General features: G+C 35.8%; 2 protein-coding genes across 2 annotated transcripts in view; one reads left to right on the top strand and one right to left on the bottom strand.

Annotated features, from left to right (window-relative positions):
• The first annotated feature begins 28264 nt into the window (after positions 1-28264).
• Positions 28265-43798, top strand: LOC104901410 (protein POLLEN DEFECTIVE IN GUIDANCE 1). The gene is made up of 11 exons (XM_010688983.3): positions 28265-29173; positions 31439-31590; positions 32058-32161; positions 34732-34820; positions 34982-35055; positions 38109-38259; positions 38343-38510; positions 39929-40026; positions 40127-40249; positions 42675-42743; positions 42951-43798. Exons 1-11 carry the CDS (start codon positions 28636-28638, stop codon positions 43149-43151), a joined length of 1767 nt encoding a protein of 588 aa, XP_010687285.1. The 5' UTR covers positions 28265-28635; the 3' UTR covers positions 43152-43798.
• Positions 43799-56460: 12662 nt separating this feature from the next.
• The window catches only part of LOC104901502 (uncharacterized), a 1403-nt gene continuing 1161 nt past the window's right edge, over positions 56461-56702 (bottom strand). The window contains exon 2 of the mRNA XM_057391537.1: positions 56461-56702. This exon is cut by the window's right edge and continues 399 nt beyond it. Within this exon, the coding sequence (XP_057247520.1) occupies positions 56461-56702 (242 nt within the window).

The following is a 56702-nucleotide window of genomic DNA, read 5'->3' as shown; positions in this document are numbered from 1 at the left end:
AAAACTTAGATCAAAAGATTCTTTGGATTAACCATTAAAAATTTCATATTGATCAAGTTTGTGATGCATGTGCACAGGAAAGCAAGTTAGATCCTCTTTCAAATCTAAAACTATAGTAAGCACCACTAAACCATTAGAATTAATTCATATGGACTTTGTGGACCTATGAGAATTCAAAGATAGTGGAAAGAGGTATGTATTTTATTGTCGATGATTACTCTAGGTATACATGGGTTATTTTCTCTCTAGTAAAGATGAGACTTATGATGAGTTCCTTGTCTTTGCTAAAAGAGTTCAACATTTGAGTGATCATAAAATAATGCATATTAGATCTGATCATGGTAAAGAATTTGAAATTATAAATTTGATGACTTAAGCAGAGATAATGGCCTGATCATAATTTTTGCCCCTAGACACCACAACAAAATGGGTTGTGAAAGGAAAAATAGAACTTTGGAGGAAATGTCTAGAACCATGTTAATTGCTAGTGAACTTCCAAGGAACTTTTGGGCTGAAGCTGTTAATACTGCTTGTCACATAATTAATCTGCCATGATGAGACCTATCATTAACAAAACTCCTTATGAGCTTTACTTTGGAAAGAAACCTAATATCACTTATTTTAGAACATTTGGTTGCAAATGTTTTGTTCATAAAATGGAAAGATAATCTTGGAAAATTTGATGCAAGGAGTGATGAAGCAATATTCTTAGGATACTCATCACATAGTAAAGCTTATAGAGTTTACAATAAAGAATATGTGTGTTGAAGAAAGTATTCACATAATTTTGATGAATCTGACAAATACAATCCAAGCATACAGGTGATGACTATGAGATTGGGTTGGTACGACCAATGAGAAAAATGCAGATTCAAATGAAGAAGAAGAATAAGAGGAAAGGAACAAAGAAAATGAAAACATTCATACAATGATGTTCCTGTTCCTCAAGGTGAAGGAGCTGTTCCTGTTCCTCAAGTTGAAGGAACTGAGTCTACCATTGCTAACAAAGGAACAACTGATCATAGCTCCTCGTCTACTCAAGGAACTCACGAGGAACAACCTGTTCCTATAAGGGAGTTTCAACCAAAACCTTGGAGACAACAAAAGTCACATCCAGTGGAACTCATAATAAGTGATATATCCAAAGGTACGCAAACTAGATCTCAGTTAAGGAATTTTTGTGCATTTTATGCGTTCCTATCAATGATGGAACAGGCCCGGTCCTGATCTTTTGGGGGCCCTAGGCAAAATAGTAGATTGGGGCCCTTCAAAAAAATCCAATTTACAATAGAACAAATGTTTTTTTTAGGCAACATTGCAATTTGCACATAAAATAAATCAAACACACAACACAACACAACACTCATGGCATAATTTACAGAGAATAGAGATGGAATGACAACACCTTGAACAAATGTAAGATAAACCCGGCAGCGGCAGCAGTTGCAACCGGCAACTCAGCATTCAACAACACTACAAGACAACAATTCCGACAGCAGCAGCCAACTGAATAATACGCTAATCGCGATGGACTTTGGCAGGCGTCTGGCCGGCAACCACGGTCAACTACCGTCTGACGAGGCCGGCGAGGTGGCGAACCCAACAAAGTACTCGAGAGGAAAAAAAAAATCGCCGAATATCCGAATCACAGTCAAATAAAAATTCCAAAAACCCTTACTTATGTTCTTAATTTCATAAATATCTTAATAACTTCACTTGATTCAGACTAAATCGTATGAGTATTGCATTATACAAATCAAATTATCTCCTATTTAAATTGTAGAAAAAAAATTCTTGTTGCCATAAGGAAGGTTAATAGCTATTTTTTGGGGAAATATGGAAATTTTCAGGAGTTTAATGGAGGTTGGAGAAATTTTTGGGAATTAAAAGAAGAATTTAATTTGCTTGGAAAAGAGTGGGAGTAGAAGAAGTGAATTAAGAACAGTTGAAGAAGACGATGAGTTGCATTTACTGTTTCAGTTTTTGAGAGAGCGTTAAGTGTTGATTGTTCAAATTTTCTTTTTCCTAGTTTTAAATTTTTTGGTGATTGGGTCCCTTAGAGGCTTGGGCCCTTGGCCAGCGCCCCTCCAAACACCCCTCAGGACCGGGCCTGTGATGGAACCAGGAAATCATGAAGAAGCCCTAACTCACTCTGATTGGATCACTGCCATGCAAGCTGAATTAAATAAGCTCGAAAGAAACAAGGTATGGCATCTAGTTCCTTCTTCTAAACAACAAAAAGTAATTGGCTTAAAATGGGTGGTTAGGGATAAACTAGATGAGTATGGAACCATTGTTAGGAAAAAAGCTAGACTTATAGTAAAAGGTTATAATCAACAAGAAGGAATCGACTATGAAGAAACCTTTGCTCTTGTTGCTAGATTAGAAGCCATTAGAATTCTGATTGCATTTGCTGCTTATATGGGATTTAAATTATATCAAGTGGATGTTAAATGTGCATTTCTAAATGACTATCTAAATGAAGATATATATGTTGAACAACCCCCTAGATTTGAAAGCAATAATCTCCCAAACCATGTCTACAAACTTGACAAGGCTCTTTATGGGTTAAAGCAAGCGCCTAGATCATGGTATGAGAGAATATCAAAGTTCCTTTTAGAAAACAACTTTAAAAGAGGAAAGGTGGATAAAACCTTATTTATAAAATCGAAAGGAACTGACATTTTACATATTCGAATATATGTTGATGACATCATATTTGGAGCAACAAATGAAACATTATGCAAAGAATTCTCAAATCTCATGAGTAATAAATTTGAAATGAGCATGATGGGTGATTTAAATTTCTTTCTTGGGTTACAAATTAAGCAGACTGAAAAGGGAATAATTGTTCACCAACAAAAATACATAAAGGAACTGTTAAAGAAATATGCCTCGAAAACTCAAAGATAAATTACACTCCTATGGGAACTTCAATTAGATTAGATGAAGACTCCATAGGAACAAGTGTTGATCAAACAAAATATAGAGGAATGTTTGGTTCACTTTTGTATCGAACTGCTAGTTGTCCAGACATAGCTTTCAGTGTTGGTTTGTGTGCTAGATTTCAAGCTAATCCCAAGGAATCTCATCTAACTGCCGTGAAGAGAATTCTTAGATATCATTAAAGGAACAGATGATCTTGGACTTTACTATCCAAGAAGTGACACATTTGAGTTAAAAGGATATGCTGATGCTGATTATGCTGGAGACCTTGTAAATAGGAAAAGCACCTCAGGTATGGTTCAATTTATTAGTCATAGTTTAGTTTCTTGGAGCACCAAGAAACAAAACACAGTTGCTTTATCCACTGCTGAAGCAGGATATGTAGCTGCTGCTGCATGTTGCTCTTAAATACTTTGGATAAAGCAACAACTTTGTGACTATGGAATAAACTTTAATTTTGTTCCTATTTATTATGATAATACTAGTGCCATTAGTATTTCAAAAGATCCAGTGCATCATTCAAGAGTTAAGCATATACATATCAGACATCACTTTCTAAAAGAAAATGTGGAAAAAGGTTTGATTAAACTTGAGTTTTGTCAAACTGAAAATCAAATTGCGGATATACTAACTAAGCCTCTACAAAGAGATAGATATGAAAAATTAAGGCTTGAGTTAAGCTTAATTAAACTTAAGTAAATTGTTCCTGTTCCAATCGCTCATGTTTGAATTGATTTGACTTACTCTATGTGATATTAAGTGATTGTGATTGATTGCCTAAGATCATTGATAACTACACTACAATTTATCACCTTAAACTGTGTTTCACAAGTGTTCACTTTCGGGGGTGGAGGAAGTATCAATTATTAATAATATGAAATGAAAAAAAATGATTTTTTGAAAAAATTGTTGTTGATACGTGAGTTAGTCAATTTTCAATTAGTTGTTATCCTATAAATTCACACATTTTGTTAAATCTATTGTACGTTAGGGTCCTTTTTTTAATTTCGTCCCGGGCCCAATAATATTCAGGAACGGTCCTGACTACTCCCCTATCTGTTCTCAGCTAATTGTTTCCTTGTCTGTGAAATTCTAAGGGAGTTTTTTATTTTTGGATGCCAATAGGTTTCTCCATATTCTTTTCTATACTGCTGAAATAGCGTGGAGCCATGCCATAGAGAAAAGACAACTACCAGGTCCAAATGGACGTCAACGTATCTATCTGATTGCCAGATTGAGGAAGGCTGTAAAATGGGCTACTCTTTTCGCTCAGCTTTGTGCAATTAAGGGAGATTCCAGAACGTCTTTGGAAGTCGAGGTCTGGTCTCATACATATTACTTATTGATTTATTTGACTCGTCTTATATGTAGACCCTTGAGTGCTATATTTTCTCCTTTCCATTGACTACTTTAAAAAGTGTTATTGTGGTGTTGTGAATGATTATGGTAATAAGATTGAAGTAAATCATTTTTTCGTATTATTTGTGAGAGGTGTTGTTTTCATGGTCACGAACTTACATTCTAATTTTATTTAGTAGAAAGAAACAGTATTTTTTGGGCTAAGTTTATATCAGCTCATCATGCATGATGCACGCATACGTGATTACCTTCCCATTCTGCTGCAACACACATCCAAAACCATTCTTTGAAGCATCATTATACACCACAAATCCCTCGTTTCTATCAGCCAGAGGCAAAAGGTGCAGACGTTAAACGTTACTTTGATGTGGAAAGCCTCCTCACACTTCCCACTACACTCAAACTTTGACTCTTTCTTCATCAAATTGGTCATTGGTCTCGCTATCTTCGAGAAATCTCTCACAAATCTCCTATAATAGCCAGCTAGACCTAGGAAATTTCTGATATCTGACAGATTCTTTGGAGTAGGTCACTCACTAACAGCTTGAATCTTAGGAGGATCTATACTGACTCCTTTAGACACATAGTGACCCAAAAATGCTACTTTCTCCAAACGAAACTCATAATTAGAGAACTTGGCATACAATTGATTCTTCCTAAGCGTCTCCAATATAATCCTCAAGTGTTCATCACGCTCCACTTCATTCCTCGAGTGGATCAGAATATCATCAATGAAAACCACAACGAACTACTCCAAGAACTCATGGAATATCCTATACATCAAATCCATAAATATGGAAGGAGCATTGGTCAACCCAAACGACATTGCAGTAAACTCATAATGATCATAACACGTCCTAAATGCAGTCTTAGGTACATCCTTATCAACTACCCTTAACTAGTGATAACTCGAACGTAAATCGATCTTCAAGAACACGCTCGCTCCATTTAACTAAGTCGTATATCCTAGGCAAAGGATACTTGTTCTTGATGGTTACATTGTTCAGTTTCCTATACTCAATACACAAGCTCATACTTTCATCCTTCTTTTTCAAAAACAGCACAGGAACTCCCCAAGGTGACGCAATATGCCTTATGTAACCATTATCCATCAACTATTGCAAGTGCATCTTTAACTCACTCATCTCAGGAGGTGTCATTCTATAAGATGCCATTCTATAAGGTGCCTTAGATATAGGTGCAGTACCAGGAACTAAGTCTATGGTGAACTCGATAGCCCTAGCAGGCGGCATACTCGAAATTTCACTCCAAAATACATCTATAAACTCATTCACAATTAGAACATCCTCTATATAGATATTCACCCCAACCTCTTTACTCACATCTTGCACAATACTGAAAAATTTCTCACACTCTTTCTTCATTAACTTCCTACTTGCATCGCAGAAATAACTCCAAAGTTCTTAGGCATCCCAAAACGTCTATATGAGGTCATTTTCCCCAGAGGGCTTCTCAACATTACTTTTTGAGCTTCACAATTTATCTTAGCCTTGTAAAATCCTAACCAACTCATCCCAAGAATAACATCTAGGTCTCCCAAATTAAATTATATTAAATGAGATATTATCAAAGTATAGATTTTAAGGTTTCGAAGGTTGGAAAATCATAGTAGTATATCATAGTTTATGAGATTGATTATTCTTATGATTTTAAATATGTTTAACCATCTTTAAAAAGGGTTTCAATATATAATATGTTGCTGAAAATTTGAAAAGAGTATTGTAGATGGAGATTTATTATTTTAAAACATGAGTTTTGAGAGTTTTGACAACTAGCATCATAGTACTATAGTAGGAGGCTTTAATACTTAAGTTTTAATGATGGAAAAGGTTTTTTAAACACTTTTAAGAAGGATTTAAAGTATTTTATAATTATTGCTGTAAATTCATAAAGGATTGATTGTGGATTGGTTGTTTTAGGCGAAGAATTCTATTTAGGTAACTATTAAGGTTGTGAAAGTGATCACTCAATTTGTCTACACAAGGTACGTACATACATATGTTATTCCTAGCTCTTGACTCATAAATTAATACTACTATCCCTAACAGTAGGTTCTAGAATAGGAGACTTGTGCAACAACGCCTGTATTGAAAAACCCAAACCTGAGCTCCGCCTCGAGACCTGCAAAAAGGGACCCACCCTGGAGGTTTGGGTGGTATTTCCCTCTCCGAAGCTTAAGTCAGGTATCAAGAGTATGAAGGAACTTTTAGAGAGAGAGAGAGAGTATTTATGGCAACAGTACTATGCTCCAAAAAACGTACCTTTCCCCTGATTTCAAGGACTATTTATAGTGTCTGAAATGACTGTTGTACTTTGATGTCACACTAATTTGGGAGCATCTGATTGGCTAAGCAATAATGCAGTGACACGTGGCGATTACTGATTGGAGAGTACACCTCACCCTTTTACACAGAAATGCTCTTTACTTTTACTGGGTCTAAGTACAATTTGGGCCATAAGAAGGGTTTTAGTACACCTTTTCCTCAGAAAAGTGTACTTTAGTCCATACAAGCTTATGTCCCACATACTTTACCATAATAGGAAAGCGCCACTTGTAGGGCTGTGATGTGGCCACGTATCACATTTATAGCCGTTGATTTTCAGGCTACAACATTTACCCCTTAAAAGAGGAGTTTACCATATAGGCGCCAAGACGGTTGGTATCCTCTTTTAACCGACGAGAACTACCCTTCTTTTTTCAATATGAAAAGGGCGCCATTTAGCCGGTCTCATCAGGTCAACCCTCAAGGGTGTTTGGCATGCAATGGTTACTTTTACCGGGAGAGGAGGTCACTTTCACCCCTCTATAAATATGTCCCTTTGTCGTTTCTGAATTTTCTAGAGAGAGAGACTCTACCCCATTTTTACTGAATCTTAGAGAGAGAAAAAGTCTTCGTCCAAAATCTTGCTAAGTGCTTTCAATTCGTCCAAGGTTTTGTCCAGCTCGTCCTCATCGTTCGTCCAAGCACTTTCAACAGGTATCCTTTTTCTCTGTTTACTTCTTATCTTGTATTTTCACATTTTTTAAGAAAAATGAATTCGTCTTCTTCATCGAATATTCCCGGCCGCTCAAGGGTTGGTCTTGACCCTAGAACAGAGAGCCTTTCTTCTTCGGCACATTCTAGAGTTGGGCCTATCTCGGCCGGCCATGCATTTTATTATTTTGGACATGGACGGCAAAGTCAGACGACCTAGTCTTTACCTGTGCAGGGTTATATGGCGTGCGTCAAGCAAACAGCTCGCATTAGACGAGGGGTGAACCTTCCGGCCTCCAGCTCGGAAATGGAGGCATCAACCAGAAGAATTCCTGCTGACGGGGAGCGCGAAGTTCAAAGCGCCCGGCCAGCAAGCCAAAATACTTCTCCTGGAATCGTCTCAGAGGAGAGTGTTATCAAAGAGTCTTTAGAACCCAGCCCGTCCTGACAAGATATGGCAACGGACGAGGCCAACGAGCTGGAGGTCTCTTCTAGTCCGTCTAGCGACTCAGAGGAGCCGTCCACAACTTCTTCCGAGATAAGACGCCGTTTTGGCCCTTTATCTGACCCTAGATTCATCCTGGCCGACAATAGTTGGCTAGGACGTGTAGGCCCTGACCTTAAACACTTCTCCTCGGCTATGCCTATGCCGAGGTACCGTTTTGTTCTTCCTGGCCGGGAAGACACTATACTTAGTACTCCTTTCGGCCATTTTACTGTTTATCGGCCGGCTTTGCATGCCGGGTTGCGATTTCCCTTGTATCCTTTTATTAGCCGCCTTCTTCAATACTACAGCATTGGCCATAACCAACTTGCCCCAAATTCTTGGCAAAACATCTTAACTTTCTTAGCCGTCTGTGAGCTAAAAGGCGTTGATCCTTCCTTGGTCGCCTTCTCCCAAATTCATTACGTCTCTAAGGTTCCAAGGACGGTGGACGGAGCCTGGTTCAGCGTATGCAATCGTCAGGGCTACTTGACATCTTGGGACAAAACGTCCAAGATGCATGCTTGGAAGGCAGAAATTTAGTTCGTCCAGGCGCCTAATGAAGTTGTGGGCAGATGGTACCGGTACTTTAGCCGGGCCACCACCAACACTGGCCGAACAGCGTCCTACTTGGGGCTGGAGAGTACTTCGGTCGAAGAAATGATGGAATACTTCAGAGTATCAGAGTATTCAATCAATAACTCCTCCTTTAAGGGTTCGTCCAACTAGATCCCCTTCAAGGAGATGTTTTACCATGATAACTTCATGGTCGCCGTCGGCTTGCGCCGAGGATAGAGGTATAACTTGTTATTTTTTCCAAGTAAATGCTTTCGTCCAATGACTACATCAATCTAATCATGCTTTTTCTTCTCATACACATTCGGCTAGAGCTGCACTTAAGAAATCTTGGACGGGAAACATCAGCATGTCCAAGTTCACTGACTCTCTCTGGAAAGAGTACATCAAATCCGACTCTGAAAAGAGGACGGATACTTTGGTAAATACTTGGCAATATATATATATATATACATATATATATATATATATATATATATATATATATATATAGAGGCAAGATCATGTGAGAAAGGAATTTAGGTGAGAAATGAGAATGAATTACTACCTTTAGATTAGATCCTATCAACGATCGAGATCTAAAAATTAATATTAACTTTAAACTACCTTTTTAATTCCTTCCATGCAAAAACCTAATTTCTCTCTTCTCCTTCTTCCTGATTACGTCGTCTATTTCCTCCCATCTCCTACTGCACGTCTCTCCTGAGATCTCCTTTTGTCAAAGAAGTTAATGGAATCCATTACCGTATCGCAGGAAGGTTAGTTTGTTTTCAGAAATTTGTATGCTTGCTTCTTCGTTTGTTTGGTTGTAACTCTTTTATTTTTTGCGAAAATTATTTGCTTCTTCATAATTTTTTGCTTGTTCATGTTTTTAGTGAAATTTCTCAGCTTATTGTTGTTCAAGCCAACTGCCATGTAAATAGTATAACATGTAGATTACCTGATATTATATGGTATGATGATATTATTTAATTTGATGCGAGAATGATTCCCGCAAAGTCGAACAAATGGGATTCTGAGTAAATGGAAGGTATTGTAGAGTATCTCGTAATATGAGAAATAGTCATGCATACATATTATAAGAAATAACAAAAAACCTAATTGAGAAACTAGTTACTGTCAACATCGTGAGTAATTGTAATAGTTTTCATGCATGACTGTGTTCTCTATGCTGTCATCATTGTAAATATTTCACCTCTTTCCATTTTGTTTGATAATCTTGGTTAATGCATGATATTGTCAGAGTTATAAAAGGTACTCATTAGAGTTATAACACTATTTGTTTAAGTTGCAAAACGTACTAATTAAAGTTGGTGCAATATTTTTTATAAAGATATAGCAATTATCAATTAGAGTTATGGCAATACTTATTTAGAGTTGTAGGATATAGTAGTGAAGAGTTACACCAATACTTGTTTAAAGTTATAAGAAATACTAATTAGAGTTATGACAACACATATTTAAAGGTTTAGCGAGTAGTTATATCAATACTTGTTAAGAGTTATAAAGAGTATTAATTAGAATTATGGCAACACTTCTTTAGAGTTGTACGAACGAGTAGTTAAAGTTATAAGAAATACTAATTAGAGTTATGCTAAAACATAAAGTACTACCAACACTTGTTTCAAGTTATACGTAGTATTACATAAAGTTATACCAAATCTTCTTTAAAATTATATCAACACTTGTTTAGCGTACTGGAAAAAGTAATTAGAGATCCAGGAAATAGTATTAAGAGTTGTACGATCACTTCTTTAGTGTTATAAGAAATAGTGCTTACATGATTATTTGTTAGCTTTAGAGTTCATCTCATTCACTATTACTGTTTTATCGAAAACTTGGACACTTTAGGAAACAAAAAAGGGTAACATTACTTGTTAGCTTTATATTCTTTCAGTGGCTAATACTTACATGATTTCCTGAATAGAATATCTATTTATTGAAGTAACTTGGACACTGATCAGGGTGGTACCTGTTGCAAGAAGAAGCCGCTGTTCTCCGGTTAGAAATCATGGCAATGATGTTGGCAAGACTGTTTGGCTGAAGTCAGGTAAGGGCACAATTGTGGAAATATTGTACTTTCAGTTCTATCCGGTAGCTCTGTGTTTGTTGTATAGTTTTATAAATTTTTGGAATTTTCCATCTACAATAAGAAGTAACTTAGAAGTGTTGAACAACCTTTTGAGGATTATTGTAATGTACGTTGCTTCAACTACAAATGGGTTGCCCACTGGCCACTTGTAATTATATCTACTTGTTCAAAAATATTTTATATGTATATTTTGCTATAAATGTAGGTTGCTATAACTCTAAACAAATATAGGCATAATTCCTAGTACAGGTTGAAAAAACTCTAATCAAGTCTATGTATGGGTAGTTTAATTACTCGAATTGCAAGAATCTACGCATGATATGAGGATTAATTTAAATATTAAGAAGAGTTATAATGACATTGGTTTAGAAATATATTTAATTAGATTTATAGAAAATGCTAATAGGAGTTGTACGTCCTAATTAGAGATAAGAGTATTTAATTAGAATTATATGAATTACTAGTTAGGGTCACACTAGTACTAACTAACTCGCTTGTTTTGGAGTTAAACTCTTTTTTAGAGTTATACAAAGTAGTCATAAGAGTTACTAATTAGAGGTATATAACATTGCTTGTTCAGAGTTATGCCAACTCTTTTTTAAAGTTATAACGAAGTAGTCATAAGAGTTATTATTTAGAGGTATATAACATTACTTGTTCAAAATTATGCCAATATTTTTTTAGAGTATAGTTATATGAACGAGTCATAAGAGTTACTAATTAGAGGTATATAACATTGCTTGTTCAGAGTTATGCCAACTCTTTTTTAGTGTTATATTAAATAGTCAAAGGAGTTATACCAACTCTTTTTTAAAGTTATATTAAATAGTCATCAGAGTTATGCCACTACTTATCCAGAGTTGTAGACTTGTAGGTGGTAGTATTTAAGAGTTATAGGAGTATTTGATTATATTAGAGTTATATGAATTACTGATTAGAGTTACACTAGTGCTAACCCGCTAATTGGATTTATCATTTCAGAAAATATATGTTAAGAGTTATAATATTGCTTTTTCAGAGTTATGCCAACTCTTATCCAGAGTTATAGGTGGTAATATCTAAAAGTTACGGGAACTATGAATTAGAGTTATAGGAGTATTTGATTAGAGTTATATGGATTACTAATTAGAGTTACACTAGGGCTAACCCACTAATTGGATTTATCATTTTAGAAAATATGTGTTTAGAGTTATAACAGTACTTGTTTGGAGGTATGCCAACTCTTTTTATTAGAGTTATATGAAATAATCATCAGAGTTATATGAACACTTATCTAGAGTCACATGGTACTGTGGTAGTATTTAAGAGTTATGGGAGTTATAGATTAGAGTTATAGGAGTATTTGATTAGAGTTATATGAATTACTAATCAGAGTTATACTAGTGCTAACCTACTAATTGATTTATCATTTTAGAAAATACGTGTTTAGAGTTATAACCGTGCTTGTTCGGAGTTATTCCAACTCTTTTTTAGAGTTATGCGAAATAATAGTAAGAGTTATACTAATACTTTTCGAAAGTTATAGGTGGTAGTATTTAAGATTTATGGAAATTATGGGAAGTATTTAGAGTTATGAGAACTTATAATTATCTACTAGTTTGATTATTAGAATATAATCATTGCATATGCTATGATAAAAAAATTTGCAATTTCTTTCATGATTTCCTTAATTTTCTTTCTCGATAACAGAATTGTATCATCACATCATAAAATAAGTAAGATCAATCAACTTTCTTTAGTCTAATTTTATGCGTTAATTTAGGAGATACAAGATTGATTCATGGTGTAAAAAAGAATAAAAAACAAGATCAATTCAAAAGATGTAGTTGACGCTTAAGATTGCAGTACCCTGTTCTGCATCAAAATTGCAGTACCCACACAATATCAAAATTCGTTCCACAACAAAATAGCAACAATTTCTAATTTAATCAAAATATAATTACAACAATTTCGAATTTAATCAAAATATAATTACAACAATTCCGAATGAAATATGAAATGTAAAACTGAATCAAAATTCTAAAAAAATGAAAATTAAACAAAATAGTAACCTTCTTCTCCCATATTGTATGCGTCTATTGAACTAATCTTGAGCGCCGAATTTACTAATAATGAGGGACGAAGTTCACTGAATTGATATTGAAAACTAGCTTTCATATGCACGCGATGCGTGCATTAATTTCAAAATTTGTTATTCTATTAGATACTCCATTCGTACTTTATTTATGATTAAACTTAAATGTGAAAAATTCAACAGTTAGATGAATTTAGATCTATTAATTTGCTAATGTAAAAAAAATAAAAAGGTTGTGAGTGATTGTTAACATTAATTTTTTGTGAATGAATATTGAACAGAAGAACAAAAATAATGAGTTGGTTTAACTGGATTAAAGAGTATCAAAGGTAGTGAATGTTCAGACTTTTCATGTGCACGTTATGTATGCCATCTTTTTTTATAAGGTATAAATATTTTGTCCATTTAATTTTTGATTGAAGTATTTGATGCATATACCATTTTAAACTTGTTTTAAATGGCAAGTTGCAATGTGATTTTTAAATGATTTGCTTTTGTAATTTTTTTATTCCATTAATTAGATCATTAAAGGTATTTTAGTCACTTTAAAAGAGGACACCACACCTCCTCCCTTGACTTATATAATAGAGATAAGAATTTAACGCAGAGAACCGAAAGGAGAGAGAGGAGAGAGAAATTAGGTTATGTTGAGGAGGAGCGTTTAAAATTTTTGGTTCAAGTTGTTTTAAATTTTTTAATCTTGACCATTAAATGAAACATGATCCAAGAGTTAGAATTTCTTCTCACTTCTCATAGAAAACTCCCTTCTCACCTGAACTCAATTCTATATATATATATATATATATATATAGCTTAGACGAACCCTTTCTTTAAGAAGGAAAACGTCCAGGGGTCACTTGGCCGACTTCCTACAACCCACGAGACTCGTCCAGAAATCAACATGTTGAGTTCTTGGACGAGTGCTATTGTCCAGACGGATCTTTCCCCAAAGGGGAACTCGGCCAAGGTTCTGCATTTTTTTAGGAGGGAAGTCGTCCAGAAGATATTGACCGGCTTCCTTCCGCAGAGGATATCTCTTCCTTTCTTTTTAGCCTTTGATGGACGGGCTCCCTTTTTTACAGAGCTCCGTCCATACTAAAGTTGTACCATTCTTGGACGGTTTATCTCTTTTTTCTTTTTCTGCCGCGGGTGTTTTTACTTAATTTCTTTTTCAGAAAAATGCCCCGACGTCCAAGGCGTTGGCTGAGAAAGCAGCTTCAAAGAAGAGGTCGGCCGCGACCGGGGATGCCCCTCCCCCCAAGAAATTCAAAGGCTTTACAGCCACGAAGAAAAAAACCCTCTCGGCCTTCTTTGCCAAAGGTCGAGATTCCTCTGCTGGCCGAGGAAGTCCCTCCTACTACCGAGGAGAGGGTCTTTGGTTACTTATGCCGACCCAGTTGACTCAACTCTCCCGTTTACTTCCGAGCAACCGGACGCGGTTGTTCTTTTGGACGGGACTGGTGAGACAGAGAAACCATCTACCCAGCCGGATGCGGCTTTGGACAGGTCGGCTTTCTCTAGGCCAGTAGCCAAGCTGGTATCTCAAATGCCGAAAGCTTATAGGTCGGCTTCCCGATCTTCTGGTGAGTCTTATTACTCTAACATAGTTAGAACTTTACGCGTTGGCGGGCGTCTGATGAGTCCGTCCAACAAGCTTGTCGTGGTTATACTCGTTAGGAATACTAACAAGTCTCATCTATCAGATAAGGGCAAATGGGCGGTTGAAGCCGCTCCTGACGGTTCTCCCACCCTTTCGGACGACGAGTCCTCAGCGGCCTTCGCGAGGATGACTTCGGCCGAGCATGAGAAGCTCAAGCAGGAGCTCTTCAAATGCTTCCAGAGGCCTACATCAAAGGCTTGAGAAGAGCTTCTTCTGGGCATGTAGGCTACATGTTCCAACTGGCTGCTGAGGTACATTCTTCTTCTTTTGCCGTCTTATTTCTATACTTGTATATATTGCTTATTTTTGCGGCTGTCATAACATATATTCATCCTTCCTTTTTCAGCTCTTTGCTCGCAGCATAATTACTGAGAATTGGGCAAGACTGCTAAGAAAGGAAAACAAGCAAATTGTCCGGGACGCTACTAAAGCGGCGGACCAGGCTCAGTTCTCCATGGCGACGGAGCTTCTGGATGAGAGGCTTGCCTTGGAACTGGCCCTCAAAGACGAAAGAAACCCAGCCCTTCTGGCGGCTGCGGAGCTTCCAAGAGAGAACCGCTATCTTCGGGCCAAAAACCACGCGCTGACAGAAGAGGCTAAGTCAGCTTTTGAATCGGCCAAGGAAGCCCTAAATGAGGTGATTGACACTTCAAGGTTCTGGGTTGTGAAGGCCTTTGAAATGCTGGCTGAAGAGGACAATATCCCAAGATACGTTCGTCGGCTAGACTTTCAAGAAAGTCTTCACAAAGCCAGCTGTTAATTATGACTTGAAATCTTGTGAATGGCATAAGGCTAACTTTGAATGCACATATCTTTCAATATATAAATTATTTTGATGTAATTCAAATTGGACGTGATAGCTTGTTCAAAGTGATTTCCAACGATAGGTCATATGCCCAATTTCGATGAGAAACGAGAAAGTTACGCCCGTTTTACGAATGACTGCCGAGAGCATACCGCGACTCGCGGTAGCCACCGTGACTCGCGGTTTTGAAGATAAGTTCCGAATAAGTTTTTCTTTTTAGGGTTTTGTGCGGAGTATATTTTAGGGTTTTTGTGCGGGGTTCCTTATGCTATAAAAGGACCTCTTAGTGTTCATTATTTACACACAACTTATGAAACACTTTTAGCCTCTAGATTTAGGACTCCTTGTATTATTCTCTCTGATTTTCTCCATTAGAGTGAAGAAGCTCTAATCCCTTACCTGTGGACGTAGGTCAAATTTGACTGAACCACGTAAATCCTTGTGTTCTTTGTTTGTTCATCTTTATTAGTTTTCTCACCTTTATTATTTCATTGATTTTCTGTTCCGCATTAATCAAACTACAACACCGATTTCCTAACACCAGCTTAGCTGGGAGGAACTTCCGATCTTTCAAGACTCTTCGGACGATGAGGAAGAAGAGGAAGATGCTGACCCTGAAGCCCAAACCGACGATATAACAACGATCCTCCAGAGGCTTAGTTTTTCCTTTCCTTAGTCTTGGCCGCAGGCCTTTTGTACTTGGTGTTGTATATATATATTTTTTTTTTCATACTAGATTGTAATTTCTTAGACTAGGTTGTACTTCTTCTTTTGATCTTTTATAAAAGAGTATCTTTTTTTGCTTATTGCCTCAGAATTCTATCCATATGACGTTTATAACCAACTTGCTTCTGCCGAAGATGCTATCATCCTTAACTTAATCCAATTATAAGAATAATGATGCTAAGTAAACAAACTGTTAGGCCTTTATAATCAACTTGTTCTGGCCGAAGATACCATTATTCTCAACTTAGTCCAATTCTAAGAACAATGATACAAGTAAAAAAAAATTTCAGCCTGAAACTCAGAAGCTATTCGTCAGAAATTTACTTCCAAATCTATACCAATATTTTTCAGTTAAGGACGTTTTGTTGTTTGCATTAGTATATTTAGCCTGTATCCCCCCCCCCCTTCTTGGACGAAGAAGTTTCAATAACTTTTCTTTGATCTAAGAAGGAGAGTGGACATGATATACTTATGCAAGATATGACTTATTCCTTTACTAAGGTTGTGGCAACCCGTCCATCCTTGTTAAAGTTTGAAATAACTTATTCCTTTACTAAGGTTGTTATCTCAGTGAAGGGCCTTTGGACGGAAAGTAAGACCCTTTTACTAAAGCGTCCTAATTTCAGCCGCCTTCGTTTAGGAGATGTTAACTCTTTAAGCTAACCCATTGTATGCCTTCGTCATGTGCTATCCTTTATAGGATTTTGACATGTTGGTCGGTCTCCTAATAGAAGATGTTTTTGTTTGCTGTTCTGTTTTGAATGCCGGCTTGGCCGATGGTATGTACCTTTGAACAAATAATAAGGCATACATAACAAACAAAGAGATAGTCATAGAAGGGAAGTAGATTTGTATTATATGAATTTTGCTTGGCTGGGAGCCAAGATACATGTATACATTTCTACTTTTTCATTAATGTGCTTATGGCACTTAGTTAGCAAGAGATTACACTTCTTCAGTTACATCAAAAGTAATATCTTTTCAAAGTGTCTGAGTTCCACGTCCGGGGGATAGAGCGACCGTCCATGTCTTCCAGACGAAAGGTGCCACCCTGAACTTCTTGGACTATCTTGTAAGGCCATTCCCAGTTTGGTGTGAGCTTACCCATTTTTTTGGCCAGGCCGACTGCTTCCATTTTCCTCAGGACGAGGTCTCCCTTCTTAAGTGGCCGCCTAGCCACCCGCTTGTTAAACTCTCGAGCCATTCTCAATTTATATAGTTGCATTCTTAGCAGAGCATTGCCCCTTACTTCAAGAACTTGATCCAAGGTTGTCAAGAGCAGCCCAGTTGGTATCTTTTGAATAAAGCATGACTCGCAGAGTTGGTTCTTCAATTTCAATGGGGAGGATGGCTTCTGAACCATAGACGAGCATAAATGGAGTTTCTCCAGTTGAGTTCTTGGCTGTTATTCTGATTGACCAAAGAACCAATTGTAACTCTTCTACCCACAACCCCTTAGCATTGTCTAGCTTCTTTTTTATGGCACTTGATAAAATTTTGTTGAAGGCTTCAACCTGCCCATTCGCCTGGGGATGAGCAACAGCAGCAAAGTGGGCTTCAATGCCCTGATCGGCCAGCCATTCTCGGAGCTTGGGCGTTTCAAACTGTGATCCATTATCAAAGACCATAGACTGAGGCATCCCAAACCTTGTAATGAGGTTCTTCCAGACGAACCCCTTTACATCATTGGTGGTGATTCCTCTCATCGCTTCAGCCTCCTCCCATTTTCTGAAGTAGTCTACTACTACTATCACAAATTTTTCTGGCCGGCCGCTACAGGAAATGGCCCAAGGATATCCATTCCCCATTTGGCGAAGAGAAGGGCGGAAAAGAACTGGAGTCAATTAGTTGACGGCTTTTGATATATGTTGCCATGCCTTTGGCAACTATCACATTTCTTTGCATAAAGCAGAGCGTCCTCCTTTAAGGTAGGCCAGTAATACCCTATCCTTAAAGCCTTTTCTCCTAATGCTCTTCCTCCAATATGGGAAGCACAAGTCCCTTCATGCAGCTCTTTCAGGACGTCCAAGCCGTCTTCTCTAGAAATGCATTTGAGGAGTGGCCGGTTAAATGCCTTTTTGTATAGAGTCTCATCCCAGAGCTCAAACCATTTGTCCCTTGCCTTTACATACTTTGCTTCCAAGGGGTCAGTGGGCAAGCGTCTTGTTTTCTTGTATTCAACGATGGGGTTCATCCAAACATTTCCCCGGCTGAGAAACAAAACTTCCTTTTGATCAATACTCTTTGCCGGCTTTACCTCCCAAAATACAGTTCTCGGCACATCTCCTTCGGCCGAACTTGCTAATTTTGAGAGAGCATCGGCTTGATGATTCTCCGACCTTGGAACTTGGTCGAGCACAAATCGCTTTAATGTTTTTATTTCTTCCTGAATAAACTTCATATATTTACTCACAAACGCCTCCTTGCATTCAAAGTCCCCATTAACTTGACTAACCACCAGCAGAGAATACGTCTTTGCTTCAATTTCCAGGGCTCCGGCCGCTTTGCACATTTTGATGCCGGCTAGAAGGGCCTCATATTCTGCTTCATTGTTTGAAGCCTGTAACTGAAATCTGATTGCATATTCAAATTTGTCCCCCTCTGGTGATTGAAAGATGATCCCAGCTCCACAACCATTAGCAGTGGACAATCCATCCACCATAAGGGTCCAATGCGCTTTCCCTCTGGATCTTGGACGAATTCTATTGTAGGTCGAGTAAGCTCCATAATGAAATCAGCTAGAGCTTGCCCCTTGATCGCCTTTCTAAGCTCAAATGCTAAGTCAAACATGTTGAGCTCCACAACCCACTTTAGCATTCGTCCAGAGGCATCCATCTTATGCAGGACTTGCCTCAGAGGCTGGTCAGTATAGACAACGATACTATGGGCTAGAAAATATGGTCTTAGCTTTCGGCTGGCTATAAGCAGTGTCAGGCCGAATTTCTGTGCCATTGAATACCTGCACTCAGCATCTTTTAGCACATGGCTAACAAAGTAGACCGGTATTTGCACTGAGTTCCTTTCAGCTAGGAGAACAGCGCTAACCGCATGCGGTGATACGGCCAGGTATACAAATAGTTTTCCCCTTCAGTCGGGCTGATTAATCGGGGCAATTGCTGGAGGTGCTCTTTTACCTGCTGAAGAGCCTTTTCTGCCTCCTCCGTCCACTCGAATTTCGCATTCTTTTTTATTGTTGCAAAGAAATGATGACACTTCTCTCCAGATTTAGAAAGAAAACGTCCTACGGCAGCCAGATACCCTGTCAAACGTTAAACTTCCTTCATCTTGGATGGAGAAGTCATGTCCAAAATCGCCTGAATCTTGTCAGGATTCGCCTCGATTCCTCGCTGGTCGACCAGGAACCCTAAAAACTTCCCGGCCACCACTCAAAATACACACTTCTGCGGGTTGAGCTTTAACTTGTATTTCCTGAGAGTTAAGAATGTCTCTCGTAGATCCTCCATATGATCCATCTCTTTGAGGCTTTTGACGATCATGTCGTCAATGTAAGACTCCATATTCCTTCCCAACTGCGGCTGGAAGACTGTGTTTATAAGCCTCTGAAAGGTAGCTAGGGCATTTCGGAGGCCGAAAGGCATTCTCAGCCAGCCATAGAGACCTTTTTCAATGATAAATGAGGTCTTGTCTTGGTCCTCTAGCCACATAGAAATCTGGTGAAAACCTGAATAAGCGTCCATAAAGCTAAGTAGCGCATGCCCCGCCGTCAAATCAACTAGCCGATCTATTTTAGGCAGAGGGAAACTGTCCTTTGGACAAGCCTTGTTTAGATCGGTGTAATCCACACACATCCTCCAAGTTCCGTTTGGCTTAGGGACCATGACTACATTGGCAATCCAATCTGGATAATAGGTCTCCCGGATGAATTTCGATTTTAATAGCTTCTGGACTTCCTGATCGACGGCTTGATTCCTGGCCGGACCCAAGTGCCTCTTCTTCTGCCGAATTGGCTTTTGCCCTAGATCTATATTCAGTTTAAAGAATAATTCTAACCGGTCAATTACATTAAACTTGCCCTTAATCACGCATATAATTGAGCATATAATTGATTTGAGATTGAACTAAATTAGGAAATCAGTAAGATTCACAATCAAATTGATACGTAATCGATATAATTAAGGAAACAATTATTAATACATTAATGTGATTGACGTTAATTATGATTACAATTACGTAATTGATATCTCAAATTGGTATACTTTTGGCCGAAATTTTTAGTTGTCATATTGGTTATTTTCGACAATTTTACTAAGCAACTAAACATGGCAAGTAATTTAAATTCTCAATCAATCTTAATTATTGCCTTCGTTAATGGTAATTGTCAATCAGTCACTTAATTTAAATTGATTGTATCCGAAATTAATAAAAAATTATTAACATTGTAATAAAATTAAGATATCAATCAATCAATATTTATGCTAATTATCAATCAACCATAATTTTAGGTAATTTATGACTTCAATTAGGCAATTAGTATCCTCAAATCTTTATGAATTTAAATTTATACTAAATCATTGCCATTTTTGATTTAATTAATTGATATATTACAACCGTAGCTTAAGGGTAAGGGATTCAAAATGTCAATCATATATATTTTTGGAATTAGGAAAAAAAAATCAATTAAATATACAATATTACAAGTATAAATATAGACCATGTCATAGCTCTCCATTACTCCAAAACGTTCCCTACTCCAAAATCATGCATTGAGTTATACGTATGCTTTGGATATTATAGAGTAGGGAGATCTTCTCTTCTTCATCATGGCGTCGCCAGAGATCGCAAGCCCATTTGGGCCTCAGCGCCGACATCGATCCGACAAGCTAGGGCTTACTAACAATGATTGCACTAGCATTATTCTAGGTTTATTAGTTTTTTCCTTATATAATTAGCCTTTGATTTTAAACAATAATAGCTTTGATTTGTCAAACTGTATTAGTAGAGTTTCCAAGCAATCTAAAGGATCCAATTCTCATAAATGATAGTAATTACATGAGAGAATATAATAACACTTTATATGATTTTGTTAAAAGCTCTTAGTTATAAACGAGAGGAGAGAAAAATTCAGTGATAAGCCGAATTTTGTTCAGCTGGAGAAGATGAGAGAAGAGGAGAGAGATGGAGAAGATGAAACATCACCATACTCTATTTTACCAGCAATTCTGAATCGAAGAAGTAAAGAACATAATCTCAATGTCAAAGTCGAAGAATGCTATCTTCTCATCTCAATCACAAGGTTCCTGAAAACCAACCATATCCTAGAACAATCTCTTCACTAGGAAAAATCTATGTTTATCTTCTTTGCAACATCAACATCAACATCTTCAGGAGATGCCACATCAACCACGATTCCTCTTTGACTACATCAACTCTCCAAGCATATTCTGCAGAAAATTAAAATTTGCATTCATTCTAATTTCAATCTCAATTCTAAAGTCCTAATTGACAATTGTACTACTAACACATCACATAAATCCTCAATAACTGTTAAAAATTAGAATCTTGATCTTTTCAATATATTTCTCTCTCACTAATTGCAATAAATTAGAATATTTTCAATAGATTGACATTTTCACTCCAACCTCATGTTATTGTTACAAATAATTTGAATCTTGATTCTTCTCATTCACTATAATAAATTTTAAGAATTATATGACTCATTTTAGTATTTATAATTGTATGATATCTAATTGCTAAAATCTACATGCAAACATAAAATCATGCAAAACGTCATCATAATTAGTTGACAATCAATTTTTTTTTTCAAATAAACTTACCAAATAATTCCGATACCAACTTGATCTTGTTGCCCCTGGCAACAAACATGTCTGAACCATTTCACGAAGTATGTGTCCGGATAACCCAAAGTGTCGATAGTTAGCTCTCGGTCTTTTATATTGACCCATTTAGAAAAATTTCTTCGAACTCCATTTCAGTCCAACTCTATTTTGCATGTGGTCTTTAAATCTTCTTCACTTTGTAGATCGAATGATTTGCACCGTGGTTGCATCGAGGGATTATAGTAACCATGCTTCAAATGCAAAGAACATGAAGATTAAAGGCGTAAATTCTTCATTTAATCCACATGCATGAGTTTTATAATTGTTGTTGTTGCAAAAATCGATGGTAGGAACAGTATAAGTTATTAAAGCCATATGATCTATTAGAATCATCATATTGATTAGACCACCAAAGAACAAATGAACCAACAAATATACGGGATTATAAGCACCTATTATTGTATAAGTATAGAACAACTGTGTTGATAATATAAATATTAAAAAGTGCAATTTCATAATAGCCAATAAATCTAATGTGATTATTAAGCACAAATGAGATTGATGTACATCCTAAATAATCTTGAACTCAATAATATCTTATAATTCATAAGTATTAGTGAATACATTCTTCATGTCTCCAAATTTTTCAACATATATAAGCATAAGATAGAACAACTCCAAACTTTGTATATGAAAATAATCTTAAAAAGTTGCATACCATTGTTATGAAAGAATGATATAAATTTTGTTATGCATTTACTTCTTAAGGACAACACCCTTTTTTGGTGTAAACATTGTACACATACATTCCATTAAAATTAAGGTGAAAATTATTGAGACACCAACAATCTTGAATATTCCTTGAACAATCTCGACATTCATAATAGCTTAGAAACTTAAAGGATATTAACAAGACGAAAGAAAACATAAAAGAGTGTTTTTTTAGACTAAATTTTCTAAATTTATTGTTTCCTATTTTGCGATTCAATAAAATTAAGGTGGAAATCTGAGGTACTTTTTTGTTGAATAAAAATTGAAGATCTGAATTGTATAGGGAGGGGGGAACGGTGGAAAATTGATAACTTATTTTCACTTTCATTATAATTGATCACATTTATAAATATAATAGATTATTGTGTTAACATTTCCTTTATCTACTCATCATTTTGAAAATCGTAATTTTTGGTGGAAATGGATTTAATAATGACTATTGAAATTTATTAAATTTGTATGCAATCATTAAATAAAGTATGTATTTAATTTATTTTTTGAATTATAATATCTCTATTTCTAAAACAAAATCCTTGAAGCCACATGGTATGAAGTTAGAGAATTTTTCAATGAAGCTAAAAAATTGAGTCATCTAACAAAATGATAGATATCACTTGGTGAAGAAACACAAAATATTATGAAGATAATTTCAGTCAAAAAAAAAAAAATATCAAAGGAAAGTTCACTTGATAACATCATAACATTATGGTTCAGATTTAAGGAATTCTTTAGATCTCAATGAGAAGAAAAATAGGTAACTATTTGATAACTTAAATGAAATTCGTAGATGATTAGGAGATTTCATTTATGCAATTATGATATATTAAAGAAGGAAGAAAGTTAGAAAACTCTTTATATCTCAATATATATATGTTAAGTTTATAACATAATTAAAATTAGTTTCATCATAAGTGGAGCATAATCACCTAGAACTAATGCATAACCAAGATCGAATCACATGAAATTTTCAAATGTAAAGAAATGGGTTGGTTATTTTATTGAAACGCTTATCGAATCGTATTAATCATACTATAAGTTTAAATATTGACAAATCCAAACTTGGCGTGTTAAATTTCTTTAACACCTATATATTTAGATCATGATTTTTATAGTGGAACTAAATAAATGTCTATAATACCCCTTTGTTTTAGAGATAGGCGATAGGTGAATGTCAAGCATAAATTGAAGTCAATATTTTTGTTCAATTTGAAGTTAATTGTATGGTATCTATACCCCGTATGACACTCAATCTGTCAAATAGAATAAAATTTTCCTTGAATTGTATTTTGCAATGACTATAAATAAAAGTCAAAGATATCCCTATCACATATGGGTTTGTATCTCCCAAGTTCGGTTTTCAGCCATAGCCAATTTCATCTGGTCATTTCTAAAGTCACGGGTAGAAAGTGTATAATAATACTGATTTGTGAGAAAGAACATGATATGTCTAATATTACAGCTAATGACATATATAAATAAGTCTTGTACAACCTAAGAGTGTCATGTATTTGCAAAACAACTTCATAATTAACATAAAGGAGCATTTTTTGTCTATTTGTGTAAAGTGCATCATTGATGCTTTGTTTTTGGTTAATATGTATAGGATTATTCTGTATTTCAATACATCGTTCAAAGTTTATTAATTTAATATGGTATAGAGGTTAAACTCAATTGAGTTTCGAGTAGCACATAAGCGTATATTAAATCGAGTAGACGTAGAGAATCTTTTATATGCTTTTACTGTAGTTGGTATATAAACATGCTTATTATTAAACAAAAAAGTTCCCGTGCATTTTTGCACGGGTCCAAAAACTAGTACATTTATAATTGAAAATAGATTGCAAGGAAACCAATAACTTAATTTAATATAGCACAACAAAATTAGGAAATATTTTCTACCCAAAGTTTTGAATTAGGTATTACTCGTTGGAATTCTGCAATCTATGTATGAACTGGACAACGCTTATCACTATCAACTACTAGTCTTCTATGCACGTGATGCGTGCGTCGATTGTTTGAGTCTATTCTTAATTAATTTCATCAAAATATAATTATAGATGTGTGATTTATAATTATTGTTATACAAACTACTGTAATCTATAAAGTTTTCAGAAATTGAGATAAACATTTAGATGTAAAGTTTTGTAGTCGGATTAAATTTGTAATTTTTTTATTGCGTAACTATTTTTTCATTATATTAAGTTACTTTGTTAATGCTTATTTAGTTTATTATTGGAATTTTTGACCCATATTTAGATTATGAAAGGATTAATTATACAAAATCTGAATATTCAATTAAGTATATATATATAGCTAAGGATAAAAAAGATATTTTATTGGGGGACACCGTAGCTCCCCTTTGGCTTATATAATAGAGATTTTAGAAATTTTAGGTTTGCCAATATGAGTTAAATTTGAGAGGGGGAGGAGGGGAGGGGGCAGGAATAAGTTGCAATTCAATAAATTGCACACTGAAACACTGAGGCAAACACTCTTTTAACACTAACATAGTTATGTTAAAGGATACTCCCTTCGTTTCCTAAAGATCTTCCCTCTTTCCGTTTAAATGCGTTTCCAAAAGATCTTTCGTCTTTTACTTTATTTCTTATTTGAAATTTTTTCCCCTTTTTACCCTCTCACGTCCCTATCATATGGTCCGCCATTACATTATTAATTCAATTTTACTCCCTTTCTCTCTCCTACTTTAACCCCTTTTTATTTGTTTATTTATCTTAACCCCTTTCTCTCTCCTACTTTACCCACCCCACACCTCACACCCCACACTCCACACAAATGGATCCTCCCTGGTATCTGTAGAAACAGTAACAAGAAAGATCTTTAGGAAACGGAGGGAGTAATACACAAACAAAGTTGTAAAGCAACCTAAAAGTAACCACAAATTAACTTTTTGTATTTTTCTTCTAAAAGAATTTCAATAAATTTAGATTTCACCTTTTATTCACAACTTCGCCATTGCTAAAAACAAGATGTGCTTATAAATAATATTAACTAGGATTTTCTCGGATATGTTCGTAGTGTTTTACTGTCTCTGAATTAATTTGCTTGATACATTATTTTTGTACAGTTTTCAAGATGTTTATTTAACTATGAATATCTTTTATTACGTATAAGTAAAAATTATACAATTTAAAATTAAATAATCTACACATCGTAACAAATTTAGTAGAACTACACATGAGTCACGATTCTATAACATATAAGATCTGTTCCATTGGATAGTGCTCGAAATATGCCCCGAAATAAGATCTGTTTACAATATAGTTCTACAACTTATGAATTAGAGAGTGTCACATAGGATTGTCGTGTCATTAATATTTTTATTTTAAATATTTTAAAAAATAGAGTCCTACATATATTTAAATACATAAAAAGAGTTTTGGATAACGAGAAATTAGTGTTTCTTTTTGAATAAACAACCTAAATTATTATATAATATTATATAAATTGAATATAATTTTTGCTACCTAATTCAAAACATTATAATTTTTCACTATTTGATAGTGCTTGAAATATACTGCAAAATAAGACCCATTTACAATATAGTTTTACAACTCACAAAAATATATTTAACTAGATGAATGGTAAGGCATTATTTAGTCTTTCTTTTAGATAAACATAATAATAGTTATAACTATAGTGTATTGTATGTGACTATAGCATTTTATCATAGGTTCAACTTACAAGATTAAACATATTATCTTTCAAAACCACAGTCTTAATTACGAGTCCGGATCCTATAGAGTTTTAATAAAATTCTACAAGGTAAAGTTGTATATGAACCATACATTTTAAAATCAAGAGTGTGTATTGGTGAAAGGGGGGAAATAAGGGGGTCGATTTTGATGAGAAAAAATAGAGTGGGTTTTGGAAAGATAATATATGAGTTATTGATTTTTTATTCAATGGTTGATACTACCTCCGTTTCCTAAAGATCTTCCTTGTTACTATTACTACATATACCAATGAGAATCAATTTGTGTGGGGTGTGGGGTGGGTAAAGTAGGAGAGAGAAAGGGGTTAAGATAAATAAACATATAAAAAGGGGTTAAAGGAGGAGAAAGAAAGGAAGTAAAATTGAATTAATAATGTAATGATGGACCATATGATAGGGACATGAGAAGGTAAAAAGGGAAAAAAATTCCAAATAAGGAATAAAGTAAAAGAGGGAAGATCTTTTGGAAACGCACTTAAACGGAAAGCGGGAAAATCTTTGGGAAACGGAGGGAGTATTGCTCAAACTCTACATTGTAGAGTTCTTTTAGAACTCTAGAGGATCCAAACACCATCCTTACTTAACTGAACCAAAACAATTTAATATTCCAACAAAAATTATTATGGAAATTCTGTTGTTACAACAAAAATTAAAACCTATAGCGATATGATGAAAAAAAATTAGAGTATGATTTTACAAAAACAACCTTAGAATATTATAGAAAACTCCACCTAAGCATAACATGCCATTCTTTTTAATTTTTATTTTAAAAAATAGTGTTTAACATAGATATAAATATATATAAGGTGTTTTTAATAAGTGAAGATTACACTCTGATTTGAATAAACAACCTAAATTATTCAACTATGTAAATTGAATATAGTTTTTCTACATAATTTGAAATATTATATTTTTTTTTACCATCGAGAGTGTTTAAAATATGATTCGAAATAAGTTCCATATATAATATAATTTTACAAATTATGAAAATATATTTATTTAGATGAACACTAACGTATTATTTATAATTTATTTTAAATACATAGTAAATTAATAATAAAAGTAGTGTATTATATGAAACAATAATAGCAGTTATGCCTTTCAAAATCATATTTTTAAAAAATGAGTTATATAAAGATTAAAAATACAAACATATAGTTTTGAACCTATAGCATACCATGATGACATTACATGAAGAATCAAATGAAAGTTTGTCAACAATATTGCAGAGGTATTATGCAATTGATTAATTATTTTATTCCTAGAATATTTGTTGTATAAATAATTATTTATGTTTTTCTTTTTCATATATCTATATGTCAAATCTTATTGTTTTCTCAATGAATTTAATTCTACTAAAACTGATTGGAAAATCAAGGTTCGAGTTTCTAGATTACTTGAGGTCGCAGATCATAAAAAATGGGAAGTTTCTTAAGTCTTGATATGATCATGATTGATGAAAATATTTTTTCTCTTAAATATTATTTTCGATTGTTAATAGAGGTTAGTTTTATATTTAATTTAATTTATTCCTGATACCACCATTATGATATTCTGTTTTGCTTTCTCATCTTCTATTCTATATGTGTCTGTGTTTATGTATTCATAATTAAAAGTTGAAGTTGTGGCTGACGCTCATATTTTTTCTCTATTCCTTCTGTCCTGCATCTATTAAATTTTTACCCTCTACTTTCTTAAAGTATCATTCGGGTGTTTTTCATGTTAAACATATGTTAGCTATTGTACATACAAATTATTGGGATACTATTTTAAAATAAAATTAGATATAATATTCAATTGAATATTAAAATATAAATTTATATATCACAATAACAAATCTAGAAATTAAAGTATAACCACAAATACTTTTTGTCTTTTTCTATTGCAACAATGAATTCCGGCATGGTCTGTAAGAAAATAAAAAGGGTAATTTAGCATAGGGGGTTAAACTAGAGTAAGGGATAAGTACATCCTTACTAAAGTAAACACAACTTTATGAGACAATTTGAGTAATTAATGATGGTAGTGAAATGATTCGAATAGATGAAACTATTCAAAGTGGTAATTGTTGCAATAGAAAAAGAATGGAAAAATTATATAACAATTGTGTTGAAAAATCTCATTCCATAGCAACAAATATGTTAACGCGCATGGATTTCAAAACTAGTTTTTCTTAATAAAAAGTGAAAAAAAAATATAGCTTAAAAAAGGAAGTACATATAGAGGGAGGAGAGTAACTTTTCAACTCTTAAGAGTTTGATAATTGACAGTTAAAAAAAAGTTTTACTCCGTGGAAGCTCTCAACTAGCCCCATTGGCTCATCAGAGCAATCTCGGAAATCAACCCATCCTACCTCGACAATCACCCCGCCAAGACGCCAATACTCTCGCGACGACACACCCTAAGTCCCTAACGGCGCCACCCACGCTACGCGACGCGAATCTGCAGTGCACGGTGCGCCACTTTATAACAATACTTCACTAATCACTACACAATACACAATACACATCATCATCAACGATTTCTATCTCTAATCTTTTCCAACATTCAAAATTCTTGTTTTTGCAAAATTCCATGCTTCAAAAAGCCACAATCTTGATCGCTCAACTTCAACAATGGCGTTGAAATCGAACCGAAAACAGTTCTCCTTTGAGATCCTATCTTCAACCTCTCCAGTCGACTCCGACGCCATTCTCGATCGCTCGAACTCCGATCCTCTCCCGCATAACAACAAGTCGAATCGTCGCAGACGCAAATCGAAGCGGAAGAAATCAAACCCTAACTCACCATCACCGCGCGAAATCAATACGATCTTCGAAAATGGAGCTCATTTTGATATTATCGGCGAATTGGAGGAGGAGCCGCCGTCTTCGTCGTCGACGATTTCGCACAGTTACGCGAGGACGTTCGCGGTTTGTGAGTTGAGAGAAGAGAGTTTGAGCACGGTTTGCTCGGTTTCGCAAGGCGAATTAAGGCAGAGAAACCTTAGTAGTGGAGGTGGCGGCGGCGGCGGCGGTGGTGGTGGTGAGGAATCGGTTCCTGTGGTGGAGAAACACGAGGTGGAGGTAAACTCGAGACCCGATTTTATTAATGGTAAATTGGATAATGCTCAGTCTATGGATTGGAGGCGCTTTATGGCAGAAGATCATGTTGGTAAGAAATCATATATTTAATCTTCCTCCCTTTTTTTTTCAATGTTGGATTTTGGTTGATTTTGCACATTGTTAGTACTATTTAATCTACATGGTTTTGAGGAGTGAGTAGTTAGACTTGCAATTGTTGAACATGTTTTGTCTGAAGTGGGACATTATATGATGACCATTATGTTTTTCTCTTTTCCAACTTTTTGATTTTGTTGGAGTTAATAACCTAATGAGATGATTGCTAGTAGAGCTGAAATGCCATTCGCCAATCCACCCTTCGAAATTACTAGCTGAGTTGAAATCCGATTCCTTGACTCCCATTCCAAATTTTTAGCTTTTGATAATGTAAGTGTATGGAAAAGAATTTGGTTGAAGTAAATAAGTAATCGTCGCAAATGAGGAAGGAAACCCAAAACTTAGCTTGACGTCAAGGCTCAAGCTATTGCTCAACCTAGCTAGCATGTGCTTCTTCAAAGTCGTCTTTGTGGTATTCCTTTCCTTCCCTTCGATGGTGCACCTAATTTGGTTGGGTCTCTTTCTTTTATTGTACATGTTATCTCTTCACTTAAGCTTTTGCCTCATGTGATGGTTTTATAATGTGCTAATAGCTCATTTGTTTTCTCACTATCTTTTGCTCATGACCCAGTGTATCTGGCTGCTGATATAATCCTTTCCAATGAAAAGCATTTTCCCTAAGTTATGATGTTCAGTGTGCTGACGTTTATAGTAGGTTATACATTTTCCTCCACATTAAGCCATTGATCAATGAGCTCAATCTCTTTCAAGTTGCAACACTATTGTTCAGATATTTGTGATTGCTAGATAATGCTGCCTTTCATACTGACATCTTGTGAACAACTAAAAAAAGGGGTGCTTTAATTAATCCTCGGGGTTTGGATGGAGATATCCTTTTATTTATGCTATTATTGATGATCAAAACCTCGAACTCTTAGAGCTGCCAGAGTTTATAAATTTTTTTTAGATTGGATGACAGAATATAAGGGTTAGGGTTGTGGTGAACAAAAGGCATTTAAATTTGTGGTCCAAGCTAATTAGAAGAAAAAGGAAACTTACACAATTATTTACTTATTTTGGGATCTTGGCATACAGGCAAGAATGTCTGTACTATAACACAGAGTCACAAACTGTTTTAGATATCTACATTACCAAAGTGCTCTACAGTATACCACAGACTCAAGTATTGAGTAAAAATAATCAAACTGACAACCTACAATATATAAAACACTTATTCTAGGATTAAGGTAATCCATGTGGATCATAAGAAAATAAATGAAATGCCAAGCAATGCGACATCAGAGATTGTGTTGAAAGAAAGAGGTCTGAAATTCACATCATTTTATCTTTCAGCTTTCTGTGTAGATCTCTCTTTGTGTGTGGTATTTCGGTTGAGATGCTTCTTCATGACATCCAGTCTTTTGCAATACGACATATTGTAACAGGTAGTTTTTGTCTGCTGCTGAATATTGCATGTGTTGCGATTGCATAGTGACTTATGGAATATGAGGAAAAAAAAGAAATTTTCAACATGCATATGGTGCTGTAGACTTGTTGATCTTTCTCTTGTGTGGATCTGTTACTATGCTTATTAGTGCTTAGCTATGTTTCTCAGCCTCTTCTAATTTCCTCACATACCCGTGGCGCACTATCTGAGTGGATACTTGTAGCCGAGGCTGAGGAACATAGTAGCTTCGCAGTCTTTAAGTATTATGCAAAATTGATTTTGCTAATAGTTTCTGCAGGCATCGGGATTGGTCCTTTAGATAATGAAAATTAACCTTTCTTTCAACTACGGACATCAAAGATAATATTGAACAATGATGAACTAATTGTAAAATACTTTATAACATGCTAATGACTCTTGTTTTGTAAAATTTATAATGTCAGGAAATCTCTATGACTAGTCAATTTGCAATATTTCAAAAGTTAGTGCGATTACAGTTAGTTGAATATTGTAGTCGTGACTTCTTTTATGTTGTCTGTTACTTGAGCTTCTTCAATGTCAGGAAATCTCTATGACTAGTCAATTTGCAATATTTCAAAAGTTAGTGCAATTACAGTTAGTTGAATATTGTAGTCGTGACTTCTTTTATGTTGTCTGTTACTTAAGCTTCTTCTGAGATATCTTTTAAGATGGATGGAGTATTTATCTTGATATAGTACGTTCAGATAATCTATGATGATTTATCAGGAATTATAGTTTTTTTTTAAGTCTTATCATTGCCTTTTGATATTATCTTCTTCACTAATTTGCTAGATGCTTTTCCTGTGGAGAATTCACCATTAAAATTCTTCATGGAAGAAATGTACAATGGAAACTCTCTTAGAAGCACAACAACTATAGGAAATGAGAAAGAAAGAGAGAGAGTTTACGATACTATCTTCCGCTTGCCATGGAGGTGTGAACTGGTATTTGTTATGCTTCTCCTTCTATGTGTTTCTGTAAGAGAAAGTCAAATTCTTCTTTGTCATCCATAGTGTGATCTGTACTATTTTTGTTAAATTAATATTGCTTTAAGTTAATTAGTGATTACTAAATTCATGCTGTAACTAGACAGATTATGCTTATTATGATTGCTAACGCTTTTTGCACAAATTGATTGTAAGGTATCTTGTTATGTGTGTCAAGGGTGTTTCTTATTAGTTTGATCAAGTTCATTATTGCTATCTAGATTCTACTACCAGGCGTCCCATCTTTTCTTTTATTTTTGTACTTGCTCATCTAATAGTCTTTTTCATGCCTTGTTGTGTTTCAAATTTGCCTTCTCTATTATGACTTGAATTTTAATGGAGAGGTATATTTTTTACCTGTGGGCTTATGGATGTGGGAGATACATTGTTGGCTTTTTAACTGAGAATTTTCACTGATTTTGCAGCTTATTGACGTGGGCTTTTTCGTTTGTTTAAATTCCTTTTTATCGTTGCTGACGATCATACCTCTGAGAGCTCTGGTGACTTTATGGAGATTTCTTACTAAAAGGTTCATTGCTTGCAATTACTTCAGTTTTCAAGTTTTTTTTGGCTTCTGGCTTCTGCAGCAGATCAGTTAGTTGTAACGTAAGACAGCTAAGTAATTTATGAGATGCTTAAGTGTGTGCTTTTATCAATGCCACGCTTGATGCGAATGCTTATATGACTATTATTCGACTGTACTTATTATTAAAGAGCATTCACCATATAGTGTATTCACCACATGGCGCTCCTCTACTATGCCAAGGCCCTAACCTCATGTCATCCTCATATAAGAAAACGAGCAATTTGTCTTCAACAAGACTTGAGCACTCACGACCGTGTCTGGGAAAGATAGAGTTCCTACCAATGAGCCAACGTGTCACTAATGCTCATTCACTCATAGAGAAACATAGATGAATTTTTTATGAGCTTTGAGATTACATAATAAAATAAAGTAAAATATGGACCTCAACATCAAGATTAGACTTCAATGTGCAAAACACACGTAAATTGACAAATTATAACTCAAAATTCACAACTATCTATGGCATAGTTTATTTTGCATAATATGTTATTCCCTCCGTCCCAATTTAGTTTCCACAAATGGCATTTTGGGACATCCCACTTTAGTTGTTACATACCCTTTATGGTTTACGTTTTCTCTCCACTTCTCCAAAGTTAGGGTGTACTTATTCATCGGCTTGTTTGCTTTCTTCTTTATCCTCTTCTCCTTATAGAGAACACTTGTCTACGTTGTATTGTTTCTGAGTCTAATTTTCCTTTTTCTGAAAAGTATTACTTATTTGTTTCTTTCTAGTATAATACTTTAGTGGGATCAGATCTCCACCGGACTTGCCTATTATAGTAAGTTCGTCTCAGTGGTTGTTTGATTTGATTCATGAACTCTTCGGTCTAAGTTTTGGTGATATATATGATGTACAATACCATAAAAGAATTTGTCTGGCTATCCAAGGCATAGTTCGAAAATATGGTTTCGGACACGGTTGTGGTAACGGTTACGATGATGTGGGAACGGGGATGATGTAGTTATCCTACCGCTAAATATCGGCTTAAATCATGAAATATCCCTAAAACCAACCTAAAATGCGGTTTTTTATACCTTTATGATGCGCGGGTAATATCGGTTCGGTAGATTTGGAAACCTTTATACCATGGGCGATAAGATACGATACGGCCTTGTTTTGACACCTTGAATTCCAAGTCCCAATTTTGCAGTTTACAAAATAGAAATACTGAATCTTACACAGAGTTTAACTTAAAGGTGACTGGCATAGGAGAGGTTTGTGTATAACCTAAGGGAGAACTACAAGGAAACATTGATATCATGTATCATATTTATATGTCATCAAAGCTACTACTGTTTTTGGATGAACTTCTTGAGACAGGTGTGCACTGTTGAAGGCAATGGAGAACAAGGATCACTTAAATACATTATACAAGAGAAAATGAAAGGTGTTGTTTGGTTGACATTAAAATACAAGGGAAGTGGAACTTCCTATGAAGTAATATAAGGTGAGGTTGGTTGGTTAACACAAATGTATAAGTTGCAGTTCCTAGGAAGTTCTACTTCCCACAAAATGGAGGAAGTTGCATAGCTAGGGGGACCGAGGTAAGTTTTACTTTTCCCATAAGCAACCAAACAACTTTTGCCAATTCCTACGAATTGGAACTTCAAGGGAAAACCAATTTTCTAGGAAATACTACTTCCTACGTTCAATAAAACAACACGAAAGATTTTGGACGTTGTAGGGCTAGTAAAAGCAATTTGAGATACTACCATCTGTTGGTAAACAAAGAGCAAGAGTCATGGTGAGAAGACAACAGAAATGGTGGTTCGCACTCACTATCGAGTGCTAGTATACTCCTTATACTTTTCTTTTCCATCCTTTATCTATACGGGATACCTCTTAAGGCTTAGAATCGCATATTCAAGTGACCTTCAAGCTTCAAAAGACTTCGTCAACAAAGTAATCTTGCAAACTACTTAAAAAGCATCTCGACTTTTTTGTTGCAGATTCCTAGGATTTAATTAGAACAAGAGAAAAATCTTGCAAAACTTTATAGCTCCTACAAACTGGCAATTTGGTGTTTTAAAGAGAGTCCTTTAATTATATGTATTTCTTAAGAACTCTGAATGAAGTTGATAATATCTACATTTAGAACAATTTTTAAGCCACTTGCAGAAGGTGTCCTCAGGTTCTTAAGATAAATTGAGGATTTTGGCCAAGTTAAATTACATATCTCGTTAAGGAAACTCAGATAATTTCATGTAAGAGATGTCTTTATTGATGGAGGTACATTTCCCAAGAAGGGACCTTGAAGGTAAGAAGCATGGGTTGATTCTTAGTTACCACATGAAGTTTTATCCTAGAATTGTTTGGCGTATTTAATTTTGGACTTCTTATTTATGTTTGGAAGCACTGTCTTTTGTGCATTATTTTGATTATCTGCCTCTAGAAATGAGTTACTCTACTAAGTTATATCATTTCTTACCTCTCCATTTTTTTGTTTTTTTCCTTTGGGGAGTTTTTTGTAGCTCCTTAAATTTACAAGATAACTGAACCATGTTTGTGGCAGGCAGACCAAAATGCCTTCTGCAGCTGACCTGTCAGATTTTGGTTGTCTTCTTGTACTAGTTGGAGGAATTACTCTATTGGGGCGGACAGGTAAGCCTACAAGTTTACCTCATGCCCAAATTTTTTCTAGTATCTTGGTTCTTGCAGCATTGCATTTTGTATATTGGACTTTGTAAAGGAATTTGGTGGTCATAACTTCATTCTACTTCATTCTACTTCGAACTTATTTCCCTTCTTTACTAAACTTTCAGATATCAGCCTTATATACCATATGATCCGCGGTCAAGGAATTATCAAGCTTTATGTTGTCTATAATGTTTTAGAGGTAAGCTATAGACAGAGATATCTACAATGAAGATCTGAAGACAGTTCATTGGTCAAGGTTCTTTTGTCTTTTCTTTTAGTTTTCCCTTTTTTGTGGTGCGCAGGACTGGAGCAAACGAAAATATGTTCCTGATAGATTTATTTTGATATATAGTCCCTCCATTTCTTAAAGTTCTACTTTGTTACTATAGACACACACTTTAAGGCAAATTGGAGACAGTATAAAAAGTGGGTCCACTTGGTTTCTTAACTTTATTTACTGAGGAGAGAGAGAGTGGGTTTATTATATTTTATGGGAGATAGAGAGCATGGAAGAGAGAGAGTGTGGGCCAAGGATGATTGAATTGTTGTACGTCCTCTGTTTCAATTTAGTTGTGACACTTTCAAAATCACGGACTCCTAGGCAATTTTTGGAGAGGAGAGAGATAGAGAAAGAAGATAAAAGGGTCCCATGTGCTAGGAGAGAGAGAGAGATGGAGAAGTTATTACCCAAAATGAAAGTGTCACAATTAAATTGAAACTTCCTAAAATAGAAAGTATCACAACTAAATTGAAACGGAGGAAGTATATCTTTTGCCAAATGAGGAATAAAGCATAGTGAGTAGAACATTGAAAAACGGATGGAAAAGGAAAGTGAGTAAAACTTTAAGAAACGGAGGGAGTAAGTAACTAAATCTATGCCATTTTATTTGAACGTTGCTTGTAGACAACCTCTAGGCCCTTGTGCATGATTCAAAAAACAATTTTAGGAGAATTCTCTGCAACTACAGCATCACCGAGTTGAATGATAAAGATTTCTCCCGTGTTCTTGCATGCAACAACTCACATAGGAGACCTACAAATGCTCCAAGTATTTGAATGACATACTCACCCTATTCCGAGAGGCTGCTGACGCTTATGTTCTTGTGCTGTCCTCGACTCTTCCTATAAAGCATGCATGTACAAAGGGTGAAACGTTTGATGCAGGCTAATTGTTTCTAGGCCATCCTACCCCTGATACTAAATCCGTTCATCTATAGGATGGAACTTGTGTTGATAATTTACGGCTTGTTTGGTGGCCGGTAATAGACGGTGGTAGTGGTAATTAATTTTGGTGTGATTGTGTTAGAAAATCTCATGTTCATACCATGGATATTGACATGGTAATTAGAAACATGTGGTGCTAATCCGGTTACCACTAAATGCCACCTTCCAAATGTTAATGGATGGTACTCAAATTTTAGGAAGAAAATAGATATTCTGGAATAAAGTAGCAATACCGTGGATATTGTCATGATAATTGCTTTCAAATTTACGCTAAAATGCATAATTTTACCACTATTTATCACCATTGACCAAACAGGCCATTAGGGTTGTTTATTGGGGCTCTTATACTTCAATTCTGATACAAGTGTTTAGGTGAGACATTTTGGGTATGAAATCTCACACCCCCAATCTCATACCAGGTGTCTAGTCCTTCCCGCAAGGCTCTAGACCTTATAACACCATCCCTCTCCCTTGGAATGAGATCCCTTATCTCCCCCCATCTTTGTCCACCATTTTTCAATCCCAACTCTCTCACTTTGCATGTATAACAAATTAGCACTACCAGAATCTCATACTCAAGCTTATAGCACTAGAACTGGGTACCTTGTTGAAGGATTTTTCTACATAATAGATCATTTACCTTCACTCCCTCCTCCTTATCAATTGTGGGCTTGTGACAGGCATGTCAATGGGTCTTCCTTTGTCTTTTTCGATGTTCTTTTCTCCGATTGGTGCAAGCAGGTCGTGATATGAGGTATCATAGTCCATCCTGACCTCATGTGTGATCGCTTAATGGATGGAAAGCCTACCTGCCTTTGCTTCTTTGTGTCCTCTACGTTATTAGGACTGGAGTACTCATGTCTTTCATGGGTACATGTCCAAGTGTTTGACTCGGCTATTTTGTGAAAAACCTATCTCATAATATGGGCCCAAAATGAAGTTTCTATGTGTCCTACTCTTGTCCGAGTGTTGAGAATCCGACACGGGTACCTGACGTGAAATGAAGAGTCCGAGTAACATGGTGTGTCTAATTATCACTCTCTTTCCCGAGGTATTTTCCTGAATGAATTGAGGGTGCAATCAATCTTTTGAGGTTCATTTAATCTGTTGTTTTTAAATGGAAAAAAATAAGTAAAGCTTTGGGATTTGATTGACAGAACCACACGACAGAATAAGTAAATTCCAGCAAAAAGCACCAATTGGTGACTGAGCTTCTGTCATACTTTTTATAAAAGTCAATCATACCACTTTACCCAAATAATGATTTTTGAATCCATGCCTACGAGTTTCTGATTCAGGATATTATTCCATTCCAATGTTTTTAAAACCAAAACCCCCACTTATTGTGTAATTAAGGATGGTTGGAAGGTTATGAAGAAAGTGTAGTTTGTTTCAATGTGTTTATATTTCAAGTATCTTGAGCATTCTGGAACATGTTAGTTTGCCTTTCACGAAGTAGCTTATTACTTGTTGAAGGTTTTTGTAGCCTATAGTTTTGGTTGATATGTTACTCTGCATGAACATTGATTACTGATAATGGTAGCATCATATGAACATTAAGATTTCTACCCATGCTTCCCTCAGTGCAACTCTTATTTTTTCTTCATGTGTTTTGTTCTTCTCTTCTCTATTGTTCCCCAAGTCTGATTTTGTTCTTTTCATTTCCATTCAATGTAATTCATGAGAACTTGACAATCATGTAGCGTTAAAACAAATATTGGAGCGGGAAAATGACAACATACAAAAGTTCTGAAACATGGAAACAGATAAGATAATAAAGAACATGTAAATTGTTTTTCTCAAATTTATCTGCATACTATTGAACCCTAACAATTACTTTACTCCGTATTTCCTCTATGTTGCAATTCTCTGACTTCTGTTCGATTCATATGCTAACCTTAAGCGACTTGTTCTTTAATTAATATATAAAAACAAATTTGAGTATGTTAAATATTGTTGGATTTATCTGTTGGTTAAAATCATTGATCTTTGTAGCTGATTAGCTGATCTATTTGACACCCATGGCAGATCTTTGATAAATTATGGCAAAGTTTTGGAGCTGATGTGTTTCAAACACTATTTAATTCTGCTGAGGGGCTTGCATGTTCTTCTCCAGAGTTGTCAAGATATTGGCTTGAAAGATACATCATTGATTTATTGCTGGCTGCAGCTGCTTCAAATATCCTTCATATTGAGTTTACATTTTTGCTCATGGATTATAATTGTACCTCGGTCTTGTTGGCTTCCTTGACTTTGATTTACTTGTTCATTCTTTTATATTATTAGCGCAGGCCATTACCTTGTCCACCTGTATAGTGGCTCATAATAATGCTTTACTTGCTCTGCTGGTCTCAAATAATTTTGCAGAGATAAAAAGCAATGTGTTCAAGAGATTTAGTAAAGATAATGTTCATAACATTGTATATTCTGGTAAGCTTTGCGGACACACCCATGGTATTTTCAGTGAAATTGTGTTTCTAGAAAAGCATAAACAAATAACTTTCCTAAAATATGATCCAAAAGAGGTTGTAATGTAGTAGTAAAAGTAATATTGTCTAATAACAAGAAATTTACCGATGTGAATTTGAAGTCTTAAATCAAATACTTGAGAGAAGTGGGAAAAAAGAGTTATAGGAATCGAATTGTGCTCGCAAGATGATTTTTCGGTTCCTTTTTAAATTTTGTATATAGTAAATTATGATATGAATTATTTATCAATATAACCCTCGACTTCAAGAGAATACATATATATAAATGTATAATTACAATGAATATGATACAAGAGGGCGTCTTGGGTGTAACATGTTACACCATAACTTATCATGTAACAAAGTATTACACATGCGTAATGACACATACTCCAACAAAAATGACATGAACTAACACAAATAATAGCATTAATCTAATTTCAATTTGCCATTTATTTCATGTCATTTGAGTTTGTTTACAAAAAAAGATTGGCTTATGGGCTCTTATACCATAAATTATGGTGTAAGAGTTACACCCAAGAATTTATGATGTAATCTTGTTTTTAAAATTTAGGTTAATGTGTAAGAATATAACCTATGGAATTAAATGTTGTAGTAGTGTTAATTGTGGAGGTTATAAAAATTTAAAGAGCTTATTTTAAATATAAGAGTACTAAAAGGTAAGACATGCTATTATTAGCATTAGATTAATGAGTATAAATATATACATTTATATTTAATTGTTTTTAAAAATAGAAATATTATTTTATCTTCAAATAATTTTCTCCCACAAAGACCAACATAACATTGTAGAGTAGTTGGTTAGTGCATTTGTATCTCAAATGAGAGGTTATGGGTTAAGTCTTAAAACATATATATATATATATATATATATATATATATATATATATATATATATATATATATATATATATATATATATAGGCAAGATCACATGAGAATGCTCCTTACATGAGAAGTGAGAATGAAACTCAACCACACGATTGGTTTAGAGTTACAGCACCTATTCATTAGAGTTATATCCGTCTAAAAAATTTTGAATTCAAAAAAAAAATGTTTTTTTTTTATTTATTTTTTCAAATATTTTGTTTTTGGAGTTACATCACTTTTTCATAAGAGTTATAGCGTGTAAAATTCATTCTCATTTCTCATATAAGTATGCATTCTCATATGAACTCACTTAATAATATATATATATATATATATATATATATATATATATATATTAAATATATATATATATATATATATATATATATATATATTATCATTGGATGTCCTTTTGATTATGGTCAATGTGATATCTGGTGGTTTTTGTAGATTCTAACTGCATCTACTTTGCTCTTTTTACACTTTCAGATTCAATTGAGAGATTCCATATTACAGCATATGTCATATTTGTTTTGGCACAAAATATTCAGGAAGCTGAGGGCCCTTGGTTTGGAAATTTTCTTTCCGTAAGTATGCAGAATTTCTTTCTATCAGATTCATATACATATATAAGTTTTATTTTTGTCGTGGCCTTTTTCAACTCGCTGAATGTGCTACCCTTGACAGAATGCTCTCTTGGTTTATTTCTCTGAAATGGCAATTGATGTCATCAAGCATTCATTCATTGCGAAATTCAATGACATAAAGCCCATTGTGTACTCCGAGTTTCTTGAAGATCTTTGCAGACAGGTAACATTACATAGTTTAATGAAGTTCTTAAACCTTGATCATGTAGAACAGTAGCAATGCAGCAGTAATGGTGCATTGCATGTATACATCAAGCAGATTGTGCATCAATCTCCCTTGCGGCCTTGCCTAACCTGGCGCTGTTGGCTTCTATGCCACTTTTATTTTATGTGGTTTTGTTGGGGTTTGAATATGAAGCCCTTCAATTTGACTGCCCATCAAGTTTTAATTTACAAATTGTGGATTATAACCATGAACATCATGTAGAAAGATGTGCCTGGATCAGGATGCATTGGGTCATCTCCTTCATGGCTCTGGACTAATTGATTTGGCTGAAGGAAAATCTGGGCCCCTTGAGGAGCTTGAGGTGAAAACATGCCTATGGCTTGCCATTTATTGGTTATTAGGGCATTAGGGGAAGCTTGGAAATGTTTGGCTTTCAAATTAAGTTCCGAATTAGTGGATTGGCAAAGGGATTGGCAATGCCATACACAAAAAAGGAAGAGACTCACATGTCGGGAGAGGCAAATAGAGCTTTTGCACATTTTCTTGAATCCATGAACATTATCTATATAGGCACCTAGATCCACGGATCTAGTTCCATACATCTCGATTGGAAAATAATCAATAAAAAGGTAGAATCTAATATATTGTGTTAGCATTTAACCCTTCTTATTGACAAAGAAATTATGCTTCTGTTGTACCTTTCATATGATATGGTATAAAAAGCACATGGCTTTATAACTTATAATTGTCATATATCTATCTTAGAAGCTTACGCATTAGCCCTTCTTATTGACAAATAAATTATGCTTCTATTGTACCTTTCATATGATATGGTATAAAAAACACATGGCTTTATAACTTATATTTGTCATACATCTATCTTAGAAACTTATGCATTAGGAGTTCCCCTATCTAGATAAGGGTCTCCTAATGTTTTCTTTTTCTTTTCCCTTTTTCTTTCAGAAAATGAAAATGTATCTAGGAAACTTCCGTAGCTAAATGTGTAATTTTTAATTATGAATATGTTCTCGTATTACCTAGGAGCACCATCTCTTGCCTGAGGCATGTATACCAGAATGCCTATTGTCTATGCGTGCCTCATGCCTTTTAAACCCTAACCATTAGAAAAAGTAACAGCTGACTTTGATAGCTCCCTTAGCTGTATTTTACCCTTTTGCTCTTTTGAGTGTTTTGCTTAGTGATTATTAGCCATTTTATTGTCTGGCTTTTGACTTTTAGTCTGTTACTGCGGTCAAATAATCAAAAAAGTGTCCTTGATAAAGGCCTTTCCCGTTAGCTGAATATATTGAAACACATAAGGATATATGAGCAACTTCTCTTTAGCTAATGTTTTTGTCATAATTAAATGATTGTTTGCCCAAAAGATAGGTTCTCTGTGTGGTGCGTAGAGAGCCCCCAAGGCAGTGATGCACAAAGATTTGAACCCCCTTTGGTTACCAACCCCCAGGATTTCACCTATTTAGCTTTTGTTGACTTCCACTAAAAGCTAGCTATTTTGTATGCCAACAAATAATAACTAATTCTAGCAACATCTTTATAAACAATTAACTAACATTCTTGGCTCAAAACTACAATATAAACTGACCAGCTTTTCAAACTTTTAATTACCAGCCAAGGCCAATTGGATAGTAGGGAATGGAGAGAAAGGGAAGGGGAAGGGAGGGGAACAAGTTCTGCTGTTTGGATATGGGATTGGGGGAAGGGGACGGAAGGATCCATTTTCCCTCCCTTTATAATAAACATCATCCCTCCCCAAATTGGAGAGATTTGGAGGGAAAATGGAGCTCCATCTCCCCCCTCCCTTTCTTTGCCTTCCCCTTTCTTTCCCTTCTATATAGCTATCTGCACAAAGTGTAAAGGTAAACTTTTTGTGTGCTAAGTGCTAACAACCAACAATTAATTCTACTAATCTTCATAAACACTTAGTAAAATTATAAGGCCAGACAAGGCCATAATCTTGAAACTCATTTGACATATTGATTCAACCAAAACTTTGATGATGGTGATTCATTGAACATTGCATCAGCAACGCCGAGAGATGGCCCCATGTGCTTTCATCAGCTATGCAAAAACGGTCAAATTGCAGCTGCTGCTCCTGATTACGCATGACTTCAACTTCCTAATTGAACTAAGGCTGTAGAAGGCTATTGTTGCTGTACTTAAACTTTCTATCCACTAAATGAACTTCATTCATGTTTGTCATATGGAGTTCTTTGGGCTCTGTTCTTGCATAAGTCAAGTTCAACATATGGTCAACTAGGGAAATACAAGTTTGGATTGTTTGGTGCATGTGCATGCTTTCATCTATACTGTTTAAGCTATGAACCTATTTTTTTTTTTCTTTCTTTTTTTTTCAAATCTTTTTTGGTGCTGATACTTGCTCTTGCTTTTCTTACTTTAGACTCTGAATGTTCAGACTGATGGTGCAAAAAAGACTCTAACTTTCGTCCCCTTGGCTCCAGCTTGTGTGGTAAGTCCAAATTCTTATCTGTCATACCTTGTCCCCGACTTGTGTGAAATACTTTCTGTATAGTTGTACCTTGTACGCATTGTGTTATTACTTCAAGCTAGAGGCTGACTGCTATACTGTGTACAAGGGCTTCCATAATCCATATGCTGTCTATCTATCTATCTGTTGCATGGGTTTCTGGCTGAACTTCTCACTTGCAAACGCCAGGTCATAAGGGTTCTCACCCCTGTATATGCTGCTCGTCTTCCCTGCAGTCCTCTGCCTTGGAGATTTTTCTGGATAATTTGTTTGACAATGTTAACCTATGTCATGCTCGTGAGCCTGAAGGTGATGATAGGGATGGGGCTCCAAAAGCATGCAGCTTGGTACATTAAAAGGTGTCAAAAGAGGAAACTTCACTCTGACTAACTGTACATTGTTAAAAGAACTGATTGGTTGTTGATGGAAAGTTAGTAGTCAGCACAGCAAGTGTCCAATGTTTCAGATAAGATCGACACAGAATGTGGGGCATATTATTGCAGAATGAGTTATATTCTGTTTTAAATTACTTGTGAACCTTGATGAAGGATGGCCCAAGACAACGTCCGCTCCTTTATAACTGCAGAGTTCGAGAACTGCTCTTGCCTCAAACAGCAATGTGTATATATAGTGGAACGAGACACAAGTTGGTCATTCATAACAATGCATTTATGGTGTGAAGGACATGGATTTAGGGGTGTGCAAATTCGAATCGGGACCAAAAATCGGATTAGAACCCGAGCGGATTGGAAATTCCAGTCCGGTCCTCGGGTCATGAAAATCACAGATTCCGGCTCGATCCCGTTCGGTTCGGTCCAAACCTGGAAATTCCATTTCAGACTGACAATCCAGTTTTTTTGAAAAAAATTAATGTTTTGACCAATATATATGTAAGAAACTTATTTATGTATACTTTTTTTGTTAAAAACATTTAATTTCAATATGTTTCATACAATATTGAATTTTACAATGTGTTTATATTATGTAATATGTATATGTATACAATTCAATCTAAATAAAAAAAGTTAGAAAAATTAGTTTTTTGTTGAGAAACAGTGGAATGGTAAATTCCATTGTTCACATGTGAAGTCCACATTTCCTACATGCATTTAATGCATGTTAGGTAAATTTTCTTCCGCCGCGCATTGTCGTTGAATTTTATAATTGTGCACAGTAGAAAAATTTTGCTTATAAATACCATCGAGGTAAGAAATCAGTTTGATATCAATACGAATACAATACACATTCTGATATATAGCTTCTCCCTCTACATATTTCTCACAACACGTTATCAACACGAGTGTTTTAAAGAAAAAATTTAAAAGGTATATTTAAAATCTTTACACCCATTTTGTTTTAAGTTTAAATTTTTTTCTCCAAGCCCATCTCTTTACTATCCGAACAAGGATCAACAAAGTAACGGGATTAACATTGTTTTACACAATATCTTTGTCTCGGGTGTTTATTTTTGGATAGAGTGAAACGATGTGTCATTCACTACCAATCCAGTAAGGAGAACTGTAATACAGCCCCGACCCAGTAACCTTAACAATGGTACAAATACCCATACTAGAGAAAACCCACAAACCCCTGTTCCCAACACTAATAATAACCCTCCTATACAACCAATTGAAAATCAACCTCCGCCAAGTAATAAACGAGACAGAGATGAACAGGAAGAATCTAGTAGTAAACGTCAACATACTACTAATGTAGAAAACAAATAATTTGATAATAACGCCACCTTCATAGAGGGCAAGGACATTTTATTTATGTTATTTTATTTGTTCTAGAACCGCCTATATGGATAGGTTAATTTTTTTTTTAATTGCCACCTATATGGACGGCCTGGTGAAGTGATAAAAATATTATCTCTTATATGTGCAATAATGTTGTATGTTTGCAGCGAACAAGTATTCAGAACACTATTATTATCATCTCTAATCTTCTATTTTTTTGTATTTGTAGTTATATATATTATATTACCAATTTACCAGCATGCTTTAATATATATTTGTCAATCTTAAAATTTTATTGTGTTGTATATTTTTAGTTGTAGATGAACTGCATGTTAGGGATAACCTTCTATAAAAGCGGATTACCCATCCCCATTTTCACCACACATCCCTTATCTTCTTCCAATGTTTTTTCCTCTAAACCCACATTTTTTTTTCTTCTTCCTCAACCTCCCCGGCCACCATGTTTAACGCCGACAATAACCGTCCTCCACCCTCATCTTTTTCTTTTGAAGAGGATTTTAGGAAAATAAGACTCTACTTATTTCTTATAGCTATTTTCCTTTTCCTCCTTATGGCATTAATGATATATCTCCTAATACATAAGTAGGAGACAAAAAAAAAATTCCCCCAAGAAGAATGACGAAAATGCACATGAATGTCAGTTTTTTTATGTCTTTAAGTGCATTTTAGGAAGGTTTTTTTTTTTACTGTATTTTTTATTTCTTGTACTTTTTTTTTATCTATAATTTAATAATGATATAAATCAGGGGAAGATAATATATATATGATTTATCATCATTACTAATTTCAAATATTTACCTGTTTGTAGTCAAAAGAATGGGAGATCTAGTGAAAAGACAATTTAACATACTAGATCTATCTGGGCAAAAGTTTTTAGAATGGACGGTGGACGCCCAAATGAATTTAAAGGCCCAAGGACTGGAACATACAATTAAAGATGTGACAACCCAACAAGGGGATGCAACAACACCGCATCAGTTAAAATTGCGACTGTACAAGAAAAGGCAAAAGCCTTAGTCCTCAAGACATCATTTACATGAAAGTTTAAAAAGTGAATATCTACTTGTGGATGATCCAAAAGAACTATGGGATAGCCTAAATGAAAGATATGGGCATCACAAAAATGTCTCCTCAAAGGCACATTATGACTGGACCAATCTGAGGTTCCAGGATTTTAAAAGGTCAGTGATTACAATTCAACATTGTTTAGAATTGATCATTGTTAAGATATTGTGATCATCCCATCACAGAAGAGCAAATGATAAACAAAACGCTCTCCACTTTCCACGCCTCTAATATCATATTGGCAGAACAATACAGGTTCAGAGCTTTCAAAAAGTACTCTCAGCTAATCTTGTGCTACTTGTGGCTGAACAAAATAATGATCTTTTGCTGAAAAATCATAATCTTAGACCTACGGGGTCTTCAGCCACTCATGAGATAAATGCAATAGAAAGCTCTAATCCACCAGAAGCAAATGCTATACATAGTGGTGGACGCGGTAATTACAACGGTCGTGGGAGAGGACGTGGTAATTACCGTGGCCGAGGGCGTGGACGTGGAAGAGGCCGATTTTCCCCAAGAAATAATAATTTTAAACATTCTGATAAAAATTGGGGACAATCATCTGGAAATCAGAGGCAGACGTCCTATAAAGGAAATGATACTTGCCATAGATGTGGCATGACTGGGCACTGGGGCCGCACATGTCGTACTGCCAAACATTTGGTAGATCTATATCAAGCTTCAATAAAAAACAAAGGAAAGAATCAAACTTTGTTAATGAAGCTACTACATCCATGTCCAGCATTGATGTTTCAGATTTTTTTATGGATGATGCTGAAGAGAAAATAAGTTTGTTTAGATCACAATCGATTAATGTGCTTAGTTTATTTAACTGCTTCAATATCCACTTTCATGTTTGTTCCTTATTATTAATAAAAATACGTATTTTTCTTATACTAATCATCGTATTTATTATTTATGAAGATATGAATTCATCAGAAGTTGGAACAAAGAACAATGTCTCCTGGACAGTGGGACAACACACACCATATTGAAAAATAAAGAGTATTTTTCAAAACTTACAATATTCCAAGCAAATGTTAGTACAATTTCTGGGACAGCCAAGCTAATTGAAGGCTCTGGAAAAGCTTGCATTATATTTCCAAATGGGACAAAATTGATAATTAATGACGCATTATATTCGAGTAAATCTCGAAGGAACCTCATAAGTTTCAAAGATGTACGTCAGAATGGTTACCATTTGGAAACAATGAGTGAACAAAGAGGAATTCATATCTAACGGCAGAGAAAACGGCAAGAAATACATCTATGAAAAATTGCCAGCAATTTCCTCGGGACTATATCGCATAGATATACGTCCGATTGAAATTAATATGATATCTAACCAGAAGTTAGATAATAGAAATCATTTACTCTATGGCATGACCGATTAGGCCATCCCGGCACAGGAATGATGCATAGAATCATTGAAAACTCAAATGGACACTCTATAAAGAATGTCAAAATTCCTCGGTCAAATGAATTAACATGCTCTGCATGCTCACTTGGCAAATTGATAATCAGACCATCTATAAATAAGATTGCCACTGAATCTCCAATGTTTTTAGAAAGAATTCAAGGAGATATTTGTGGGCCTATTCACCTGCTGGACCATTTCGTTATTTCATGGTATTAATTGATGCCTCTACTCGATGGTCACATGTGAGCCTTCTGTCAAGCAGAAATGTTGCATTTGCAAAACTTTTGGCTCAAATAATTCGATTAAGAACTCAATTCCCAGATCATACAATAAAGAAAATAAGATTAGACAATGCTGGGGAATTTACATCCCAAACATTTAATGACTATTGCATGTCTATTGGGATTATTGTTGAGCACCCTGTACCTCATGTACATACACAAAATGGTCTTGCTGAATCATTAATCAAAAGACTACAATTAATTGCAAGACCATTAATAATGAGGTCAAAATTGCCATCTACTACTTGGGGTCATGCTATATTACATGCGGCAACATTGATAAGATTAAGGCCGACAGCCTATCACAAATTCTCACCATTACAATTAGTATCTGGTCGAGAACCGAATATCTCACATTTGAGAATTTTAGGTGCGCTGTACATGTACCTATTGCTCGCCCCCAACGTACTAAAATGGGTCCACAAAGAAGGATGGGAATATATGTTGGATTTGAATCTCCATCAATTATCAAATATTTAGAGCCAACAACTGGTGATCTATTTACGGCTCGATTTGCCGACTGTCATTTTAATGAGTCGGTATTCCCATCCTTAGGGGGAGAGAAAGTGGACCCACAAAATATAAAATCGGAAATTACATGGAACGCATCGCAAATGTCGTTTCTGGACCCGAGAACAAATTCATGTGAACAAGAAGTCAAGAAAATTGTTCATCTGCAAAGTATTGCAAACCAATTGCCAGATGCATTCACAGATTCTAAGAAAGTGACAAAGTCACATGTACCTGCTGCGAATGCTCCGGAACGGATTGAAATTCCTAATGACAATAAGGCAATTGAAAATGAGTCAATAGCACGTCGAAAACGTGGCAGACCACCCGGTTCTAAAGATTTAAAACCGAGAAAAATGAAAAGGCAAGGGGAGACAACGAACGAAATTAATATAAATCTCCAACAGAGCATGATGAAAACAAAAATGAAGAAAAACGTGTTCCAGAAGAAAAGGAACATGAAAGCATAGACAACAATGAAACTTCAATTAATTATGTTTCTACAAAGAGACAATGGAATCGAAAAGATGTTGTCTTGAATGAAATTTTTGCTTACTCGATAGCGGTTGAAATGACATACGATGAAAATGATGTAGAGCCAAATACAGTTGATGAATGTCGCCGTAGAAAAGATTGGCCAAAATGGAAAGAGGCAATTCAAGCAGAATTGAGATCACTTGAAAAACGTGAAGTATTCGGTCAAATAACCCAAATACCAAAAGGTGTAAAACCAGTTGGGTACAAATGGGTATTCGTGAGAAAACGAAATGAGAAAAATGAGGTTACTAGATATAAGGCAAGATTAGTAGCCCAAGGCTTCCGCAAATGCCAGGGATTGATTATGATGAGACATATTCTCCAGTAGTCGATGCAACTACACTAAGATTTCTGGTAAGTTTATCAGTTTCGAAAGGATTGCAAATGAGATTGATGGATGTAGTGACCGCATATTTGTATGGCTCACTTGACACAGATATTTATATGAAAGTTCCTGAAGGACTAAAACTACCAGAAAATTGCATGCCCAAAGAGATGTTCTCAATAAAATTAGAAAATCACTCTATGGGTTAAAACAATCTGGAAGAATGTGGTATAATCGTCTTAGTGAATACCTATTGAAAGAAGGATTCAAAAATAATCAAATCAGTCCCTGTGTTTTCATTAAGCGATCTAAATCAGGATTCGCGATCATTGCTGTATATGTCGATGATTTGAACATTATCGGAACTCCTAGAGAACTTGAAGAACTGCAAAATACTTGATGAAAGAATTTGAGATGAAAGATCTCGGGAAGACAAAATTTTGCCTTGGCCTGCAAATGGAACATCTAAGAAATGGGATTTTTGTCCATCAATCAAACTATACAGAAAAAATCCTGAAACGTTTTTTCATGGACAAAGCCCACCCAATAAGTTCTCCAATGGTAGTGCGTTCCCTGAATGAGAAAGATGATCCATTCAGACCACGAGAAGAAACGAGAGATTCTTGGTCCTGAAGTACCATATCTAAGTGCAATTGGTGCTTAATGTACTTGGCTAACAATACTCGACCTGACATAGCTTTTTCAGTAAACTTGTTAGCTAGATACAGCAATGCACCAACAAGAGACATTGGAATGGAGTCAGACACTTATTACGTTATCTTCGAGGAACACAAGATCTCGGATTATTCTATCAGTCAAGACCAATGCGTCACTCATTGGATATGCAGATGCTGGCTACCTATCAGACCACAAAAGGCTAAGTCTCAATCCGGATATTATTCACTTATGGAGGTACTGCAATATCTTGGAAATCACAAGCAGACTTTGACGGCCACATCATCAAATCATGCAGAATTAATTGCTCTTTATGAAGCTGGAAGGGAATGTGTATGGCTAAGGTCAATGATCAAGAATATCCAAGAAGAATGTGGGATGGAAACAATAACAACAAATCCAACTATCATCTACGAAGACAATACTGCATGCATCACCCAAGTAAGCGAAGGGTACATCAAAGGAGACAGAACTTAAACATTTATCATCAAACTCTTCTTCACCCATGACCTCCAAAAGGAAGGGACGTAAATATCCAACAAATCCAATCATGGAGATCTTGCAGATTTATTCACCAAATCCCTTCCGCGAAGTGTTCATCTTCTGATGTATGCAAATTCAGGGGAGTATTATATGCGCTGCACTCTTTTTCCCTCCAATCAGGTTTTTATCCCACCGGGTTTTTCCTGACAAGGTTTTTAATGAGGCAGTTGATTTTAAGCATATAAGGATACATAATAGTTGTACTCTTTTGAGTCTTTTCCTAGTTATGGATTTTTCCCACAGGTTTTTTCCTAACAAAGGTTCTTAATGAGACAATGTCTATTATGAATTATCAGTGGACATTCAAGGGGGAGTGTTGAGAAATAGTGGAATGGTAAGTTTCACTGTTCACATGTGAAGTCCACATTTCCTGCATGCATTTAATGCATGTCAGATAAATTTTCTTCCTCCGCGCGCTGTCGTTGAATTTTACAATTGTGCACAGTAGAAAAATTTTGCCTATAAATACCATCGATGTAAGAAATCAATTTGATATCAATACGAATACAATACACTCTCTGACACATAGCTTCTCTCTCTACATATTTCTCACAACATTTTTGATGTTGTTGACACGAATTAGTCTAGACTGATCCAAAATTGGACTGGACTTGAAAATTTTTATCCGTCTGATTTTGGATTGATGCACACTCCTACTGGATTTTCATGAGGCCAATTGGGTGAGTTCGGTGATAGGTAAAGGATAGTAACTCGTGCTACCACAGGTGACAACCACAAAGTATTCGAGGTCCAACAGGTAATTTAAATGGTAAGTTGTCACACCCTATATATTGTCTTGTGTGTATGGGTTTGAGAGAAAAGAAAGGCATCGAGCACGCTTTGGTTAAGAGAGAGATCAATGCTTTTGATATTGTCGATGTAATGATATGATCTCATTGCTTTTTTTTTTTTCGACATAATATGATCTCATTGCTTGGTTTGCTGCTTGCACAATCCATATATGCATGTATCTTGTACAAATTTTATTGCTTATTGAACAAACGGTCAACATTATTTTAAAAATTACCCAAAAATATTAACACTAAATTGAAAAAAAAGAAGAGAAAAAGCCGCTTCCAGAAAGCTTCAAAAGTCATCATATCATGAAAATTAATGTGACCCATGAGGGTTTCTTGGACAAAATGTTGAAAAATACTCATCTTCCGTCATCATGTTAGTTTGATAATTTGGTTTAGGATTGGATTGGAGATGTTCATGGATAGTACGGCCCGCTAAGTCTGCCTAGACCGACTCAAAGTTGTGGACGTAGATAACAAATTCTGAAAAAAATTTCTAAATGGAGGGACCAAGCCCGTCCCGCTAATATTAATGGGCGGATATGGACAAACTCAAACATGTCGCGGGCTAGCCCGCCCGATCCGTTTATCATAATATCTATTTTTTATGAAATTTAATTTTTTAATCTTACTAATTTAGTGCTGATTTATCTTTTGGAATATATAGTTTATTTGCACTAATATAGCTTTGGTAACACATAATTATCTTTATTCTTACCTTTACAACTTAATTTGTAGTCCTCTAACATTTTTTTACGAATTTTTTTAACTTTCTCTTTATCTTACATTGAGGTTATCAACCTTTTTTCTACGGTTTTTTCACCAAGTACCCCTGAGTTTTCAAAAAATTCACCTGGTACCCTCCAAGTTTTCAAAATTCATAGGGTACCCCTAAGTTTCAAACTAATACACAAGGTACCCTTAAATGCCCTTAATGACTAACGGCGTTAACCGCTGTTAGTCATTAACCCTAATTTTCTGTTTTCAACTCTAATTAACCTCTAAACCTAACCCTAACCCTAATCCTAACCCTAACACTAACCCTAAACCCTTATCCTAAACCTAACCACCCTTCCCCCACCCTCCCACCACCCCTACCCCCTGTCCCACCCCCCAGCCCCCCTCCCCCACCCTCCCAACCCCCACTCCCCCACCCTCCAACCCCCACTCCCCACCCTCGCAACCCCCACCCCCACCGCAGCCCCCCACCCTCCCTCCCCCACTCCACGTAATTTTTGCAGCCCCTGAAATCTCACCCTCCCCCATACCCGCACCCCCACAGTACACCCCCACCCCCGCGCCACCACAACACCACCTCCTTCCATTTTCGCACCCTCCCCCACCCCGTTGCACCACCCTCCTCCAATTTTCGCAAAACAAAAAGTCCCCCCACAGCGAAAAAACAAAGGAAGAAGAAGGGTTTGCAGGCGGAGCGGGGGTGCAGGCGGTAGGGTGCGAAAATGGAAGGGGGTGGTGCTGTGGTTGGCGCGGGGGTGAGGGGAAAGTCGGGGGGCGCACGATGGGGAGGGAGGGGTGGGGGGGCTGCTGAATTGAACTGAGAGGGGGAGGAGGGCGGCGCGAGGGTGGGGGAGGGGCTGCGGGGGTGGGGGGGGCAGGGGTGGGGGGATGGGTGGTGGGGTGGTGGGTTGGGGTTAGGGTTAGGGTTTAGTGTTAGGGTTAGGGGTAGGAATTAGGATTAGAGTTACGATTAGGGGATTAATAAGGGTTAAAGCAGAAAATTAGGGTTAATGACTAACGGCGGTTAACGCCGTTAGTCATTAAGGGCATTTAAAGGTACCCCGTGTATTAGTTTCAAACTTAGGGGTACCTGGTGAATTTTGAAAACATGGAGGGTACCAGATGAATTTTTTGAAAACTCGGGGGTACTTGGTGAAAGAACCGTTTTTTCTATTTTAACCAAAATTTTGTTATAATCTATATATATAAAAGGAAATTAGCTAGACTTATTTGAACAAAAAATATAGGTACTAATAGGCCCGTTAGGCCCACGGGCAATCCCGCCTGTTTATTAGGGCAAGTCATGTACACGTAGTTAAGCCCGATAAAAAGACTTGGACTAGGCATATTAGGCCCGTTTGGACAAAATTTTAAGGTAAGACCCGACCCACAACCCTCACAAGCTCGCAAGTAATTACCTCTAGATTGGACCATCACAACAATTTATTATAGTGATTAGACCTCTATATTTACTAAAAGTAGTGATTGGAAAATTAGTGTAAACCAGTAAACCAAAGATTATTCACTCTAATAAATAAAAACCTAGAGTAAATAATGTTAATTGCTTCATATAAACCTATGTATCAAATCTCAATGTGAATTAAAGTTTTGGAATTTACCATATGGTCTGGTTGTGATCAATCACGCCTGCTATGCGTCTCATGGGATCTACGCTCCATGCACTGAAAAATGATTTGGGTCACGCCTCATTGGATCTAAGTGGTAGTCGACCTCTCACGTTTGTGTAGATATTTGGCTCAACAGGTCTAAATTTGCCTAGATGAATAAAATCATGCATCACACAAGAGACAACCCTATTAAGAGTAGGATTAGCAGTAGCAATCTCTTGAACAAGAGACCTAAAGTACTCCATATCTTGCGTCGCCTCATCCACAAACTCTGCTATGTAACAAGCCCTCCAAAATGTGTGAACTAGCTCGAGATACAATCCATGATTGGTAATGACTGCGACAGAGACAAAACACGCATAAAGGATCCCATGAGTTTGCTGAACTACGCAATTATATTGCTCGACGATGACGTTCCCTAAAATACATGCATGCCCGTTTCAACTCATGAATCAAAGCCAAACACTAATGCGAGTGTAGGAACATATATATGCATATATAGCAAAATTTCATGAAATAATTTCCTAACATATCATGAACATAATCAAACACATGAATCAATCTATAGAAATTAGATATACAACCTTTGTAGTGTGATTTTCGTGTTGTATGCAAGTTTCGAAGATCTGAGAGCCCCAAATGTTAATCCTCTAATCAGTCTATGAGCAGCAATTGAATACCAACGTATCCTAGAGCATAATCCCTTACTTTTTGGTAGTATAGGCGCCGATTAGAAGGAATAGATTAGGGTTTCACTAGCTCTCTCTCTTGTGAAAAGAAACTGCTTAATAAAGTGATGCCTAAACTCTAATATTATATCATATATATAATAGGTGAATCCTAGGCAAATAAGAAGAACTTCTCTTCTTATTCCCTTATGACTGGCCAACCCTAATCCTAAATGAATTTGGATGGTTTTGTCCAACTTGTGCTACAATGTGTGATCTCATAAGATTAATGTATTTTGGTTGTAGGCGCAATCAATATTATCATACTAATCATATTTATTCTCTAGCAAGAAAATACGATTACTAAATAATTAACTTTATCGTCTTCATAATTTAATTCCTATTTTTGTATTTAGTAATTGTCGGGATGTTAGTTTAAGGACATATTCTTTCAGAGAGCTATGTCCAAGAAGATGCTAGAACCTAACGGTGAAGAAATGTCTACCGTGATGGTGCCAGGAGTCGATTTATGATAAACATCTAATTGCTAGATGTTTACTAACATCTAGCAGGGGTAAAATCATCAATTTACATGGGACAAGAAAGATAAAGTTGTCAATCAAATGAAAAGATGACCTCGGATTATTTTCACAAATAAGTGTTCATGCAATTACAGATAGTGTTCCTATAATTTTTTTTTTTGGCAATTCAATATTGTTATTGATAACCAAAAAAAAGAGTTTACAAGAAATTAACCAAGTCTAGGCTACACCAGCCAAGAGGCTACAACAAGAGATACACGCCTAACAAGCTAATACATTAGCAACATTCTCTCTTCCTTAGAACAATTACAAGCAGTTTTTAAACAAAATTTCTCTTACTAGGACAGAAGGAGGAACAAGATTGTTATTGAAAATCTTGTTATTCCTTTGAAGCCAAATACCATAAATTGTCTCTGTTAGCAACTTTGTATAAACTTTGGCCTGTCTGCTGCTACTATGAGCTCTCCTTGTAGCTTTTTGAACCTCTTCATGGAATGGAATACTCTGAAACTGCCACATGAGTTTTTCATGAATCTCCTTCTAGATTGTCATAGAGTAACCACTTTGAAAGAACATATGCTGAACTAATTCATCTGCAGCATTACACATTTTACAAGTAACTGAAAAAGGAATCCCCCATTTACTCAACCTATTTGCAGTAGCCACCCTATTTTACAGCACCATCCAAAGTAGGAACTTGCTCTTAGGGCTAGCAGTGTTGTTACACACCAATCTTCTCCATTGCACTTTCTCAAAAGTACCTAACAACAACTTATACGCCTTTTTAATGCAATATTTCCCATTATGCATAACTGCATTCCAGCCTCCCACAGTTTGAAGGAGATCTCTTGACTCAATTATCTTTTTTAGCTGCCACGACATGTTGTTCTTAGTAGCTATAACATACACATCCATCCTTCTCATATAATAGGAATTAATCCATTTCACCCGAAGTTTATCTGCTTTAAAAGAAATAGCCCATAATAACTTTAAGATTGCAGCTTTATTCCATATCTCCATGTTAACTAAGTTCCAACCCCTACTGCCCTAGGTTTGTAGAATTGACTCCAAGCAATAGGAGCTTTCTTAGAATCTAAAGTTTTACCTGTCCATAAGAACTTCCTGCACACTGCTTCTACAGCTCTGATAATCTTCTTAGAAAGGGGAAAAATCTGAGCCCAATAGTGTTGCATTGTGCTCAATACACTCCTCACTAACTGCAACCTACCAGCATAAGATAAAGTTTTAGCAACCCACCCTTGAGCTCTCTCTGTAATCTTATCAATCAAGATTTTGCACTGAGAGTAATTCAACTTTTTTGATGAAAGTGGCACCCCCAGATATCTAAAAGGCAGCTCTCCAATAGGAAGTTGCACAGTTTCAGCTAGGATAACAGCCTCATGAGTACTAACCCGAGCAAGATAAATATATTACTTTTTTCTAAGCTAGCCTCCAAACCTGAGGCTTGAGAGAATTTGTTAAATACAGCCATAATCTTGGTGACTGAGCTAACATCAGCTCTTGAGAAAAGCAATAAATCATCAGCAAACATTAGATGTGTAAGAGAGAGTCTTTCACATTTAGGATGAAAATTAAAATCAGGGTTGTCTTTCAGTTCACCAAGGCATTTGCTGAGATACTCCATACAAATTGCAAAAAGGAAAGGAGAGAGTAGGTCCCCCTGCCTAAGCCCCTTCTTGGCTTGAAAAGGAGGAGAAGGGATACCATTAAGAAGTATAGAGTAAAAGACTCCTTTCACACAGCCCATAATCCATCTCACAAAATCACTAGGGAAGCTGAGCTCCATCAACACCTGCTCTAGAAAATGCCACTCCACTGAGTCATAAGCTTTTTTTATGTCCACTTTGATAACACATCTAGGTGAAACATGCCTTCTAGTATAGCCTTTAATCAACTCAATAGCTAACATGATATTATCATTTATAGCCCTTCATGGAATAAAGCCAGCTTGGGAGGTATTCACTACCTCACTTATAACTGAGTGCAACCTGATTGTAAGAATTTTAGCTATGATCTTATAAAGCACTGAGCAGCAAGCAATAGGTCTGAAGTCTTTTGCTTGCATAACATCAACTATCTTAGGCACCAGGGTAATAGCTGTGATGTTAATGGGGTGATGAATAAAGGAAGAGTGAAAGAATTCTTCAATACCCAAATAAACATCATTCTTAATAATCTCCCAACTCTTCTTAAAAAATAAATAAAGCATTAAATCTATCAAGTCCAGGTGCTTTATTATCATCAATGGTGAAGAGAGCTTGATCAATTTCAGCATGAGTCACTGACTGACTAAGCATAGTTCTAGCATCATAGCTCAACTGCCTACCAGTTCTAATTGTGTACAGATCAATACTAGGCAGGGACTCAGCTCTAGTGCCCATGAGCTTGGTATAGAAACCAACAATTTCAGCCTGAATCATATCCCTTGTAT

Source organism: Beta vulgaris, chromosome 8, assembly GCF_026745355.1.
Source record: "Beta vulgaris subsp. vulgaris cultivar EL10 chromosome 8, EL10.2, whole genome shotgun sequence".
Classification (NCBI taxonomy): Eukaryota; Viridiplantae; Streptophyta; class Magnoliopsida; order Caryophyllales; family Amaranthaceae; genus Beta; species Beta vulgaris.
This window is presented reverse-complemented; position numbering and strand designations above follow the sequence as displayed.

Bases quoted from the DNA above. Each gene is read 5' to 3' on its own strand.
- LOC104901410 (XM_010688983.3), top strand. From the start codon at position 28,636: ATGGCGTTGAAATCGAACCGAAAACAGTTCTCCTTTGAGATCCTATCT. The intron at 34,821-34,981 runs GTAAGCCTACAA...CTAAACTTTCAG, and splicing joins TACTCTATTGGGGCGGACAG to ATATCAGCCTTATATACCAT. The intron at 35,056-38,108 runs GTAAGCTATAGA...CACCCATGGCAG, and splicing joins TTGTCTATAATGTTTTAGAG to ATCTTTGATAAATTATGGCA.